This window comes from Solanum lycopersicum, chromosome 1 (genome assembly GCF_036512215.1).
Source record: "Solanum lycopersicum chromosome 1, SLM_r2.1".
Taxonomy (NCBI): Eukaryota; Viridiplantae; Streptophyta; class Magnoliopsida; order Solanales; family Solanaceae; genus Solanum; species Solanum lycopersicum.
The window spans coordinates 87,250,362-87,320,961 of record NC_090800.1 but is presented as its reverse complement, the minus strand read 5'-3'; the positions used below and the strand labels follow the sequence as shown (position 1 = coordinate 87,320,961).

At 34.8% G+C, this 70,600-nt stretch overlaps 7 protein-coding genes and 1 long non-coding RNA gene across 17 annotated transcripts in view; 4 read left to right on the top strand and 4 right to left on the bottom strand.

Moving 5' to 3' along the window:
* Positions 1–1,369, bottom strand: part of LOC101248719 (pentatricopeptide repeat-containing protein At3g49710) — a 3,924-nt gene extending 2,555 nt beyond the window's left edge. The window contains exon 1 of the mRNA XM_004230342.5: positions 1–1,369. This exon is cut by the window's left edge and continues 2,555 nt beyond it. Within this exon, the coding sequence (XP_004230390.1) occupies positions 1–1,129 (1,129 nt within the window). The 5' untranslated portion in view covers positions 1,130–1,369.
* A 297-nt stretch (positions 1,370–1,666) lies between these two features.
* On the bottom strand, positions 1,667–13,527 carry LOC101247468 (leucine-rich repeat receptor protein kinase HPCA1-like). Of its 3 annotated transcripts, none has more exons than XM_026033064.2 (20): positions 13,397–13,527; positions 11,060–11,278; positions 9,929–10,049; positions 9,769–9,840; positions 9,248–9,322; positions 9,090–9,161; positions 8,210–8,371; positions 8,065–8,139; positions 7,358–7,429; positions 7,194–7,265; positions 7,046–7,114; positions 6,776–6,850; positions 5,831–5,902; positions 5,571–5,702; positions 5,013–5,485; positions 4,739–4,891; positions 4,501–4,634; positions 3,208–3,427; positions 2,578–2,813; positions 1,667–2,255 (listed from the first exon to the last, which is right to left on the bottom strand). In XM_026033064.2, the coding sequence occupies exons 2-20, from the start codon at positions 11,148–11,150 to the stop codon at positions 1,779–1,781; spliced, it is 2,853 nt and encodes a 950-aa protein (XP_025888849.1). In that variant the 5' UTR covers positions 11,151–11,278; positions 13,397–13,527; the 3' UTR covers positions 1,667–1,778. The 3 variants fall into 3 exon arrangements, with proteins under 3 accessions (XP_025888849.1, XP_010314121.1, XP_069145128.1); XM_010315819.4 differs by lacking the exon at positions 13,397–13,527 and adding an exon at positions 11,367–11,831; XM_069289027.1 differs by lacking the exon at positions 13,397–13,527 and having other exon boundaries at positions 11,060–11,360.
* LOC101247758 (uncharacterized) lies at positions 13,386–15,790 on the top strand. 2 transcript variants are annotated; one of them, XM_004230338.5, is made up of 5 exons: positions 13,386–13,802; positions 13,903–14,066; positions 14,318–15,035; positions 15,188–15,279; positions 15,370–15,790. In XM_004230338.5, exons 1-5 carry the CDS (start codon positions 13,482–13,484, stop codon positions 15,524–15,526), a joined length of 1,452 nt encoding a protein of 483 aa, XP_004230386.1. In that variant the 5' UTR covers positions 13,386–13,481; the 3' UTR covers positions 15,527–15,790. The 2 variants fall into 2 exon arrangements, with proteins under 2 accessions (XP_004230386.1, XP_019067328.1); XM_019211783.3 differs by having other exon boundaries at positions 13,398–13,802; positions 13,966–14,066.
* Positions 15,791–15,855: 65 nt separating this feature from the next.
* Positions 15,856–21,317, bottom strand: LOC101248052 (glutathione S-transferase zeta class). Of its 2 annotated transcripts, XM_004230340.5 has the most exons (11): positions 20,796–21,317; positions 20,614–20,707; positions 20,474–20,530; positions 19,804–19,889; positions 19,650–19,721; positions 18,828–18,881; positions 18,653–18,728; positions 17,656–17,717; positions 17,024–17,083; positions 16,357–16,457; positions 15,856–16,229 (listed from the first exon to the last, which is right to left on the bottom strand). In XM_004230340.5, exons 1-10 carry the CDS (start codon positions 20,796–20,798, stop codon positions 16,359–16,361), a joined length of 663 nt encoding a protein of 220 aa, XP_004230388.1. In that variant the 5' UTR covers positions 20,799–21,317; the 3' UTR covers positions 15,856–16,229; positions 16,357–16,358. The 2 variants fall into 2 exon arrangements, with proteins under 2 accessions (XP_004230388.1, XP_004230389.1); XM_004230341.5 differs by lacking the exon at positions 18,828–18,881 and having other exon boundaries at positions 20,796–21,037.
* Positions 21,318–24,125: 2,808 nt separating this feature from the next.
* Positions 24,126–35,281, bottom strand: LOC101254141 (uncharacterized). Of its 6 annotated transcripts, none has more exons than XR_011211699.1 (14): positions 33,428–33,568; positions 32,698–32,757; positions 32,325–32,483; positions 31,493–31,934; positions 29,701–29,913; positions 28,989–29,599; positions 28,748–28,811; positions 26,830–27,082; positions 26,404–26,625; positions 25,947–26,073; positions 25,692–25,812; positions 25,092–25,159; positions 24,942–25,014; positions 24,126–24,717 (listed from the first exon to the last, which is right to left on the bottom strand). It is a non-coding gene; the product is annotated as an uncharacterized lncRNA (long non-coding RNA). The 6 variants fall into 6 exon arrangements; XR_011211697.1 differs by having other exon boundaries at positions 32,698–32,823; positions 33,428–33,565; XR_011211696.1 differs by lacking the exon at positions 33,428–33,568 and having other exon boundaries at positions 32,698–32,839.
* A 14,481-nt stretch (positions 35,282–49,762) lies between these two features.
* Positions 49,763–54,603, top strand: LOC101246763 (ferric reduction oxidase 6). Its single transcript, XM_004230336.5, has 9 exons — positions 49,763–50,606; positions 50,695–50,788; positions 50,882–51,082; positions 52,073–52,307; positions 52,459–52,786; positions 52,869–53,145; positions 53,249–53,504; positions 53,593–54,022; positions 54,109–54,603. The coding sequence occupies exons 1-9, from the start codon at positions 50,375–50,377 to the stop codon at positions 54,276–54,278; spliced, it is 2,223 nt and encodes a 740-aa protein (XP_004230384.1). The 5' UTR covers positions 49,763–50,374; the 3' UTR covers positions 54,279–54,603.
* A 1,901-nt stretch (positions 54,604–56,504) lies between these two features.
* LOC101253839 (eukaryotic translation initiation factor 3 subunit C-like) lies at positions 56,505–63,728 on the top strand. Its single transcript, XM_026033043.2, has 4 exons — positions 56,505–56,637; positions 56,737–56,799; positions 57,043–58,827; positions 62,587–63,728. The coding sequence occupies exons 2-4, from the start codon at positions 56,776–56,778 to the stop codon at positions 63,529–63,531; spliced, it is 2,754 nt and encodes a 917-aa protein (XP_025888828.1). The 5' UTR covers positions 56,505–56,637; positions 56,737–56,775; the 3' UTR covers positions 63,532–63,728.
* A 1,636-nt stretch (positions 63,729–65,364) lies between these two features.
* Positions 65,365–69,229, top strand: Cel3 (endo-1,4-beta-glucanase). The gene is made up of 6 exons (NM_001247014.2): positions 65,365–66,056; positions 66,659–66,969; positions 67,310–67,768; positions 67,914–68,049; positions 68,133–68,305; positions 68,572–69,229. Exons 1-6 carry the CDS (start codon positions 65,684–65,686, stop codon positions 68,971–68,973), a joined length of 1,854 nt encoding a protein of 617 aa, NP_001233943.1. The 5' UTR covers positions 65,365–65,683; the 3' UTR covers positions 68,974–69,229.
* The last annotated feature ends 1,371 nt before the right edge of the window (positions 69,230–70,600 follow it).

Below are 70,600 nucleotides of genomic sequence, written 5' to 3'. Positions count from 1 at the left end.
ATGGAATACTGGATTTGATTGCCAAAGAGTGAATCTGTTTCCCTTGCGATGGTGATGACAAGTTAGAAGATGCACTAATCACACAAACAAAGCTGCAATCATCAGGTTGATGGCCAGCAAGCTGCATTTGTCTAAAACAAGCAACAGCTTCTTCACACAATTCAGACTGCGAATATCCAGAAATCATTGTGTTCCAAAGCACCAAGTCAGGATAAGGTATTTCCTGAAATACTTTTTTGCACTCTGATATACTAGCACTACATTTTGAGTACAAATCAATCAGCCCACTGCCAACATGTGGATTTTCATGAAAACCCATTCTGATTAACCGACCATGAAATTGAAGCCCACCACGCAAGTCTTCCATGGACGTAAGTGCTGTCAATACACTTGCCAAAGTAAACATGTCTAAATATAAGTCCCTAAGTTCCATTTCTTTATACAAAGCCAACGCCTTTATCCCTTCCCTATGCTGCCCATAAGCAACAATCATTGAATTCCAAGAAACCTCATCTTTTATCTCACCCATTGACGCAAAAACCTCTCGTGCATAATCAAGATGCCCATTTTTGCCATAATACGTGATGAGAGTATTATTAACAGAAGCATAAGAGTCAAGCCCAGCAGATATAGACAATGAGTGAAGCTGAGTAATGAAATCAACATTGTCATTAGCAGCCGTGATAGCAGCTGAAAGAGTAAATCCATCCATAACAAGACCCGTGTCCTTCAAATCAAGAAAGAGCCGAAGAGCAGGCAGGGTGTAACCAAGATCAGCATAAGCAGATATAAGGGTGTTGTAAGAAACAATATCCGGTTGGGGAATTTTATCAAACAGCTGGTGGGCAAGATGAGGCTGAGCTTCTTTAGCATATGCATTGAGGATAGCATTGAAGGAAAAAACATTGGGTTCAGGGGTAGCTTCAAAAGCCCTGCGAGCAGCGGTAAGAAGGCCACACTTAGAATAGAGAAGGATGAAATGGTTGGAGAAGTAAGTAGACGGTGGAATGAGTGCTTTGATGTAAAGCGTATGCAGAGATTTGCCGGTAAAGAGGTCTCTCTGGGCTATGCATGTTTTCAAAATGTGGCGGAATTGTTGGAGGCTCTCCACCAATCTTTGTTGGTTCATCTATGGGACAGTCACTGCACTTTTTGCTCTCAAAATAACTTGCCACCAAATTGGGAGGAAAAGGCATTACATCAATTTATATCCTCCTCATTTTAAATTTTTCGATCCTATGATCCTTTTATGTATAAATGCCAAGAATTTATGAAGTTGTAATGGACCAATAAGTATCTAGTATTTAACTACGAAAAACAGTAGGTGGTTTCTTTAAATTATGTCAATTCTGTTCAAAATTTTGATGAACGCATTAAGAATACAATTTTTTGTGCATTACTTGCAACTAATCATGCAATTGTCTGAACTGATCTTCATAGTCCCAAAGCCAAAAAGGTCCTAAATTTGTTGTGCTTGTTAACATAGCTGCAAAGGGCAGTGTAACAAGAAAATTCTTTATTTGTTACAGTTTAGAGTTTTGAGCTATAAAACTCATCTGTAGTCCTGTACAGTATATGATCTTACTTTATATCGATCAAACATCAATATGAAGATCACTTAATCTGAAGAAGCCATTTGTAATTCTGACTTCTGAAATAGCTAGTATTAGAGCAGAAGCATCACTAGTAATAAACAATCAAACGAAATGTAATTCATAGTCATCATATGCTCAATAATAACAAACTTATGTAACTCAAATTTATAGTCGTTGGTAGTTTCAATAAGTGGTGTTCATGCCACCAGAAGGGAATTTACCACTGTAATCAAAAGCCTTGTCATTATAAAAATCGTCAAGACTGACTTGAGTTGTGTCCTCGTAGCTAGACGAAGTGAGGTCGCCTTCAGTATACTTGCTCAAGCTGGCCAGTCCAAGAATACTCTCAATTTCTTTCACAGCCTCTCCCATGGAAGGCCTCTCAGCCCCGGATTCATTTACACATCTCATTCCCAATGTGAATAATCTATCAACACCTTCGAGTTTTGAACCTGGACCTATTCTTGGATCAATTAATTGGTAGAGTTTGCTGTTATCTTTTGAATCATATATGGTCTCTGCAACCAATCTCACGATGTGTTTTCCTCGTTCTATTGGAGCTCTTGCAGTAATCAGCTCGAGCAGCACCACCCCAAAGCTATATACATCACTTTTCTCAGTCAACTGTTGGCTCATGTAATATTCAGGATCCAAATATCCCTATACATAGGAACATTCTTAGAAAATGGGATTTCGAAGCAGTATGGATGGTGCATTATGGAATTACAAATGTTCTTTGAAATCAAAATTTGCATTTATCAGTATATCACCATGTTAAACAATGAATAACATGAGGTGACTAATTCTTTAATTGGATTCCAAATGATCCTTCTTCATGTTGTTCAGTCATTTCACGATCAAGAATATTAGCCTTGGAGATATACCAATCGCCTTCAAGTTGTAGAGTTTGATATATGCATATCCATAAGAATTATAAGACAGCTCAAATTGATCCATCAAGGTTTGAGGTAGTAATACTCACCAATGTACCTTTGACTTGAGTGGTGACATGGCCCTTGTCTTCGTCTCTCAAAAGTTTTGATAGGCCAAAATCAGCAACTTTTGCAGTTAAATGGTCATCCAGCAAGATGTTATTTGACTTTACATCCCTGTGTATTATGGGAGGATCTGCAAGCTCATGCAAGTATGCTAAACCTCTAGCAGCATCAAGGGCTATCTTAAGTCTCCTTGTCCACTCCAACTGGAATTTTGGCTTGACTGCAAGAGCCATATGCAGATTAAGAATAACCAAATTAAATTTTTATATACGCCCAAACACTGTGATATTAATTCTCGTATCATACTAGAGAAAATCCATGATGGTGATGGAGAGAGTTTCAGTTAGGAATGTTATTCCTTGGAGGACAATGGCTGAATAAACATATAAATTAGCAGGTCTGATAAAGGAGTTGAAGCAATATAATGAATTCAATTTTACACAAAGGTAAATAAAACACTTTCCGCTGTATGAACAAGACAGTTCAGTGGACAGATCGATATTGTTTTAGTGAAGAACAATCAATCTTTCTTATTTGCCAGATTGGACTGGACTTAGCATCTGCTTCCTCAGAAGCAAACATATGAAATGATGAATGCAGAAAAATATTTTTACCTGAGAGACTTTCCCTTAGAGTACCCTTTGGAATGTACTCATAAACCAGCATTTGTTCGCCTTGCTCATAACAAAATCCAACCAGGCTTACAACATTCTTGTGATGTATCCTCGACAATAGCTCAATCTCTGTTTTGAACTCAAAAGCCCCCTGCATTGATCCATGTTGTGCTCTTTTAATTGCAACTACCTCCCCAGCAGTAAGAGTTCCTTTGAAGACCTGTTGATGCAACATGTATCAGTCTGGAAAATTTGACATGCTACAAATAAATTAGCAAAAAAGTGTGAAAGATGCAGTATTTAAGTACCATGCAAAGAGTTAGTGTAGATTGTGGCATTCACTTAAACACTTCTACCTATTTCACCATATAGGCAACGCGTACTTTTCTTTAGAATATGTGAATCTATAGAGGAAGTTTGTGATCCCATGTGCAAGATGCTAATGCCATATCGACATATAACTACTTCATTCAAAAAATTTCCTCGTCATCTGCTCATTTATGTGTACCAGATGTTTAAATGTACTTACTGTCTAAAAATTCTACAGGTTTATTTAGTATGATAGTTGGAGCTAGGGGTGGGGCATGGTACAATATCGGAAACTGCGGTTCAGTAACTTTGGTTATTAAAAATATAATCTATACCATTACCATACCAAACTAATTCGGTATGGTTTGGTATTTTTAAGTTGGATTTCGGTATTTTTGAGTATAGTAAATCCGTAACCATAGTTTGTTCGACTCAACTTACGTATACTCATAATTATGACTTCGGCTTTTCAAAACCATCTCAATTATACCATACTAACACCTTACACATGTAGAAATATTGAAAGAAAGTAAAAACATGCAATTCCCTTCGTTAATCAATTATACAAAAAGGACATTTCAATAAAGATAGTCGAAGTTCCAACGTCTGAATAATTAGTTTTGTACTAATACTATTTTATATATTTGCTAGTACTATATAAGATATATAAATTGTATATGTAACTATGTACTTCGATATGGTATCCGGTATTTCGATATTCTTCATATGAAAACCGATTACCAAACATTTTAAAAACACATACACTGCCCACCCCTAGTTGGAGCAAAGATCAAACAAGTCAAGAGCTTGTGACCATCGTTGCATTTTAAAATGGTAGTTAGAGCGAATTTATGCCACTGTGTCATAAGATGGGCAATATGTTGTTCATTCGTTGGTATGGGGAAAAGGTAAGACCTTAAGTACACTAAATATGTGCTGAACTTTATAGCAGGAACAGCTCAAAGAAAGAGAGAAATTGTAAACCTTCCCATAGCCCCCAGATCCAATGCAGTTAGATTCTGAAAAATTGTTTGTGCACTTCCTAATCTCATCAAATGAGAACCATCTTGCTCCTTTAAGTTGTGGCACAGCACCACTTGTATCACGGTCCCAAGATTCTGTATTCACATGATGACATCATTGGGAGGAAAAAATAACACCACTAAAATGCTAAAAAATAGTAATGTCGAAATGGTGCAGATCTAAGAAAAACTGATCTTACCAAAAGGGTTACTGCTATGACCAGCTCTTTTTGCCATTTTTCTCTGGCGAAAGGCATAAAGGCCAGCACAAAATGTTAAGAGCACAAGCACTGCACAACCAACCGATACTCCAATGATGATACCAGTATGTGATGATGACTTCTTATTTCCGTCTAAATCATAAAAATAAGTAAACATGTTAAGCTAGATAAGAATCGCATATCTATCCAGAAAAGAATTTGAGAAGAAAAAGAGAAAAGATTGTTTCTTTTTGCTAAAACCATGTTCAGTCACCTGCAAAGCAACAATAACTTTCAGAAGTAAAGAAAAAGGGTCCAAAATATTGGAGTTGGAAAGGATTCCGGTTGAGCAGGTAACCAATGGAAGGAATTGATGTATGATTGAAACTGTCCTGTGTTGAGGGAAAGATTTGTGCTTCAATTTGAAGATATGAATAAACATCAACTGTTGGATCACTTAGAGAAACTGAATCCACTGGAAGCCCATTGGATAGAAATGCAGACATCATAGAGCCAGCAAGGGTTGTAAAGTAGCTTGAGTTCTCTAAATTTGAGAAGGACAGGGAAAAGAAATGTAGTGTCCCAGTGTATGGATATAAACATTTGCATGTAGGACTTAATATTTTGTCAGAATTGCAAGACATTGCTGGACACTGCAGAGGTGATGAGAAGGAATCATTGGAAATCTGAATTGCACAGTATTTGGCTGTTGCTCCTGTTCCATCACAGAGCGGGTTGCCAGCGAGCCTGCATAATATAATATAACATTATTCTCCAAAACAGAAGAATGTGCATAATAAGAAGGTTAATTACAGAGAAGTAATTTGCTCACGATATATTCATGTTGTATCCTGTTTTCTGAGTGAAGTCCTTGATAGAATTATTTCTCAAATCAAGAGTTAAATTGTTCCCATATCTGGTCCCAATATCCAATGTCCCGTTGAGCTTGTTGTTGGCTAATCCTCTGCAAATATATAACCAGTTGGTGATCAAATAAAATGTCTCCTGTAAGAGTGATGCCTAAATCCGGTTTTAATGAGTAAACATCCCCTGCCTAAATCCGGTTTTATGAGAGAAAAAGTGTGAACTTACATAGTTTCCAAGTTAGGACGACTGAATAAGTCAACAGGGATTTGTCCTTGCAGTGTTGTGTTCTCCATATATCTGTTACAGTGCCCATCAAAGATTACTAAAGGAGCAAATAACCCCAGGATTAAGGCAATTCAAGTAGTCATCTTCCTTGAATTATTTTTAAATTTTGATATATGCCGCTTAAAAGCAAGCTCCTCCTCTACAGGATTTGCAGACCAGTTTTTTAGGCTCACATTTATTAAATAGATTTTCAATAGATGCAAAGTGTGCTACCAAAATAATCTAAAACAGTAGCATATATAATCGGAAAAAATCATTTTCTCCTTAAGATTTTATTCCCCGAGTCCAATAAATGGCTTGTAGAAGAAAAGTAGTATCTGGATAGCATATCTCATTGCTTAAATGTTGTTTTCTTTCACCAACAAATATAAGGAACAAAGAGATGGGTTCCATGGGCCCTATGACTTCCTGCTATGTGTTGTGTGGCTCCCATGAAGAGAATAAAAAGCTTACGCTTTCTCTAAACCTCTTTGACTGGTAGGCTGTAGTGCTAAGACCCCTACTTAAGATTCAATTCATCAGGCTAAATTTATGTTGTCTGCCTTGGTTAGGCCAACCATATAGGCTATCACTTCAACTTCTATACTGGCCCTTCCACTAAGACTTGACTTAAGAGCAGGAAATCTTCCTATAATTTAGCAACAAGTCAACTGTATTCAACTGAAGCACAGCGGAGTAAGACCTGAACACAATATTCCATTGATTTCCAAAGTACTCTATGCCAAACTAATGGAAGTCAAGCATGTTTGTGGTAGTCAAGAAGACAGGAGTGGGTTCTATGGAACGCGCATTGGAGAATTTGAATGTTATTTCATCTAAGGGTTTTATACTTGATACAACTAATTTTGTGTGTGTACACATGAGAGACAGGTGAGAGAGAAGTACAATGTTTTCAATAAAGGGAGCTTTGTAAACCAATCTGGAACATCTGATGCATTGAAACTGTTATTGCTCATGCCCCTGCAAACAATAGGAATGAAATAAGTAAGTAAATACATCAACCAGGTATATCACATTCTTCACATCCTTGCTGAAAGGAGTGTCTAATAAATAGATTGAAGCAATTCTTCAACGAGAATTTAGAAATCTATCATAAGAGAAGTCTACAAGCATTAGTACATATTTCATAGTTATAAAACCTAAACACCGACTTACACATAGGTTAGCAAGTTCATACTTGCAAGGTCCGGAATTGATCCATTGAGATTATTATTGGATAAGTACCTACAACAAAAAAGAAAGACTTATTTTCGAAATAAAATACCAATAGCATGATACTTTTACGTCTCTACTGACTGCATACAGCTCACTGAGACTTGTAACATTACTGAGCTCGGAAGGTACAGATCCATTGAGAGAGTTCCAGTCCAGTCGCCTGTAGACATGACAAGAAATGTAATGAAAATGAACACAAATTCAGGGTAGAAAGTACTTGAGCGAATATTTCTGACAACACTGGGAACTCACAAAATTTCCAAATTCTGCAGACTTCCCAGAGACTCTGGAATTTCTCCTGTCAGTTGGTTGTGATCTAAAATCCTGATCAATAAGAAGCCAAATATCATCAAAATCAAGAGAAAAATGACTTGCAGCATGGCACTGTTTCTTATGAATCAACGTCATTTGTTCAGCATCAGTCTCCATTCTTAAGGTCTTTTAGTTGAAAAATCACTTCTTGAATATTCCATCAACAATGAACATACATTAAAGATATTGTTCTCTCCTAAGGATATTATAGTATTACAAGCTGACAGCATACTTTGAAAGTGATGCATATAATTGTGCTTGCAAAAAGCCCAATGCAGAAGAGCACATATTCTACCAAAGCAAAAAGGTTAGTTAATCCATTTTGTGTTAAGGAAGTCAAACACATACGGGTGCCATGATAAATATAATATATATCAGAAATTATTGCAAATGACAATTGATAACTAAACAAGGTGAGACAAATAAAAGATGCTACACAAAGAAATGTAAAATCCTTGCATAGCTCCCTGCAACAAAGCACACAGTAAAAGAAGCAAAAACATACATTCTTAAAACTTTCTCTTCAGCTTGGGAAGTAATAGAAGGTCATTTATGTATTTATTCCCCAAAAGGTTAAAGTAAATTAAGTTAACCAGATATATGGGTTTTAAAATGAAAATATACACTTAACTTGCCTATATACTCACACATGTATCAGCTTCATACTTGCGTTGAAGAGTTGAGGTTGGATTAGGCCAGAGAGCTTATTTTTTGACAAGTGACTGCAAGAAACGGATAAAACTTTATACAACAACTGTGGAAGAGAAGAAGACTAGAATGAGAGCAACATACAGGTGTCTGGTATTGACTAGTGAATCCAAACCAAGTGCTGAACCTTGTGAGATTGGGATAGTCCCATTAATTTTATTGTCACTCAGATCAAGCCATGACAATTTAGATAAATTGCCAATTGATGGTGGAATTGGCCCCGTGAAGCTGTTTGAAGTTAGAGATCTGACGACATGTTGTCAAAAAGATAAGAAATTAAGTCAAGAATAAGCTGACTGCTAAAGAGAGCATATATTTTAGACCCTTAAACAAAGATGAAGAATGTAATGAAACATAATAAGAAATAGAGAAGACCTCTCTGTCGTCTGCTTCTGTTTATACGACCATAAGATGATCCTCAACAAAAAACAAAGATGCTTGCATTTTTTCATTAAAAACTACAAAATAAATCCATGCCACACCTCGTCCAATTTACTTCACATGTTAGGGATGAATTTCAGTAACTGGACCACTAAGTTCCAATACTCAATTTCAAATTACTGAATCCTACTCCAGCACAATTCCATAATCTAGGCAGGTCAAGTTGCAAGTTATTGGTTAGAGAATCCCTGTTTTATATACCCATCACTTGCGGCCAACTTATTGTTTTCAAATGAAATCAAATCTTAATAATGTAGAATACACCTTTCCCATGAACTGAACCTAATTTGGTTGGAGTGTTGATAAGAAAAGCAAAAAAAAAAAAAATGGTAACCAAACTTGTTTTTAACTGCAAGAATAATTACTCAGTTGCCAGAGTCCGACATTGAAGAAATGCATAATTTCACTCCAGGTAAACAAAAAGGAAGCAATTACTGATTGAACTTCAGATAAAAAAAATGGAAGCAATTAATGATTGAACTTCAGGTAAGCAAATGGATAAACTGGAAAAGCAAATCCTTACATAAAAACCAGCTGCTGCAGAGAACCAATTGATTCTGGAATTGGACCAAAGAAGCTGCAACCAACTAAGATTCTGCATAAAATGACCAGTTTCTGAAATCAGGATCTAGACTGTACAGTTATATAAAGCATACTGGAGTGGTCATTTGGATTTCTTACAAGGTTGTCAAATTCTTCAAATTTCCAATTGATGGTGGGAGAGTCCCTTTCAAACCAACATTATTTGAGAGGTCCCTACAACAACGAAATTCATTATGCGTGCCTCAAAAACCAAATTTGCTAAAATAAACGAAGCAAAGTGATAAATCATTTGAATAGGTTAATTTGGGGGTTGAAACAGGTTAGAATTAGTCATAGCAGTGGATATCCTCTTATCCGAATGGCAGAAATTATTCCTTTTAGTAAATCTTTTGACTGAACGTATACAACTTACAAATACTTGCAGGAATTAGTTTGGGATGAAGAAGAGATGAGGCCAGACTAATATATGTTGCAAAGAAGACATGGATATTGCATTAATTTACTTTGAGAACTAGCTGCAGCATTCTTGATGATTTTACATGAAACTACAGTTGTTCTTCAGATAAGAGTTGGAGAAATACATAAACTGAAAATGATTATGGAATCTTATCATCAATATCCTAACATTCAAAGACAGAAAAACAAACTAAAAAACATACAAAATTTGCAATGCAGCTAATGATGAAAGATCTCCAAACTGATTGCCTTCCAAGCCCATGCCTGATAACTTTCTGCAGAAGGAAACTTAAAGAAAACAATGAGGAAGCGAAGGTAGGCAAGCTACAGAGCAATCAGAAATTTGAAATACCGAGGATATACATTGAGGTTACACGTGAGTTGTCACAGATAAGTCCTGCCCAGCTGCTACCACAAGGATCTGACCCCTCCCAATTTGGTGGCAAGTTATTCCAACTAGACTTAAGAGCAAATAGAGCAGTGGCTGCATAAAAAAAGGAATTATAAATGGCCTCTGTACTGTACTATCAAAAAGGTAGATGTTTCACTAACTACTAATGCACTCTTAAAGCTCAAGTTTACAAAAAGCACAAAACTAAATAAGCATTCCAATCGACAAGTACTCCAATAACTTTTTTCAACAGAAAATCCATGACGATAAATTTAGATAGTATAGCAGCTTCCTCAAAGTTTGTTGCTAATCTATACTCTATATCTGCATTGCTAACTTTGGACGTCTTTTCGGTTGATCAGTAATTTGGTTAACTAACCACAAGAAGAGAATAGTTCAAAAAATCCTATGTTCTAAATTGGGAGATTAGGCAGAAAAAGACCCCAACAAGGAAAACACGACTCTGAGTACCTCTGGGATGTGTTGCCTAGCATTTTGCCCATCATTCAGTCTCCAGTAATGCTAAAGAACTGCTAGATCATAAAGTTCTCTCATTCATCGTTTGTATGACTTAGTTTTATCCCTTCCTGTTCTCTAACTTTGGTATTTTTTTTCCATATACTAGCTCCCACAAGCATGCATATAGCAACCGTGCCAGCAGTCCACTACCAATCAGCAAGAACTATAGGCTGAGACCGTAGGCACCTCAAACTTTTCAGATGAATTAGTCACTCCAACTCAAAGTTCAACGAAAAACTAGTCAAATCAAAATTCAGCCCACACAAATGTGACATCGAAGAAAGAAAAACAACATGCTTTATTTAAACTCCAAAAATAGAATAAACCAGGACGCCCAGGATGCAGGATGGAATACGATAGTTATTAGTTTCTATTTCACGAACGCCAAAAACAATTCAGCTGTTTGTACTTTTGAACAGTTAGGAATCTGGAATACACTCAAAGTCTAGCTATCAAAGTCCTAGGTTATAGACTCAGCCACAATCAAATCTGAAACAGTTTCATGTAGGAATTTAACCAAGAAAAACAAGAAAGTGCATCAAGTAATCTTAAATGGATAATCAGAAAAGAAAAAAAAACAGTACCATCATTGCTGTTTGTTTGTCCCAGTATAGCCAGAATTTGGGATACAAAAATCAGGAGGAAGACATGACTTCTTGAACCCATTTCCAGCATAGCAAAACCTTTTTCTTGAACATCCAAAACCCCAACCTTTTGTTTGAAAAGAAAAACTACTATATTCCAGTGCAAGTCTTGTAAATAACGCCTTCCTAATATCCAGCAAGTTATCCTTTACCTTCACGCTGCATGGACAAAAGAATGAGTACAAGAAAACCTGTTGAAAACAAAGTCAAGACAAATAAAATAATGTGCATATAGTATATTACATACCCTGATTCCTCAAGCCAACAATAAGAACAAGCCAACAAGAAGAAGGTTTCTTGATAAAAATCAAGAACTTTGACCAAATATCCAAACCCCATGTCACTTTCTGATTTCATCATCCTAATAAACTAATCGTAAAGGGGGAAGAATTTAAAGGGTGCAGGTAAGAAATATTGTTGTTTAACATAAATAAGAAAGCAAATCTTTTCTTTACAACATATGAAAAATCAAGAAGAGGACATATTCGTGTATGTACAAATCAAGAAGAGTTCTTCCTAGATAAAGATTGTTACTTTAAAACTCCATTTAAATATTCAAATACTCCATTTAAACTCTAAAGCGACCGCCTTACGCCTTAAAATAATGAAGTGCGAAGAACAAGAATGGGCGCCATGGCGAAAGTTGAACATTCCAAAAAGTCAAAAATTTATGTTTGTTCATGAATGACGTCTAATATATAGACCGGGAATTGTTTAACGGTCGCAAAAATAATTCGCGTAAAATTTAAGCACTAAATAATTTTTAATGCCTCAATTTTAAGTACTATATAGAGTAAGTCATTATGAAATCAACAATATTACACCTGAATTATTTGTAGAGATCTAGCATCCCTTCTACTTTTTTTTTCTTAAATATTTTTATTTTATTTTTATTTTTATGTGTGTATTCAACCTAGAATAAAATAGAAGTAATTATGTGGCTGACTTCGAGTTTGTATAATTAGCTACATTTCTATATGTATAATTCGACATAATATACAAATACATATGTATAATATACAATTATTTAATCAATCAATATACATATACAATTTACCTCTTTCCTACTCTCTAACCTTTCTCGCTCGCCTCTCTCTTCTCTTTCTCCCAATCTCGTTTGTTTTTTATACAAATGCATATGTATAATATACAACTATATAACTAATTACATATACAATTCGCCTCTCTCACACTCTCTGCGCTCTCTTGCTCGCTTCTCTCCTCCTTCTCCCAATCTCACTCGCCTCTCTCCTTTCTCTTTCAATCTCGCTTGGCATATATACAAATGCATATGCATAATATACAATTATATAACCAATATACATATACAAATCACCTCTCTCCCACTCTCTGCCCCTCTCTCACTCGCCTCTCTCCTCCCTCTCCCAATCTCGCTTTCCTCGCTCCTTTCTCCCAATCTCGCCTGCCATATATACAAATACATATGTATAATATACAATTATCTAATCAATATACATATACAATTCACCTCTCTCCCACTTTTTGCCCTCTCTCTCGCCTCTTTCCTCCCAATAACATATAGCTACGAATTGTAATAAAAACTATAGCTATAACGAGTAATCAGATATTTTTTAGTGGTTATATGTGAAAGTTTAGCAATAAAATAACACACAATTGATATTTTTTATTGTGTCTAAAGTAAAAATAACATATAAGTAATTAATTGCATCTGTATCTAAATTATATCTATAAAATTATAGTTTTAAAAAGCAGGAATGTGAGGTAAACTATTTTACTTACTACGCAGCAGAGATATGAAATTTAAGCTTTATTTGAATTTTGATTTTACTCGAGACATAAAATGTGAACTTCATAAATTTTTATTTTATTTAATACAAAATTTTACAAAAAAGCATAAAACGCAAAACAGAAATTAAACAAACTCATAAATTTATAATATCTAGCATTATTTTATATGAGATATAAATCAATAATATGTAGTAAATTTCAAGCATTAAAAATATTTCAAACTACACATATTACTTCTCTAAAAGTAAGTAATCAAAACATTATCAATACTATAATTTAAATAAATACAAGTTCGCTTAAAAAATGACTAGATTAATGATTCAAAGACAAAAAAAAAAAATACGATGTAAATGCCAATAGAAATTGAAGACATCAATTTTAGTTAATTAGTTGTTTGTATAAGTATGTTTAAATGATATTCGTTTTTCACGATATGCATCGATTAGTAAATAGTACTAAGGTTTGACCATACTTTTAAAGAAAAATAGGGCGAAAATGAACATTTACCAAAAGTAAGGGGCTATAATGCTGCTCTGCAGATTTATTATTTCTTCTTCTTTCTCCTCTCATTGCAACGGCTCTAACCAGTAAAATGCAGCACCGGCAAGAGATCGATCGCCACCGCAGCGTGGTGGTGGAGCTACCACTCGAAGACGGAAACGGATACTGCGCCTCATTCGATTTGGAAAAAGCAGTATGTAGCCACGGCTTATTCATGATGGCCCCAAACCGATGGGACACTCTCTCCAAAACCCTAGAACGCCCACTACGCCTCTCCGAAAACATTAACGATGATGATCACGAACAATCGGTTCTCGTCCAAATTACTCAACCGTCGGATTATCCTCATTCCCTCCTTCTACGTGTTCTCGATACTGATTCCCTTTCTACTATACACCAACGCTCTCTGCTGGTACTCCTTTTTCCGAAAGTATTGGTGTAAATTTTGTACCTTATGCAATTCCTTGTGTGGCTTTGTTTATTGGCTGGGTTTTACTTTTACTGTTATGTAGGGTCAAGTGAGGCGAATGGTGAGATTATCAGTGGAAGAGAATAAAAGAGTGAAATTGTTTCAGGAGATCTGTGGAGAAGCAAAGGAGAGAGGATTTGGGAGAGTGTTTAGATCGCCGACATTGTTTGAGGACATGGTGAAGTGTATGCTGCTCTGCAATTGCCAGTGAGTAGTTGAATTTAGTAGCTGTATTAACGGACAATATAGTATAAACCTATGCTAAGAATTTTTCTAGTCGACCCAGTGATGCTATGCAAGCTGAGTAGGGAAGTCAAGATTTTGAAGAAACCAAGAGAATGATCCAATTGTTTAATGAAAGGTGAAATTGTGGACATGTAGCCCGGGTAGCAGCTTGGTATGGTGTTTGGATAATATATATGTGCCTTTTTCTTATAATCTTTGCTTCCTCTGTGTAGGTGGTCAAGGACGTTGAGCATGGCTGAAGCATTATGTGAGCTTCAGTTGGAGCTGAACTGTCCCTCGTCAGCTGCATCTTTTCCTGATCCTGATAATCAAAATCAGTTGAAGGGCGTAACTTCCAAGTCAGAGCATTTCACTCCAAGAACACCAGCAGGAAAAGAATTACGGAAAAGAGCTGGAGCTTATGGATGTTCCAGAAACTTGTTGGAGAGGCTTAACGAAGTCGAAGAAATTGTAGATATAGATAAACCGGGTGTAACTGTGACACCTGCATTTTCAGTTGGTGAAGAGGTTCTCCAAAAAAGTAATCTTTGTCAGGATACTACTGAGGTTTGGGAAGTTAGTGTAAGTGCACCACTCAATCCTGATCCTTCAGAAGATAGAAAGCTGAGCTCTTTTAATCAGCTTGGGAATTTCCCTAGCCCTAAACAATTAGCAAGCCTTGATGAAAGTTTTCTAGCAAAGCGTTGCGGTCTTGGTTATAGAGCGGGCCGCATTATAAAGCTTGCTAAGGGCATAGTTGAAGGCAGTATTCAGTTGAATGAACTTGAAGAAGCTTGTAGCAACCCAAGCTTGTCCAATTATGATAAAATGGCTGAGCAGCTGAGAGAAATAGATGGATTTGGCCCATTTACATGTGCTAATGTACTGATGTGCTTGGGTTATTATCATGTGATTCCCACTGATTCCGAAACAATTAGGCATCTAAAACAGGTATTAACCTTCACTTCAAACTTGACTTAAAGGCAGGTCTATTACTTGTACCAATGTACACCTGTGCACTTGATATTCCCCTGAAATTATTATGGATTCATATGTTATTATGAATCTTAAGACAGATCATTCACTTCTCCAAAAAATTCCAGGTTCATGCGAGAACTTCCACCATACAGAATGTTCAGAGAGATGTTGAAAATATATATGGGAAGTATGCACCGTTTCAGTTCTTAGCTTATTGGTAGGCTGCTGCACGAATTTCCCTATTTGGACTTGTTCTCTATGTGAACTTCCTTGCTAAAGTTCTGTTGTTGGTTTTTCTCTTGAGCAGGTCGGAGGTGTGGCACTTTTATGAGGAACGGTTTGGTAAGCTTAGCGAGATGCCCCACTCGGAATATAAACTTATTACTGCCGCAAATATGAGACCGAAAAGAAATGGCAAATGCAAGAAGTTGAAGATAGCCTCAACAGAAAAGCTTGGCGTGTAACTTAGAAGGATAATGTTGAGGCCTAACTTAAAATTAGGCATGAACGATCGATTAACGGTCCAATGCCTTCGAATATACGTAAATTAGTGTATTGGTTTAGTATATTTCGGCCATACATACTGGTATGTTTCCTGATGATGATTTAAATTTGCATTTTCTTTTGTTTGTTGATGTAACTTCCTTTCTCTTTCATGACGCTGCATGCTACATATTTTCATGTAGAAATTTTTTTCCCACCGGAACAAGCTACCGAGTTGTTGATTAGTGATATGTCTACTAAGTACTCAGTTCATCAACCAAACAAGCAATAATAATAGAAACATCTGCTCTTTTCAACATGCAGGCAACTTTATAATATCTCAAATAGACGGAGGAATGTTCATCCTAGGTTCCTTAACATAGGTAGTACAACACCATTTTCACTATCTGTACTTCAGTAACTCGTGACTGTGCCATAACTGAAGTATTACACGGCTCTACATTATTCACTGTAAAGAAGTTTGCAAGTGTTACACAGCTCTACATGTATTCATCGTAAAGAAGTGTGCCACTGACAGCTCTACATTTATTCATCGTATAGAAGTTTACTAAAGGCAAATGCATTCAGAAATAGAATGTGCAGCAAACAGCTAACAATTCTGCCAAAATGCAACTCCAGTTATGCCAAGGGTTTGAGAAGGGAACTTCATAGATGATGGATGGCCTGTTCATTGAAATACTAACAAATTAGTGTATGATGTGGTTGTTGGTGCACAGATATGAATGACTATTCAAGGCAATATAATATATGAATATAGCCAATATTATTTATCTCCAAAGTAATTAACTACCTTCAGCATGTGGCATCAGGCTGTTTTTCTGGCATAGCATCCTGGAAAGCAGGCAGCTCTTGGTAAGCCTCAAATACCCTCAACAGAGTAGGGAATTGATTCTGCACATTGCATTGACAACTTTTAGAAAGAAGATCTTCGTTTAAGAGAAAGAAATGTATGCATATAATTTCACCTATGAAACATGAAAGTACCACCATTGATATGGTAAATCAAGTGAAGTGGGTATATACCATCCAGTTTATTTGAGAGGAAAAAGAGTAAGAAAGCAATGGATTGGCAAGACGTTAATTCACAGAAAGGTAAACTGTCAGGGCATGATCAAATGCTGCTACCAAGACAAATTAAATGAAGCAGCAATAAATACCCCCTTATTTGATCAAGAAAGGTAGCAGTGCACTGCCTTGTCTTTACTCCGAGATGAGAACACAGAAGTAACTTTCAGGAACTCATTATGTATGTCATTAAGAAAAAAATTCACAATATCAGATACTAATTACCTGAGGCTTGTAAGACACTGAACTACATAGATCCACAAATACCATAATTTCCCTTCTCTAGGTTTACAAAATCTTTATTGCACCATGTTCTTTTTATACCAGAAAGCAAGTAGAAATGAAAATGACTCTCATGTACGCGGTGGGATGTCTATTTATAAAGGCATTACCATGTCAACTTCAAAACGCTTGATTGCTGCATGGATCTGAGGTGCCAGAAACAAGTCGGCCTGCGAGTTGCAAAACAAGTTAAGCATCTGAATTGGATTCTATATGGCATAACAGAAGTGTCAATCGTTTTGGTCTGTTAGAGGTTATACTGAGTGAACTGAATCAGGTCATCACTATTTCATCATGCAGGTATAATTGTTTTTTTCACTATCAAGTTCTAGTGAGCTTACTTATTACGGGAGAATTGAATGGTCTTTACCTTCTTTGACCAAATTAAGAAAGCATATGAGACCTAACAAATGATAAGTGGTCAGGGTTCCTGATTATATAGCGTTGTACTTGACAAAAAATTGGTAGAATAGCTGATTATCAGGATGGAATGTCCGAGAGATAGAAAAGGTGGAGATTTTACTTAATATTGCTAAGAGCATATCCCCGACTGTTACTAATATAATTTCCCTTTACTTGTCAAAGAAAAAAGAAAGCATATGAGACCTATGGGTAAAAGACTTGGAAGTGCACACAGAGTTGCTTAGGTCAACACATGTATGAAACATATCAAGACACCTGATAGCATTGTGTGCTGTCAGTGCATATGAGGCAGCAATATATGAACTGAAAAGAAACAAACCATGTAAACTTCATCTCCTGTTGCATACTTCCCAGCATAATCTTTAAGTAGCTTTTCAAGTGCTGCAAAAGCAAATCTCTGTTAAGATAACCTCTACATCAACTGAGATACATCCTTCTTCTAACAACTCCTACTGTTACGATTAAAATCAGTTTATTCTGATGAACTGCAATTAACTGCAGTACATCAAACAATCAATCCTAGCAAGTCGTGGCCACAGGAACCTTCTTCTGAGAACTGTCTTCTGGAACTGTAATTACAAACGCCAAGGACCGAAGCATCTAAAACACATGCTACAGATCTACAAAGGAAACAACTTTTTGGAAATTTTGGTTTATTTCCTAAAGGCATCAGCTCGATCCAAAATTCAAGAAGAGCAAAAGCATATGGCTGTTACAAAGACGAGTTGATCTTAAAACAAGATCCAGAGGACGAAAAAAAAACAACCAGGCAGGATCAGTGAAAGAAAAGGAGACGCAATTTCAGCAACCAGAAGCAAAAGTTATCATTTTGCAAGAACAAGCCAACCAATCAATAGCTAATGCAAATTTGGCTGGGATATTGATAATGGCAAGTTGCCCCTGCTTGATAGGCTGGGTTACTACTAACAGAAAAGAAAATCTCTATTATAAGCATATGAATAGAAGTTCTATCAAATACCCAGTGCCTAACAGCGAAACAATAATTTAGCCTGAAGTTACTACAACAACCTTTACTGAGAGCGAGTGCTAAGCTATGTACTCGACAACTGCAAAAATACGTACAAGAAAATGACAATTCTAGTGTCTTCATCCAAGAATCTTGGGCTCTTCTTGGGGAACATTTGTAAAATTCCAAAAATTACATCCAATTTCTCCAACGTGTAGCACACAGAGAAACTGTCCAAATCTAGTCCTATGAGCGGTATATGGAACCAAAATACTTATCAAAAACAAATTTATGGGACAGTTAGCATTGGTTCATGCTATGTCTGCAAAGGCACTAAGAGCAATGTTACCTTCAAAGCCTTTTGTTATATGACCTTGAACCCAAGGGGTTGTCTCATCAGGGCCAATTTTTTCCTGGATGTACTTCTGTGAATTGGAAGGGCAAAAAGAAAGTAAATAGTATGAATCTTTAAACATAAAATGACCTTATATGACCACTGAACAGAAGAATAAATATAAACTCACGAGTACAGCAAGATTCTGTAGAGGCTGAATGTTTGCCGAAACAATGTTTGCAGCCTTCAGGAATGGAAAACACGGGAGATATGCTAAATCAATTCCAATAACAAGAACTTGGGTAAAATAATATTTCAGAAAGAAAAAAGAGGCAAACAGAAAGACATACGAGACCAGGGATAAAGGCTGAAAAGAGCTACGGAATGCACTAGAATTAAAATTTCTTTCTTTCTGGCAGCTTATTTCATGCGAGGTATGAGTACTTTAGTGAAGTGGAAGCAAAGAAGCCCATATTCCAGATAGATGACAGCAGAGTCCCAAAGTTTTCGACTTCATGGTATTTTCATCTGCTTAAGTGGATTGTCCTACTTTACTTATGGACTCAACAAAAGATGGACATGGAAATACTAGACATATGAGGCGAGGAAACCATGTAATTTTAGTCACACAAGGCACATCTGAGTGATGAAACAATATAATACGAAGTCATCAGAAGATAATACTGAAAATATGCACCGTTCTTTGAATTCCTCAACAGGAAATAGATTGAAAACAAGTGAATGATGTGCTAAATCATTCAACATAATACTATCTATTTTTTTTATAAGTATATATCAGGGTATCTTAAGTTCTTTTTATTTTCAAATAAGCAACACTCGGTTTAAAAGCAATTGATTCATTCTCAAAATGTAGCGAAGTGTTTCAGCAGAGATTCCAGGTAATAACCAAGTCAATTTCATTCCACTGCATAGTTCCTATTTTTTTTAATCAATACTAAAGAACTTTAGCTCTTGATGGTCATAAATACCATCATCCACCTTTCCTTTGTACCTGATAGTTGATTGCTCTTTTCTGACAATCCTGAGGCAACAATGCTCGCTGGGGATACTTCTCTTCCAGATACTGCCCAAAAAATCTTCTCATCAGCAACACGGTAATGATAAAAAGTTACACACTCAAATGGCACAGCACAAGAAAAACGCACCATTAAGATAGCAAAAGAGTCTGCTATTACTGCATCTCCATCCACCAATGTGGGCACATATCCAAGGGGATTCAGCTTCAAGTATTCTATTCCACACATTACAAATACGAATAAGAATGAAATAAGTTCTAAAGAATTCTACAGCAATTTGTTTAACACCCCCAAAACCCAATTACCATCTTTAATCCTATTTAATAACAACCAGCGCCTCCATGTAACATTCTAACTAACAAATACCACAAGCTCTCTATTGATCAACAAGGGTGTACTTGGTATGGTTTTTCCATTTCTCCTATGTTTGGTGGGTCAAACTATTTGGAGAACATTTTCAGTAGGAAAACAAACTGCTTAAAAATGAGGAGAATGATTTCCCTAGTGGAAGTAGGGAAAAGAAGCTCCACAAGTATTTGATTATCTCCTTCCACCCTCCAATACACCTCCACCATCATACAGCCCCATACACACTTGTAGATTTTACACACATAGTTGATATAATATTTTACAGTTACATACCAACCACAAGAAAATAAGTAAAAAATCACTTATTTTCCAAGAGAACACTTCCCATTCATACCAAACACACAGTATAAACATTCACTAACTATCCTAAAACTACCAATTTTTAATCAAACACCCAAAAAAAAAAAAAACTAATAAGTTACAGACTTACCAGGGTCCCTTTGTTCTCCTTTAAGCAAGTTAACAGCTTTATACTCATAATCCAATCCTAACAAGAAAAAAAACAAAAAAGGGTTAACAAATAGTACACTCTTTTTTTTTTCGGAAAGAGAAAGTAATCAGAAAAATAACCTTTCAAATTGAGAGCTATTCGAACACGAAATGCACATGAACTCCTCCAATATGAGTAGAGCTGCAACTTCTTTGATTCCTCCCCACTCCCTGCCTGAAAATTCATGAAATAAACAAATAAAAACTACCGATAAAAAACCCATTCAGTTGTTTATGCCATTCATAATAAGTATAGTACTCACCATATCAATATCAAATCTTCGTACTGCCAGAAATGATCAACAAAGACGGAATATCTGGTACTAACATATATACTGATACAGTTGGTACCAAAGTTGAATTTTCCCTCTTGTCGGCCGGCCCGACCCGAATACGTCTACGCCACTCTGACTACTTTGTAGTTCCCTAACTTTTTGTTTTTTTGTTACATTTTTCTTTATTGGTTTCTCATTGTCATCGATGCGGACAATAAGAATTATGGATGAGTGATAAGTATATTTTTTTTTAATTAGAAGATATTGGGTTCGAACTCTCTTGGTACATAATTTTATTTATTAGAAAGCTTTTATTGAACACTGAGTAAGAAATAAAAAAAGACATTGATACAAATATTTGATTAATTTGAATTCATATAAAGTCATTTCTGTTTAGAATTTTTCATATGAGAAATTGAAATCGAGACAGATTTTTTTTTTCTTTTAAGAAAAACTTCTCTCTTTGTATTTCAAATTAATTATTTGATTGATCAAAAAAAACAATCAATTGGAGCAATTAACAATATTTGATTAATATGATATTAATCAAGAAAAAAAGTTGAATGGGGTATGTATATAAAAAGTATTACATATTTGAGTTAATAGTTGATAAACTGATCTGGCTTCTTTTCGTTTCTTTTTTCTCTATTTTGTTTAAGTTGTTATTTCATTTGTCTGTGTTTATTTATTTATTGATGTGCTTATTAAGAAAATAATAATTGATATGGTAAATTTATTAATTTATTTCTGTTAATTGATAAAATTTCAAAATCAATTTACGCAAGAGTTTTATCATTTTCAAAAACATTAACTCTCGGAATAAATTTAGGGTATAAAATGATAAAATTATATATCCATAATTTATCAAAAATGATAAATAAAAAATAACACATAAAAAGGTAAAATTCGACAAGTAAGAAAGAAGCGAAAAAGTATATATATTAGTGACATATCACATAGGTTAAATTAAATAACTAAGATTTTTTAAAATTAATCTCAAACCATGATTTAAATGATAAATGTGTTATATATTTGATATTAAAAATTATTATATTTACCACTATTTTAACAATACATTATATTATTAGTTTATCTTATCCATATATATTTGGGGAAAGTTCTCTCTATCTTTTTTACGATAGTGTCTTTCTTCTCTGAAAATAATCTTTTATCCTAGGTTTTCTTCGAAGCTTTCTCTAGGATTAAATTTAAAATTAAAAACAAAGTAACATCCTTGGTAAAATAAAATCAGGATTAAATTTAAAATTAATAACAAAGTAACATCCTTGGTAAAATAAAATCAGGATTATGAACAAAATAATATAATATATTATTGAAATTATAGTAAATATAAATGTAGTCATTTAATTTAGTGTATGTTATGTGTCACTAATTTAAACAGAAACTTAGGTAAAATGAAAAGGAACTGAACTATATGTATTTTTCATTTTTTACGATTTATTACTCTATTTATCCACTTTAATTATCCATCTTTTTTTTTTAGAGGTTGTTTGTTTGTGTGGATCAAATTGTTTTTGAGTTGGTTAGACGAAGTTTTGAGCTGATGTGTATTGAAATATTACACCAAAAAGCTTTAAGAGTCAAATTTAAAATTTGACATGTTACTAACGTGATTCGTTTCAAGTAAATAATAGGGATAATACACAAATATCCTCAATCTATACCCGAAATCCTAGATACACACTTATACTATACTAAGGTCCTATTACCCCTGAACTTATTTTACTAATAATTTTCTATTCTTTTCTGCTTACGTGTCACAAACTTGTGAGCCCAAGGCTGGTTGGTTTTTTTTTACCTAATGTCACGTAAGCCGAAAAGGAATAGAAAATTATTTATGAAATAAATTTAAGAGGATAATAACACCTTAATATAATATAAATGTGTCTCTAGAATTTCGAGCATAGATTGAGAGGTACTTGTGCATTTTCCCTAAATAATATATCAAAATACTTTTAAAATATTGAGTACCATAAATCTCAAAATTGGGAATGCATAGAGGAAATTCGAGTTGGTCAGAATTGCAGAAAATACCTTGAGGAAGAGTAAACTGCTTCAATATATAATTTTTGTATCATATATTATTAAAACTAGGAAGCTCCTAACTTAAAAGTTCAATTACCATTTTGTCCTTATTTTTATCCCTAAATTAAATTAAATATTAATATATAATCAATTTAATATTAAATAATTATATTTAAATACATGCATCTAGACACAATAGTTTAAATTCTAATTATTTACGTACTAAGTAATAATTATATTATACTAAAACTAAGAAGGTCTAAAGTCAAACTTTGAAAGACAAAAATATTTTATAGAAAATTGTTAGAAATTATTTCATAGGAAACTGTTAGGAATTACTTTTTTTTTTTAAAAAAAAAGTTATTTATTCTTTCTCTATAATTAATGTGGTTAAATAATTAAATTTGTTATCCTCTCTCAATAGTTAGTATAATTAAATGTATTGAATTATTAGTAAAAACAATCACCTTTCCTTACCCATGTCTAAGATCATTCAACTTCTGAAAAATTAACTAAAACAACTCTTCATCTTATCCCATAAATCTTTAGCTATATATATGGATCATGAAAAAATAATTTTTCTTTACCATTTTCTCTGTGTTGATGTGAATCATTAGGCAATTTTCATTTTTTTTTTGTTTTGAAATATTAATATTTGTTGATCCTCATTAGAATGATATTTTGAATCATAAATTTTATCGTAACCATTTTAGATTGTTTTTTTTTGTTACAGGAGAAAAAAAGATTACTCCTTGTGTATTTCTTTTACTATATATATTGTTATAATAAAAGTCTTGAGAAGGATATGAATGTTGTATTTATTCTTATCTATTTAATTTTTTTATATTCTTTACCGATTATACTTCTTTAATATAATCTTCTATGAACTTATGAATGTTATAAGTCTATTTTTATTAGTGCTGAAATTACTAATTTATGACATTTAGATTCGTTTTTAAACATACTTTTTTAATATTTATTTACTTTTAAGTTTCCTTATTAATATAGTTTCTTTAAGTTAGCTACATATTTGTGTACTTACTAATTAGAGATTATTAAGAATAAGTCATATAGATATATTCATATTATTAGATGCTATAATAATATAATTATTTTTTCATGTTTCGTGTTTGATGGTCAATGTACTATTCGATTATTATGAATTTTATTTAATGAATAAAATATAAATTGGTAAAACTAATATTTCTAATTTCAACATTATATAATAATTCAACTTTATAATAATTGTATGAGGCAAACGTGCAACACACGTTTCGGGAACTAGTAACAATATATACGTATACACATTTTAAATACATAAGTATACATCATATATACATGGTTATACACTCTTTACATTGATATAAATACACTACATTATCCCATCCAACTTAATACTCCTTCAGTTCACTGTTACTTATCCAATATTCCAAAAATAAATTTCATTTTTTAATCTAAAGACAATGGCCAGCACCTAGACGCAATTACCTCGACGAAAGCATCAATAATTACAACAAAATAAATGAATCTTTCTTTCAAGGTACATGACATTTATAGCAATAGTAACAAGGCATCCCAAAACATCATGTAACTTGTAGAGAGTACGATATTTGGTTTGAACGAACACATCCAAGAGCAATATTAATTATGCTTAGTTATTCAGAAATGGGAACTTACTTACAGGTAGACAAGAAATTCCATACTGGATGGATGTTGCCAATTTCGGGTACTCGAAAGAAATTTTGATTGAAAATTGTGTTTCAGCAGGAGGCATAACTGGTGATGGATTCACTTCAATGATTCTGGAAAAGCAGGAGGCATAATTGGTGATGTATTTTCTTCCATGATTATCGGAAAGTAAGACCTGCAAATATGTTAAGGTACAGCTGGTGCATGAAAGAGTACAAATAAATGATCACAGAGGCAAGAAAAAGGAGAAAGTCGAAGAATAAAACGATCAGGTTAAAACAGGACTGTAGAGTAATAACTTAGTTAGGGAAAATAAAAAGAATGTCAGGGAAGTCTAGAAGTCAAAATTAATAACACAAGCAGTAAGTAAAATAATAGATGGTTAAGTTTGATACTCACTGTTGGTCACTGATACTTGGCTGACCTCATTGTCCGATTTCTGAGCAACTAGTTTCTTCTTAAAAAACAGGTGCTGGGAGAATTAGCTACATGGATTACAATCCCACATACTATCAACCTCAAAAGAGCAAGGCAAACTGCACTACGAACCTGTTGATGGGTGAGAAGCATTGGTTGTTGGAAGTCATTTCTGGCTGCAGAGGACCAAAGAACAAAGGCTGCAAGAGTAGCATAACGTAACAGAAGTGCCACGCCGATTTTATAGACCATAAGGTGCCCTTTATATTATTTATGACAGAAAGCAAATGGTAGAGGTATAAATGAGATCCAATTGCATATATGTTCAGAAACACTTCAAAAGTATTTTAACTGGCAGCAAGTGGAGTGCTTGAAACATTACAAAGTCCTGGTGAAGTAGATTGTTATTGCTTTAAGCAATTCATGCATAATGTGGATTGTGGAGTGCCTCAACAGGAATGAGAGAAAAAGAATTCTTTTGATCAAAACAGGAGTTTAACCAAGTATACGTGGAAGGTGACACTGAACGCGGAGACAGTTACTTGGATCACTCAAGGAGTAGAATCCTAGACTTGTTTTCTTCTCTATAGCAAACTTTTCTGAATTCTGCGGGACTACAAGAAAACAACATACACTAGTAGAATTGTGTGAAAGTGAAAAAGCTTAATCAAATATGGAAAGATAAAAGTAAATAAAAGAAAGGGAACAGCAGAAGGGAGCTATATATCTTACATCACTATGTGAATGGTTCACAACTTCTAGCAATGGTTTCCACACTTTGAGCACCAGTCTTAACATAGCATTTTGTACATACTAAATTAGCCATCGTTCTGATAGCAAATTTTGTTGAACTCTGTAGCACAGGTGTTTTAGGAAAGCAACATAGAAAAATAGATACATGCATGAGTGAACTCAATCAACCATGCAAAAAGTGAAAAAGAAGATGAAATAATAGGAAAATAAAGAGAGAAGGCTAAGATAACTTACTTTGATATAGCTATATCAAAACTTCGAAAGGTATTTTCTGAGACTTGTATTATCCAGTAAAGATCAACGTGCATAGCTACCTTCACAAGGAAGATTTAGCTTTTTGACCAATTCCAAAGCTGTTTCGCTGCTCTAGAAAAGTAAATATGATATCTCTCCTCTCATGAAATTGGCAGTATAAAATGTAGCATCTATATATGCCATTCCTCACCTAGATCACAGATGAGAAAAAAAGTTGTACTTAATCCGTTTGGCAGAGAAATCATGGGGATAACATATTCAGAAGAGTGTTTGTAGATCACTCTCATACAAAAGCTTAGGTGGTCTTTCTTCTGAGTGTATTTGCATACAGACCAAAGAAATTGTTTAACATTAACTCATATATGAACATATAAATATAGCATTAACATATTTGAAGAAGCTTAATCTGAATCAAAAGAGAACAAGTTAAGTATACCTTTATCACCTAACTGGTAGTCCTCAAACCTCAACTCCTCCTCGCTTTTATGTTTATAAGTCGGCATTCCACAAATGGATTGAACTTCTCCACCACCGGGTCCTGTGATATCGTTCCCTGGAGTTGCAGTATATGATGTTATCTACTTCCTTTTTTTTTTAATGCCAAACACTGACTTTTCAAAACCAGAGCTCTTGAAAAAAGGTGGTGTACTTTCTTTTCCTGCTTTGCAAATTTGATCAAGATTGAACACTTAAGATATCCAAAAATATGACGTAGAAATAAATAGTACTTGGTAGTATTTAATAAAAGTTCAACAGGGATTCCAAATCAATATATAGAGCATATAGATTACAAAACAAAGTTCTCCCTTAAAATGTTTATTAAGCTGCTCCAGTACATGAAAAAATGGACAATAAAGTTAACCTTTGTTCCCTGACATGGATACTGCTGGTTGCCAAAGGAGTATGAAGCAAGTCTTGGGTGCCAAAGTGTTAGGTGCTTGAAACACCAAATGCATGACCTCTTGGATATCCAAGTATGGAGGAGTCTGAGACTGACATCCCTGGACCACACCATAGATTCATTGGCCACACAATGTCGGTAAAGTGGACGAGCCCATAGATACGTTGTGTTTGACCAGATGAAGCATTCGTTGCTGCATTAAAGTCTAATGGTTCTGCAGTTAGGAAAGCAGATTGAATTTAAATTACTAATTAAAGACAACTACAAGTATCAATAGATGACACAAGATCGGTTCCAGAAATTGTAAGCAATAACACTACCCACCATAAGAAATCTCACTGAGATATTGAAGTTATTACTAACATTTTTTGGAAGAGTACAACTCAATAAGCATAGCTACTCCACATGGAACAGATTTAGTTTTTAGACCAATTCCAAATCCATCTTGCTTCTCTAGAAAAGTAAATATGATATCTCTCTTTTCATGAAACTAGTTGTATTAGTGTAGCATTTATATATGTCAATCCACTCACCAGGACCAAATGCGAGAAAGAAAGCTGTACTAAATCCATTTGGCAGAAAAATCATTGGGAAAAACATATTCAAGTGTTTAGGTCATTTCCAATTTCCCATTGAATAGCGTATGTGGTCTTTCTTCTGAGACATAGTAATGTAACAAAATCAAGCTAGAAACAAAATTAAGTTTTGAAGAATATGCAAAAAAGTTGAAAAATATGTTGTCAGAGTATATATGAAAACAAATTCTTGTTATCAAGAATCGTTATCTCTTTTCTTGGATCCGCATTACATGGATTGTTGAACCTGATTTCAACTACATTGATTCATATGCTTGTGTAGTAATGCATCAATCTGGTAGTCTATGTTGACTAATTAATACCAAAAATATACTTGTCAATATATAGAAACAGATATATTATGGATCTGGAGAAGGGGAAATAAAATGGCATAAATTAAATAACTAATAAGAAACAAATATGCAAACATCACAAAGAAAAACATAAACAGGGAACCAAGAAAAGGAAGAAGAAAGAGAAGCACAACATTCCCAGATTAAGTTATCAGGTTTCAAGAATGCAAGGAAGTGGAGAACTTAAAGACTTGTGTTGTCAATATAGTAGTTGAGAATCAGCATACAAACTATTTATCAACTAACACGGAAGGAAGAAGAAGAGAGTAACATTTCCAGATTCAAGAATGTAAGAAAGTGGAAAATCGATAAGTGTGTTGTCAAAATATATGAGAACAAATTCTTGTTCTAAAGAATAATGTATATGGAGATTGGATCGACCACATAAACTATCAAGTAACTGGAACAAACTTCAAAGAAAATTTACGAAAACTCATAAACACTGGACACAATGCATCAAAAGGCCTAAAGAATGAAATTTTACTCACTTGTAGCAGTGTTTTCCAAAGAAAATATCGACAGACAAAACAAAGAAGAAGAGCCCTTCTGAATTTTGATTGTCAATGTTTTGGAATGGTGGTATATATAGAGAGAGAAGAAGAATAAAGGTTTCATAATCTCTACGCAGATATTAAAGAGTGTTGACTGCTGTTTAAGCTAATATCCTTCTCATATACGATTAATTAAAAAACATACTGTTTTCTTCAATTATTAATAATACATTAAATACAAAAATCTTGTCAAGCCTGAACGTGACATATATTGTTTTTTATTTATTTTAATTAATGTGACACAAATATAATTAGGAGAGTCAACTAAATTTGTAAATATTCCTTTTCAGCTGCTTACTGCTTAAGCTAATATCCTTATCATATACGAATAATTAAAACACATCTTTTTCTCAAATCATTAATAAACTACAAAAAGAGCAAGACATGCTGCACTAAGTACCTGCTGATGGGTGAGAAGCGTTGGTTGGTGGAAATGTTGCTCCAACTTTAGGAGTCATTTGTAGCTGCAGAGGACCAAAAAACAGAGGCTGTAAGAGTGGCAACAACTTAGATGTACAACACCACAATAAAAGTGCTTCACCGATTTTATAGACCACGAGGTGCCTTTTATATTATTTATGATAGAAAGCAAATGCAAGAGAGATATAAATGAGATCTAATTGCATATAAATGACACTTACAGTATTTTAACTGGCAGCAAGTGGAGTGCTTGAAACATTACAGAGTCCTGGTGGAGTAGGCTGTATGCCGTGACTGCTTAATCAAACATAATGTGGATGGCGAAGCGCCTCCCGTAGTTAAAATAGGAATGGGAGAAAAAAGAGATTTTATGATCAAAATCATGTCCTGATGGCTTTGCTAACAAAGGTTATGTGGAAGGTAAGACTGACAATGGAGATGTAGTGGCAGATATTGATAAATCCCATGGATTCCTTAATAGAGAAAAGGTGGAGGTAGTGGAAGAACTGGATGCTGGTTTTAAAGGTGCAAACAACCTTGAATGGATCCACGGAAAAAAAAAGAAACATTTGGGGCAGTAGATTCCACTCTACTTCCAGTGCCACAAGAGTTCATCAATGATGTGTTAGGGGGAAATAAATGCAAAATGGACTGCTGTGACTTTGGAAATGAGGTAATTGCCGTTTTTGTAAATTTTTCATTTGACAGAGAGTCAACCCCTGCTCATTCCACTGCAAATCTACTTGAAAAATGGTGATATGGAAGGCCCCGTGTTGTCGATGACACCAAATCCATGTGGCGGAAATACCAAATGAAGAACCACATTTCTGACCTGCAAATTCACCCATGAAGTATTAAAAAGATAATGAAATACAAAGTAGATTTCCTTGTTATCTAAAGATAAGGGAAACAAGTTACAGATAACTTTATCACCTAACTGGTAGTCCTCAAATCTCAAAACTCCTCCTGGCTTTTGTCTTTACAAGTCTCCAATTCACAAATGGATAGAATGTTCTCGGCACCAGGTTGTATGTTATCTTCCTCTGGAGTTGCAACGTATGATGCTGTTCAACTTCCTTCTTGGGTAATACCAAATGCATATTTTTCGAAACCAAAGCTCTTGAGTAAATGTGCAGGACTTCCTTCCTGGTTAGCAAATTTGACCTAAGATTTAAAATTAGGATAGCCAAAAATATAAAGTAGGAACTAAGTAGTACTTAGTAAAAATATAACAAAAGCTCAACAAGGATTTCAGCTCAATATAGAGCATATAGTAATGCACAATGAATGGTATGTATAATCTTATATCAATCGGATTATCTTAGATAGAACAAAATGTTCCCTCAAAATGTTGAATAATCTGCTCCAATACATGAGAAAATGGCCAAAAAAGTAAACTTGTTTGCTCCATGACATGGCTACCGCTGGTTGTCCAAAGGAATAGGAAGCAAATCTTGGGGTGCCAAAGTGTGTTTCTTGAAACACCAAATGAAGGAGGAGTCTGAGACATTGTCATCCCTGGACCACAACAAAGGTTCATTGGCCAGGCTATTAACATCATATTTCTTTCCTAATGTTTCTAAGTGGATGAGCCTGGAGATATGTTTTGTGTTTGACCAGATGTAGCATTCATTGCTTCATTAAAGGCTTATGGTCCTGCAGTTATGAAAGCAGATTGAATTGATTTTCTAATCACTAATTAAAGAAAAATACAAGCATCAATAGCTGGCACAATATTAGTTCCAGAGATAGTAAGCAATAACATTACCCATAATAAGAAATCACACTGAAATATTATGAAATATTACAGATAGTTAACATTTTTGGACAAGAGTACAGCTCAATGTGCATAGCTACTTTCACAAGGAGAAGATTTTAGCATTTCGACCAATTCCATCTATATATTCTACTACTCACCAGGACCACAGGTAAGAAAGGAAAAGCTGTACTGGCAGAGAAATCATGGGAATAACATTATTCCAAATGCAATAGCTTATGTGGTCTTTCTTCCGAGTGTATAACTGGACAGAGACCAAAGAATGCACATAAAAAAAATACCTTGACAATAAGTTTTCAATGAAGTCACTAGGACTTCGAAAGATTGCACTAAAGAATATGGGATGTGAAGATAAGCACTAAATAAGTAAATCGATGTAAGGACATATACAAATGAAATGGTTGACTACAGTTTTAATTCCTCAATCGATGTATGCCACAAAATGCTAGACTATATATGCACTTATGCAGCATCAAGGCAAGTAAACAGTCCTGATAATTGAATGAGAATATTTAGTTGGGGCCTCAATGCATTCACTAACATGAGGATTCATTATAACTAATCACCCACCAACCAAGTGCAATAAGAAAATATTAATTGGAGATATAACTTACCACAACCAAGAGCTCAAACATTGCAAGAGATCCACAAATTAATGCATTAACTTTGAAACAAATCTAGTGATTAACAACTTGGATCAACAAGAACAAAAGAAAGTAATATAGTGGGACAAAAATCAAAGTGAGCTATTGTAAAAACTTGGATCAACGGGAACTGAAGTGCGTAAAAGAGTGGAAGTTCTAGTGGGACAAAATCAAAGAGACCAAATTGCAAAAATATCAGTTGGAGGACATCTTAACAATTCAAACATTTGGTTATGCCACAATCAACCAAGAAAATTTGAACTCACAATCAGAAGTGTGATACCAAAATTTCCACTGCCCTTACTCTGTACTTGTTGACCATTGGTCCATCTATGTACTCCTTCTCATTCGAATTGTTCATGCATCTGACATTAAGAAGAGTTATCTCAGCTGTCTTGTTGAGGCCTTGTCCAACTGGAGGTTTCTTGCTCTCATCCATATAGATAATCACCTCATGACAGCAGAATCAAGATCAAGCGCCCAGACATCTGTTTCCCCCAAGAACTTGATGCGTCCATACCCCCATGTCTTCCTATCACCAAATCCTTCACATGGCAAAAAAAAAAATCTAGCTTCTTCCTTCTCCATTAATGTCAATTTCTCCATAGGAATAACTGTGTATTAATCAGCCCATCAAAGCTTCGGCATTATGCCATCCACATCCTAATCATCACCACAATTATCATAGTGCATTTCTTCAGGCTCTAACTTGGGCTTATCACCAACCTTATTCCAATCATGCATCCCTACAATTTGAACAGAAAAGGAGTATTATGCAATTACACAGCAAGTCAACTTTTATATTCTTAGATATGCTTAAATAGATAACAAACGATAATCTTTCTAGTGTTCAAAGTCTTTTAAGGAATCACCAATTCGTGAAGTTAATTGGTTATAATTTGAAACTATTAGAGGTTCCAAGCTTTGAGCTAATGTAAATGGGACCTTAAATGCAGCAGCCATAAAATGGTAGATACTAAGTAATTCACTAATCATTGCAAGTGATGTTCCCATTCCCTAACTATGATAATTGATTTTTGCATCTATTAGAATTCAGCTGAACCAATAAGACAAGAGGAAGGCATGCATGCATAAGCTCATTAATTATAATTAGTTGTTCAGAAGTGTGAACTTACGGGTAAACAAGAAATATTCCGTACTGGATGGATGTCGCCAAATTGGGGTGTTTAACTGAGATTTAGACTGAAGGTTGTGTTTCAGCAGGAGGCATAATTGATGATGGCTTCACTTCCATGATTCTCAGGAAGTAAGACCTAAAATAAGTCGAGGTATAGCTGGTGCATGAGAAAGTACAAGTATAAGGATCGGGGGCAAGAAAAAAGAAAGACAGAACAAGAATAAGACGATTTTAGGTTAAATGGAACTGTGGACTAACAACTGAGGCAGCAGAGATTAAAAAAAATGACAGGAAAGTATAGAAGTCAAAATTAGGCATTGAATAATACACAAAGTACAGTAAAACAATAGATAGTAAAGTTCGATACTCACTCATGGCCATTGATACTTGGCTGCTGACCAAATATGGAGGAGTCTAAGACATTGGCATCCCTGGACCACAACAGAGGTTCATTGGACACGCTATGAACGTCATATTTCTTTCCAAAGGTATGAAAACTGGATGAGCCCGGAGATATATTTAGTGTTTGACAAGATGTTGCATTCTTGCTACATTAAAGGCTAATGTTCCTACGGTTAGGAAAGAAGATTGAATTGATTTGCTAATCACTAATTAAACACAACTACAAGCATCAATAGCTGGCACAGAATTGGGCTTATCATAATGCATCTCTTCAGGCTCTAACTTGGGCTTATTACCAACTCCGTCTTCATCGTGCATCCTTACATCTTAAACAGAACAAGGAATTATGCAATTAAATAACAAAATTGGTCTGTTTGGTTCTTATTTCTGGAACTTGTAAAATAGCAAGTCAACTTGTATATCCGTACACACACTCAAATAGATAACAAATCCGTGAAGTTACTTGGTTTAAATTTGAACTATTAGAGATTCCAGGTTTTGAGCTTAAGGAAATGGGATCTTAATAGAGCAGACATAAAATAGTACTGGACATTAAGCAATCCACTAAAACATTACATGTGCCATTCCCATTCCCCAAGTACGATAATTGACTTACGATAATTGACTTATGCATCTATTAGAATCCAGCTGAACCAAACAACGAAAGGAAGGCACGTTCATAAAAAAAAGAAAGCTTACTATCCATAGATGAAGCCCCCAGTGGAAATTCTCTAGCGGTAGGATGAAACCCAGTCCCTTGGAATGATGATGACTTCTATCCTTAGTACGCAAGAAGCGTTTTCTTCATCAATGAAAAAGGGGAACTACATAAACAATTATTACAGTCCTGTTAAATATTGAGTATTTTACTTGGATTAGAGGAAAATATGGACTTAAATCTGCATTATTCTACCAAAAGGATACCCGTACTTGCAATCTTTGCATATGATCTGCTTTTATCTTAAACTTTTGGTCCATCAACCAAAGCATGCCACGAACTACTAAACAGATCATATGCAAAGATTGCATATACGTTCAGAAACACTTACAGATATGGAGAAGGAGAAATTGTGTAGTCTGTGTAGCAGTTAATATAATCTAACCACCTGGTAATCTATGTGTAGAGATTAATACAAAAAACACTTTCCGATAATAATACATGGGAAATTGCTAAGAGTAGAAAGTGTTGCCAATATATAGAAACAAATATGGAGAAAGAGAAATTATCCACAAGATACTCAAAATCAAGAAACAAAGTAAATAAAGCCAGCAGAAGAGAATTTTAACAAAGATAAAATATGCATTGCAACATTGAAATGGAAAGTACTTTTTACTGTTGTTGTTCAGACTATCATTATTTCTAGAAGTAAAGGTCTTGGCTTGCAATTTCAGCACACAACAATGGTAAGAACTGATTTTAATTAATTCCACTCAACAAAAGGACAACACACAATAACTAAAATATGGAACACCAAAGATACCAGATGAAACTCTATTACAGGAGAATCCATTAACATAAATACCCATGCAGAATAAAAAATTACAGTCAGATTATTCAGCAAACACTTTTTTCCTAAAATCCAACAATAACAACTCCATGACAGATATGACATCTCATCGGAACCGTCAAGAAAATGATGCTGACCCTTTTTATGTCATGTTTGAGTTAAAGTTATGCCTTGCTATCTACGCTCATCAGTTCTGGTTCCTTGGGAGCAGATATCTTCATTAAACAAACTAATGAATCAATAACAGAACAACAGGTAAAGTTCGAAGTCAAGGGGCTTATGGCTGAGTTCGCTACATTCTGCTTATTCAACTTTGCGAACGTGTTTCCACAGAACATGATTCAAGAAGCAAGAATGTTAAGAATCATGATATGGAGAGAGCACTAGAACCAATATGCAAGACCCACAAAGAAACCATAAACACGGAACCCAAAAAAGAAGAAAACAACACCCCCAGATTAAGTTATCAAAATTCAAGAATGCAATAAAGTGGAGAAATTAAAACTTGTGTTGTCATCAGTATAGCTGTCAAGAATCATGATGTAGAGGTGGGCACATAAACTATTTATCAACTAACTAGAACGAACATGCAAAACCCACAAAAAAAAACATAAACACGGAACCAAAAAAAAAAGGAAGAAGAAGAAGAACAAGAAAGCAACATTCTCAGATTAAGATATCAATATTCAAGAATGTAAATAAAAAAATTAAAACTTGTTATTTATCAATATAACGGTCAAGAATCATGATAGGGAGGAGAACACATAAACTATTTATCAACTAACTGGAACCAACACGCAAAATTCACAAAGACACGGAACCAAGAAACAAGAAGAAGAAAGCAACATTGTCAGATTAAGTTATTAAAATTCAAGAATGCAACAAAGCGAAGAATCAAAATAATAAATATGGAGAGAGCAGAAAACTCTTATTCTCGAAAATCGGACAGACCACATAAACTTAATATCAAACAATCGAAACCCTTACAGCGAGCAAGGGAGAAGAAGAAGAGGAGAAAGAAAACAGGTGAATGGTGGTATCATAAATAGAGCCGGTTAAACGAATGTAGCTTACTGTTTAAGCTAATGGCTTTCATAATAGAGCCGCTTAAACTAATGTTGCTTACTGTTTAAGCTAAGCTAAAGACACGCGGATTCTTTTTCATAAAATACTTTTTGGAAACCCCCGTATAAAAATATATGTAGTCATATATTTTTTTATTATTATTATAAATTAAAAAAATTATTTAACATTAAAAAAATATGTAAGAGAATTTAGTAAAATATCAGTCATTTGTTTTTATTAAATTTAAATATAATTAAAGTTCATCTCTAATTTTTCTTTTATATCCAAATAAATATTTCCTTATCTGAATTGGTTTCAAATTTTATTTAACTATATCATCAATATTGTTTTTTCTGATTGTAACCACAATTACTTATAAATATAAAATTTGGACATGTATCATTTTCAATTGAATAATTCAATAAGTTATTATTATCTACTCCCTGTGTTTTGTGTTTTGTGTTTTTATTTATGTCTTCATTTTAGATTTTACATCTGTAAATAAATTATGTAAATTTACCATTATAAAATAATATAAAGTAACTTATACGCTAAGGCACTCCGATCGTGACCCCAGGTCAAATGAGATTATCCGTTGAATTTAAGCATATCAATAAGCGAAGGAAAAATGTTGTTCACCTTGGAGACCTAATGCGGTCGTGAGTACGATTGGGTGTGGAAGACATTCAATCTTTCAGATTTTTAGGGCCATCAGGAGAACATTGGACACCATACGACATGCGGTGCTCTTCCAGCCCATGGACCCTACCTCTTACTGAGCCGATTCCAGTGTGGCCAAACTATTAAAAGAAAAGATAATTCTTCTCAAGGCTTCGGACTTCCTAATGTTGTCGTTAACTGCCACGTTCGAGTTCATGTTTTTTAACTTGATTCCCTTTCACCCTTTCTCCCTCATTTCGCAACTATGATTTCACAATTTTCTTCGTCGCTGGATTTCAAAGTGGATATTCTTGTTTGTAGGTTCGTAAAAACTTTTTTCTTATTTTATTATGTTTACAACCACGAAATTTTACTTTGAAACTTATCTCCGAAGAAAGTTATGAAACCTTGGCCGTGAAATGACGGAAAGTTGTAAAATCTAGCTATCATGTTTTGAAATTGTAAACATAATAAAATAAGAAAAAATATTTACTAACCTATAAGCATGAATATCCATTTTAAAACTCAACCCCGAAGAAAGCTACTAAGCCTTAGCTATGAAATTAAGAGAAAGTTGTGAAATCTTAACTATTATGTTTTGAAATAGTAAACATAATTGAATAAGAAAAAATATTTACTAACTTACAAGCATGAATATCCACTTTAAAATCCAGTCACGAAGAAAGTATGAAACACTAGCCGTGAAATGAGGGAGAACTGGTGAATATATCGTTTCTGAAAATAATGAAATGGGGGGGGGGAGTAATTAGGATTTAGGAATTTAGTCATGTGGCAGTGGAACCTTATTGTTATGCAATGTGGCATCCACATGACATTTAACATCTTCTGTTAATATTTTTGACACAATAGTTTGACGGGAAAGATAGTTTTGAGCCGAAATATAGTTTAAGGGTATATATGAGTTATTTCCGATAGTTTAAGGGTATTTTGACCCTTTCTATTTAGTCTATGTGGCAGCGAAATCCTATTGACATGTAGACATCCATATGACATCCACGTGGCATTTAACAACTTCTGTTAATAAGAAGGATACTTTTGACCCAATAGAATGACGGGAAGGGTAGTTTTGAGCCTAAATAAAGTTTAACGGTATATATGAGCTATTTCGAATAGTTTAGGGGTATTTTTGAGCCTTTTCTGATAATTTTATAAAAAAGAATTACGATAGCAGAAAAAGAACGTACTAAAAAAATTAGTTGTTACACAATAATCGTTTGATAATTGCTAATTCATTATCAAATTAATCGATATTTGAACGATTAATTAGTGAATTATTACATTTAAAAATAAATAATCATCAGATCAAATCGTTAAACATAATTATTCACCCGTAGCTTAATTATACCGTAAATTCCTTGTAATTTACCATCTCAAACTTGTATAAATAGCGAAATGCATAACTACAAACCCATGTTCATAATGCAAGTAAAATAGAACTCAAACCCCCACATCCATAAGAAAAATAGTAATATTTTAGTTGAAAATAGAACACAATAGTGCACCAAAAAAAAAAAAGGGACTCAATAGTACATTAAAAACAATATAGGTGGTTCTAATGACTATATTGAAACGTTGAGGACCAAAGTGACATTAAACTGCACACGCGGGAATTTTCAAGTCTATATATATGGTCCTTCTCGTTCAACTGTAAAGAGTCATTTTCCCAATATTGTCTTTCTCCCCCTCTTTCTCTCTTCTTTTTTCTTCTTTTTTTATGATGGATTTTACTACTGCGATTACAAAATTTGACTATGATACCTTGCTTCTTAGATTCTTTAGGGATTTATGTTGGAGAATTTAATTTCTTGATGTTTCTTGATTGGAATTTAACAGTGTTATTGATATTGTTCTACAATGTCTGTATGATTCTTTCACCAGCATTCTACAATGTCTTTTCTGTAGTGAAGAATGTATGGTACCTATAGTTGTCTGAGGGATGTTTTGGTAAACTACTTTTAGGTTTTTTCTCTAGGGTTGTAATTGTTTGGGAAATCTGTGATGGTGAAGTACTTGATTAAGATCAAATATTTTTCTGGGTTCTTCAAGCAACCTTTCTCTTCTTCTTTTTTCGATGGATTTTCGTACTGCTATTTCAAGAATTTGACTTGTTGATATTTCTTGATTGGGATCCAACCGTGCAATTGATATTGTTTTGCTTTAGTGGTTGATTATTGTTTGAATTTACAATATCTGTGAATTTTTATTAAAATTCTACAAAGTCTTTTCTTTAGTGAAGAATGTACGGTACCTATAGTTGTCTGATGGATGTTTTGATAACTACTTTTAGACTTTTCTCTAGGGTTGTAATTGTTTGTAAAACCTGTAATGGTGAAGTACTCGGATCAAATAGATTTCTGGTTCTACCAACAGTTGAATGCCTGCTATAAGATTGGATGATACTATTTTTGTTTTAAATAATCAGTGTGTGTGTTGCGGTCGTCACAGTAAGCTTCCTTTCTTCTCTTTCTTCTTCTTTTTTTTATGGATTTTCATACTGCTATTTCAAGATTTCATATGATGCCTACTGTATTTTAATTGTCTTAGGTTCTTTAGGGCTTTATGTTAAAGAAGAATCTGACTTCTTGATGTTTCTTGATTGGCATTCAACAATGTAATGTTTTGCTTTAGTGGTTTATTATGTTCAAGTTATAGTGCCTATGTGAATTTTCCACTTTGATGGTTGTTTTCTTCTTTGGCAGTGCCTATGCCTAATTCTAGTGCTAATATGCAAGAGGAGTTTCAGTGGTACTATTTCCAGTGCTTTTACAACCAACCAGTTTGAAGAAAGCAAATGTGTTCCTGGTACTTCTTGTTTTCCTTAAACCCAAACAAGTAAAACATTTGATTTACATACTAAATTGCTTAAGCTTTACTTTGCCCTGATTGATCTTCTTGTTTGAATGTATCATCCGGAAAGTCCAAAGGGGGTCTTGCATTCTGTGGAAGAATCTGCTGAGAATCACCCTTGTGCATCCCACAGTGTCTCCTTCAAGATTGTTGTTATTGAAAGGTCCATCTTTGATAAACCAGTTAACTCAAGGATATTTTCTATCTGGTTTCTTAGATTTTTTTTGTTTGCATGCAGTGAGGATGACCTGCTTTGCGCACGTGATTCTCCTTCTCTGTTGCCACTATTGTTCAGTGGGTTAGGGATTCATCTGGGTTTCCTTAACAAATTGAATGCAAGTGATGGTTCATTCAAGCTCTTTGGATACATCTCAGGTCCTGATGTTTACACAGTGAAGGTATGCAGGTCCATATTGAGGGATAAGAGATGTGAAGAGAGTCTTAAGGATTATTTGATACCGTGAGCTATGCTCTTCTCTAGGGTAGATAGGGACTCACATAAATTTATTGATGCTGGAAATCGAGGTAAAACGCATGAGCTTATAAGGAAGAAGAAGAGTAGAAGAAATCATTCAGCTCCTCCATGTTACCAAGGCAAGAATAAGTTCTTTGCCATGAGTGGTCTACAAGAACGGCAGCAGGAAATCACAGTATTAAGATTATTCATGATGTGCCCACTCATGCCTTCGTTATTTGTCCTTGAGTGCTTGTTTGTGTTATTAATCATTGATGACAGAAAACGTGTGCAACTAATTAATGTTCTTTTCCATCATGCAGAAACTAGAGCAGTAAGTAGACTGCATCATTCTGCTGGGAGCTTCCACAGCAGTCATCCCATTAATGAAAGGTAATGTTATTTAATTTCTTGGGAGGTTTGTTAGGTTTTTTCTGATATTATCTCAATTAAATATGTCAGTAATGAACATGGCCTGATGTTCCTCTCTTCAGGCCAAGTGTGAAAAGGGAACTTGTTAACATTAGGAATAGCAATTTGCAAGCTCAAGGGGAGTGTACATGTACACACGATGGGGAGTTAAAAGAAGGAAACCATCCTGTTTCTTGTCCCTGTCCTGAATAAGAGCTGAATGTTCCTAGTGCTTGTTTCAGTTAATTAGCTTCATTTCTTTCACCTACTTTTCAACATTATCTTAGACTGCATTCTTATTAATCATAGAAGCATTAGAGATTACAATGTATCTTTCTAAGACTCCTAGGCCACATAGTCTCTTTCAAATTCCATCTTGCTTATGTTATGATCTTGTAATAATATTGTCCTGACCTTTTCTTTAATCGATTTTTCAGAATTTGTACCAACAAAATTAGAAGTTTTTAGATTCTGGGATAAAATGGAGGGACTTCCAGGGATTACAGTTGAGTACCTTAGCTATATGTTGGATGTTTTTGCTTCTTCTCTATTTTATTAAGATGATGAACTTTACCTTTTCCTATTGAGATGCAGAACAGTGCTGGAACAGAGAATCTTAATAATCAGTATACTGTACTCAGTGTCACTTTTGGCGTCTTGCATTTTGTTAGCGATTCATTGACTCCTGATACCATTGATAAAAACTGCCTGGCGGGTGCCAAAGTTCTCAAACAGGTTGATAAGAAGTTTATTCCGATTGGGGAGCATAACACCTGATATAACTGATCAGTTCTATTTTTTCCTTTGCATAATCGGCCAATTTTGGTTTCTTATGAAATTTCTTATAATGCATTTACTTTAAACGATTGTTTCTCTTAGGGATCATTTGGTTGGACTCATTAGCAAATATAAATCTCAGCATAAACTTCCGCATAAATAGTATAAAATGTGTTGGCGCATAAGAAAAGTAATATCCGCATAACTATTTAGCACTCAACTATCGACATAAGAAAAATTAAGCTCGACATAACTAATTTACTGGTCATTATTAATATCCTCATGACTTAAGATTTATGATTTTATTATGTATTTAATGGAGAGACGTGGAGTTGTTTCTGAAGGCCCCACTCGCATAACTTAAAAAAAATAGTTTAATTATAAGAAGTTGTGATTTGTAGTATTTTGAAGAAGAAACTCAAGTGGACAGGTTTTCGCCCTCAATGGCTATTTTCCTTTACAATGGTCTAGATTTTTTATTTTTGTTGTTTCTTAAAAGTTGAAATTGTGCCATGTAAGAGAATGGGAAATTATATGTTTTCTGATTTTGTTAATGTTTTGAGGATCAATAGAGGTGGGTTGCTGAGAATATGGAAAGTGAGCAGTGAGTCTCTTCGATGAATTCTTATGTTCCTTCATATGCTACTTCTGAGGGTGTATGTATACTTCACATGAAAATTAATTTACCTTTTTTCCTCTTAGTATGATGTTCCATTCTAGTATCATAATTATTTTTTTCCAAATGAATGTTCTTTCATCACTACTCTATTTCTTTTTTCCATGAGATCTACTTCCTTATAGGACTGGTTTTTTTACGTTTATCATTCTTATTAGTAGTGTACACCTAGTTTGAACTTAACCCAATTTCCACCAGGTATCTATTGCTATGGCATTGGAACCTGCTATGTTAAGGTGGATAACAATGGTTAGTATTGGTTCCTTTGACATTGCTCTAATGCATATTGATGTGCAGAAAGTTCTGCTCAATTTTTTTTTTTACTTCATCGTCTTAAGTGGTACTTTCTTTTGAAGGATCTGGTGTTTCACGAGATGGATTGGTGCTGATGGGATAAAGATATGGTAATCTTTCTGCAAAATGTTGGACCACCATCATCTTTTCTATTGTATTGATGTTGCTGTACGTAATTTCTTTTGCCTGACAACTATGATGTTCATAACTTGGAATGGTTGTTGTAGTCTATAGGATTACATGCATTACTCAACTGATAGGGTGTTTTGACTGTTGGTGTTCATTAATATCTTTTTACAGATGTTCTTTTATTTATTATGTTGTGGTTTTACACTTACACTTTTGTAGTTGGGAAATCTGGTATGGTTACACAACACAAAATATCAATGCTGAAATTTTTCATTTGTGCTTTTACAGTAAGATGTTGATGCACATCGCATTTCTTGTGCTTCATTTGCAATGAAATACTTCCAATTACCTGTACCACGTCCCAAACTTGTATGGCTGTACACAACACAAAATATTGATGCTTACATTTTGGTTTTGCTTTTATTTTAAGATGTTCATGTACATCTCTTTCCTGGTGCTTCATTTGCAATAAAATACTTACTTTACCTGTACAGGCTGTACTGCCTTCCCAGAAGAAAATGGGTGGCTTGGGGGAAGGGGGGGGAGATGAAATATATTTTTGTTGATCATTACTGTATGTAGAGCTGTTTTGATTATTTAATGTAGCTGAAGTTGAGCTGGAACATACATACATATTGGTGCTTAGGTACTTCTAGCCCAGCTTATGGAGACAGTATATGTGCCTGTTATGCTTCCTTTTTGTCTGGCCATTTTAACTATGGTTTCTTATGTTTTCTTTACACCAGCAACATCAAAATACAGCCATTCAGATGATATGCAAGCTTTGGTTTTAAAAGAGAGGCTTTGAGCTCCATTCTCTTCATCAAAATCCTTGTCTCTTCATCTTCTCTAAGTCTGCGTGCACAACTTCGAGAATTCTTTCCCATGGATGAAATTCCATTCAGGTAAGCTCAAGCATAAACCTCTTCTGCTACAACTCTGTCTAACCCTAATTCTCTGTGTTACAGCACAACAACCTCTCCATGAAATGCTAAATCAAGCAACGACCAAGCTTAGCCGAATTTCAGAACCATTAAACTGATGCATACCCTTTGTTGGATTCTCGAGGTTAGTAGATCAAAACTGAAATGACCTGCTGTGAAGACTTCTTATCTAGAAATAATCAATTCCTGCTTTTTACAGTCAGACATTATGATAAATCAAAATTGAGGCTCGATCAACCTAGCTAAGATTAGTAATTTTTTTTTGTGCGAGTGAGAATTGGTTTGAGTTGTTTTCTGTCAAAAACAATTTCAAAACACCTAATCATTTTTTGAAACTTTAATATGGGTGAAATTAATATGTCAGAAGTGGCTAAACATCATTATTTATTACTAATCATATAAGATTTCAAAATATTAAAAAGGACCCCTGACCAACAAGGTCCTTGCATTACAGTTGTTCCCGCAGAACAAAGAAATCTCCCTTTTGTTATGGGAAAACAATGCATAACCATGTTTCTAGCTTCTTTTGGTTGCAAAAACAAACAGGCCAATGTTAACAAGGACATGTCATACATATTTGTTTTACTGATTGGAGTACTGTATTTCGTATTACAATGTGTTTGCTGTTTTCCAAGTCTGACAATTCTTCTAGTTTGAACATTCAAACTATTATCAAGGTATATTTGCTGATGGGTCACCATTCATTTCTCTTACCTTTACTGCTGTTTTGTTCACTTATAGATCTAGCGACTTCTATGGGTGATTTATTAAGCGGATTTGCTGAAAAAGGTTTTTTATGAGACAATGCTTCCCACTTTCAAGTGTTGGGTAAAATAAATGTATGTGCAGATAGTCTTCAATAACTTGTTACAAATAATGCACTAATCTGTTTTTCTCCTGGTAAAGAGAGTGCTTACTTTAATCCTGAAAAAAATGTGTTTACTTTGGTGAGTATGCAATGAAGTACTATAGTTGGAGTTGATAAATCACATTCTTTTGGTCTTGTTTATTATGTGGCAGTTTATTGTGTTATAGTGGACGAGTCCACTTGAGCTTTGCATTGCTTCTCGTTGGCGGAGACTCCTTAGCAAGGAAGCTGGAGCTGCTTATGCTTTTTTGATCTCTTCCATTGTTAAAGGTGAAGGTAAGAGCTGAATTATCAGAGATAATACAGCCAATATGATGTGACTATGATTGACAGAATTAATACTGGAGAAATAATCTTTTCTCTTGCTATTTGGTGAAGTACAAAGGTATATGTCATTTTATATCTCAGACTTTTCTTACACTTGGAATCAGTTTTTGTTTACTGTTCACAGAATCACCTTTTAGCAGTAATTTATTTTATTGAAACTGGTCAACTCAATTTAATCGATACAATAATTGTGTGTCTAAAAGAAGTTACATAGGGAATTTATATGAATCAGCGAGCCTTTCCCCTTTTTACGAAACTAAGTTGTTTTGTTTCTATTACAGCCAGATTTTTACCTGTCAATTGTATGCTATGTATCTTTGAGAAAATTGTATCTTATTCACAATAATAAGTTTTCTGAAGCCAATGTGAAATCGAAACACACTGACGAGAAGCTAAGTTTCCATGGCAGTCTGGCTTGTCCTATCAATTGCATTTCCAATTTGATTTTATGCTCTCCTTTTTTCTGCCGGAGTTCAATATGTTTATGTATTTTTTTCATATCACCTCTTCCAATGGATTTATTAGCATTGTGAATTTCCAGGGTGACTGTCTTTTGCAACGTAAAGGTGTGGACATGATTTTCTTGTAAAATCATTTTAATATCAACGTTGTAAGTGGGCTAATATCTCCTGACATGCATTCGTATGTGAAATACTTGTGTATCTACAGGTATATGTCATGCTTGGAGTTTGTCTTTTAGATACTTTGATAGAACCACAGTACATGTGAACTTTCCTTTTGTTGATATCTGTATATTTGAATGAAAGATGCTTTAGTATATTTTCTCTACTTCTTTTACCCCAATTTAGATGACCTAGTCAATGGTGTTTTAGATTTGGTCACATTGTGATGGTAGATTGTGTCAGATCTCAGGTTGGTAGTGCTGACATTATCAATAGGTATCGATTGCTCATTGGTTGTATTAGGTGGTTCATTTGACCGGGGGGGGGGGTATCTGGTGGAGATTGGTGCTGACCTTGGAGGTTGTACAAAGGATCTACCATTAGCATAGTAGATCTTAGTGGGAAGGCAGGGAAAAATAGGTAGAAAGATATAGACGTTAAATTAAAATGTTGATTTCCTGATTCCTGGCCTAAAATCAATTCATGGGAACTTTTTAGCCCAATTCCTGCTTTGAAAATTTCTAGTGTTTGACATCTTTCAAAATTGCAGTTATGAAAGGGCTGAGATCCAAACTTTGTAATGTTGACACCGACCAAGGAGCACTTGGCAGAAGGAATAAACTGGAGAGTTGGGAAGAGACCACCGACTTGTCACTTCCAATCATGGTAATACCGTTATGAGGGAATAACTAAAGAAAGTAAATCACATTACACCTCTTCATGATTTTGCAGCCATGCTGAGAAGTAGCTAGTTTAATACTTTGTTCATTTCGAATTAGGTACCACTTGAAACTAATAACCTTATGAGTCTAGATTCAGTAAGTTTCACTGTCCTTTGTTTTATGGTGGTTTTATGTACAATCTGATAACATCCTTTGAATCTAATGTTATCATCATCTGCAGGTACAAAAATTATATTCGCATGTGTGCGGAGATCACATAGAGATAAATGTAGCTTTTGGTATTATAAAATGTTTTACATCCTTATTCTGTCCTCGTATGGTAACATCATGGCCTTTTGGTCGTCTTGCAGTTGAACATTCTCATCTATAACTAATATTGGAGCTTCCTCCTTATTGTTTGACAATAGCATCTTTGTGTATGACTTCACTGCTTGATATAAGATGTTCTGCCAACTTCCGTTGCAAGCCATCAACACTTATCTCAAATCTACATTTTGCTTCCTCACAATACTTGCAAGTACATACTAGATCCACCCAATCTGTTGGTATTCTGTCATGGCCTCACCAATTTTATTGTGCTACTTTTTCCCTACAACAACTTGAGAGTAGAAGACAGTTTAACAGATCATTATCGTAATAGTAGAAGTGATGGTTTGTTCTGTCTGGATAATTACAAGTCAGAGCTGTAGCACATGGCTTATGATATCACCGCCTGCTTATGGGAAGTTCTGTCTCTTCAATTGTGAGCCATTAATACTTACCATGTATATTCTTACTCCTTGCCGTTATTTTACTCGTCTCTTCACTCACACATGTTTCTGCTTTTCTGTATTGTTCTCCTAGAACACCTATGCTATAGAGTTGTGCAAAATTTGTTTTCAAGATAGGTGCTCCAGGGATGACAACTGTTGCTGAAAGTTATGAACAAGTTATTGGCATAACTATGAAGATATATACCCCTTTCAAATATTTGCTTCATGACGAAAAGTTATGCTAGCCCTTTCCTTAGCATTCCCTTCTTAATTTATTTACTTTTTTTCTCTTTCCATGTTTGATTAAGCTTTTTCACTCACTTTTGATTGTATTGGTATGTGTTGTTTTCTTAGGAATAAAGGTGCCAGAATTCAGCAAAAAATTGCTGTCAAGGAAAGAAAAGAAAACTTCAGCGTACAAACTGCGATTTTAAGAAACAGGTCGCTGCAAGTAGTACAATCATGGCGAAGTTAGATAGATTGCCATTTCAGGTGTTGACTTTCCCGGAGAAAGTTACCCATCCTTCTCCCTTCAATATCCGTGCTTTTATTTACCTTTTGTCTCATTGTTTCCTTTTTGTCTTTCCGTGGTCAATTAAGCTTCACTAACAGTCGATTTTACTGGCGTCTGTTATTCCCCTGGAATTCCTGTGCTAGTTCGTATGTTCTAGTAGTAGTACGGACATTGAGAAAAGCTTAAGAAAGGCATTTGGAGGAAGCTCTTCAAACTGTGAAGAACGAGGAGGCTGGCGACAAGCCCATGGATGTGGCTTGAACCCGATGTGAAATGTGAAAACATGTACAATAAAGTAGGTTTTCCATGTCAGTCAGGTATGTCATATTACAGTTTTTCAGGTGGAGTTCAATTTCTTTCTATCTTTTGTCACATTTCCTCTTCAGCTGGATTCAATTGCAGCATAAATTTTCCAGATTTCTAAATCATTCCTTGCCTTAGACAAGAAGCTGAATTTCCTTGGTAGTCAGGTGTGTCCTATCATGCTTTTTCTGGTGGAATTCAATATCTTCCTTTTTTTCTGATTTCCTCATCTGCTGGATGATTGTTACTCGTTGTACTAGAATGTTAGTTTAAGTGCGACTTTTTGTTTTGATTTCCACTTAAATATTTATTTTATCATAATTTTTAAAATTTTCTACCATTTAAAGAAAAATAAAAAATCTCCTTCAGATTCACTTATGCCTGAGGTATAAGCAAGTCAGTGATGTATTTGAATTTTCCTATTCCCTCTATGATATATCTCTCCCCTCTCGGACACATCCTTTGCCGGTGTATCTGGAAGTCTAGTGATGCATCCGAAATCCATAGGAAATAATGTAATTAGCTCTTAACACTATGAGATTTATGTAAATCATACTAAATTTTATTGTATCGTTTAAATTCATTATTAAGTAACAACAAAAAGATTAATTTTGTGTAATGACCGATTTCATGTGATTGCATTGTTATTTTAATATTTTCTTCTCATTTTGTCTTTATTTTACATTTACCCTATCTTTTCATAGTAACGCTACTCTATACCTTAATGCTTTTTTTTTTTTTGTAGATTTATCATTTAAATTATGGATGAATGATATTATGTAACGACAGACAACAATACAATATATCCAAACATTGTATTCATCAAAACAATACGTTACGATACAACATATTATGAGATAATTTATATCTTGAGTTTGTAAAGTGACAAATAATATTAATTTGAGAGATTTATAATAACGTAAACAAGTAATATGAGACGAAGACGATATGAAACGGACAATGAAATCGAAAATACACCATAAGATTCCTCAAATAGATGTTTGATGTCCCCACAAATGGACAGATTCTGTTGCTGATGTTGAATTTGGGTGAGGAATGAGTGACTCTAGTTTATTCTTTTAGAAAGTGTCATAATCAATTTGCTCACATCACATTAATTTGAGTAGTTTTACGTTCATAAATACTCCATCGTTTTCTGTATGGTTATTTGCACACTTCCAAGAAATTACGGATCATAAAAAATATTGTGTCTTTTAGCAACTAATTGTAGGATATCTTTAGGTCATGGAAGAGCCACGCCATTGTTTGGTTTTATTTGGTTATTATTGAATTTGTTCGTGCTTCGCGCGGTTATGAAATACGGTAAGATGTCATTAAATATATGAATAAAAGGATTAAAAATACTCTTGTACTATTTGTCTATTCGAAAAGGTCTAAAAATACCTCTGATTCACCTATGTGGTCAAAAATACTCTCATACAACCTTTTTTTGTCTTATATTGCTCTATAAACTAATAGTCTTATAGTTTTTAATTATTATTATTAATAATTATTACATGACATCTTTCTATTGGATAAAGTTGAGCAATTTTCACATATAGCAAATATAAAAACCATATTTGTATGCTATAACCACAGTTTGCATAATTGCTCTTCATAGCAAATATAAATATGTATACTTCGTTATACATATACAAAAGATAGCAGTTGTATAATCTGTTTTGATATACATATAGAAAAAAACAATTGTATAATATATATTTGTATAAAACAAAAAAGAGAGAAAGACATACATATAGAAAAAAACAATTGTATAATATATATTTGTATAAAACAAAAAAGAGAGAAAGACAAGAAAATTGAACGGGAAAAATCGTATTTGTATAATCATAGGGTTACAACTATTTTTCTTCTTCCACTTTTCTTATTAAGCTATTTATAAAGCACATAAGCACTATGTTCCCTCCATAATCATAAGTTGTTTTCTTTGAAGGGCTAATTACATCGCATTTTCTTTGACTAATCTTTTATATGTTTCTATGATGCAGGTAGGGGTGTACAGATCGAACCGATGAACCAAATCAAACCGAAAAAAAAATTGACTTGTGGTTTGGTTTGATTGATGTGGTGATTGGAAAAAAAAACGACTACTCTTGGTTTGGTTTGGTATTAGAAAAAAAAGAATTAAATCGAACTCAAACCAAACCGACACATACATATTACATACTTTATTTTATTTATAGATAAAAAATATTATTTACATATAATCTACTTTGGTATTATATTTTTAGTTAGTCTATGATTTTCAATTTTATATATTCTATTTCAAATTTGGATTTGTAAAATTTTGTATATATGCATATATATAATTTATTTTATTTATAGCTAAAAAATATTATTTATAATGTACTTTGCTAATATAATTTTCGTTAGTTTATACTTCTCAATGTGTGTATATATATATGTATAATTTATTTTATTTATAGATAAAATTATTTATTTATAATCTACTTTGTTGATATATTTTTTGTTAGTTTATAATTTTCAATTTTGTACGGCTTATTTCAAATTTGGGCTTGTAAATATATATATATATATATATATATATATATATATATAATTTTATTTTATTTATAACTATTAATATATTTTAAGTTAATTTATAGTTTTCAATGTTTATCTATTTGATTTCAAATTTGGACTTGTAAAAATTGTAAATGTTATATTTTGTGTTAAGATCCGAAGTTATAATTATATTGTTATAGTTTTTCAAATTCGAAGTTAACAATCTACTTTGTAAATATCTTTTGTATTCAGTTTGCATCTAATTTTTAATCTTATTAGTTTAGCATAATGAGCGTTGATATTTCAAAAAAAACTATTTTGTACTCGTGTGAATTTGACAGTCTTTTCAAAAATTTCTATTTAGTTAACATTTTTTAAGTTAAGTTTATCACAGACGCAGTGAAAAAATATTTATCACTTTTTAAATAAAATCGAAACCGAGAAAATGACTTTATATCGTTTAATTTGACTTTTAGATTTAATAAACCGATATAATTGATTTAAATTTTTTACAATAAAAAATCAAACCGAACCGACCTATGTACACCCCTAGATACAGGTATAAGCGTTCATATTGAATACTTAAAGATTTGACGAATACTTTAAAAAATAAAAAAATACTCTTATATCTTATCTCTATATTTCTATTGTTGTCATCATTTATATTTCATGTCTTATTTTGCTCGTCTTCTCTTAACTTTAGATTATATGTCGAAATTATTAACTTTACCCTTTCATCTTTTATTTTGGAAGCAAGGATAGGAAAGCTTAAAGCCTTGAACGTTTTCTTTTGCGCCGTTAGATCGATAACACAATCTTTCAATGAGTTTCACGTGTCATTTTAATATATTTGATGAATAATTTAATACAAGAACACAATTCAAATAAAAGTTGTTGAATTTTACACAGCAACTCAAATTTCAACCATATATTTCTACTAGTGAAAAACACAGAATTTCAAACAAATGAATGAATAATTCAAGCTCATCATCACCATTCACTGTTGTTGAAGTATGGTCTATGTCTTGATGTTTTAATGTTAATAGTACCTCGTATTTCTCTAGGAATACTAAGTATTTATCTTTTCCCAAACGCTAATTTTTGAGTGGTCCAATTTTCTGTGGCCTAATTTGTGCCAGATTTCAGCTTAAATTCTGTACTAAGTGTTGATGGCTTTTGGTTTCTTCTAAAGCTTTTTTTTTTTTTTGTATATATTGGTAACTGCTTTAGGTGTGTTTTGGCATAGGCTTAAAAAGATTCTAAAATGGGTGAACTCTCAAGCCAAGAACCTCTTCTTTTGAAAAAAGAAAATGAATTTGATTCTCTCAGAAAGACACCATTTTTAATCTCATCAACAAAGTTGATTCTCAAAGTATTAATGTGGGTGATTTTTATTTCATGGGCTGCTTTTATTTTCTTGTTGCCAACAAAGTTCACTAATGAAATTTTTGGGACAATTGTTGGAGCCACCAAAGGATCTATTTTTCGGACAGCAGGTTTTTTAACAATTTCAAAGTTTATTGCTTTTGTTGTTTACGATTTGTTAGTAGTTAGTGAGTAATTTTAGTTTCTGTTGGATTGCAGGTAGCACATCCTTGTTATTCAGTTTCCCAATTATCATGATTGCATTTCTTGCAATTATTCTTCTCGTTGTCTCGGGTGAAGATCAACCTCAAATGTATGTGTGTGTTTGTGTGTTTGCTAGCTTAATTATAAGAACATGATGTTATATTTGAACTGTGAACTCATATGGAATTTTTGATTGTTGTAGCAAGAAGGCTGGTAAAGGACCAACTTTTAGATTATGGACATTCCCTGTGCTGGTGGATGGACCATTTGGGGTTGTTACAGCTGCGGAAATGATTGGCGTTATAATCTTCTCGGTCTACATCGTCTGGGCTGTAGTTATGTATAGTATACAGAATGTTGACATCTTATCTTTGTATCATTTACCAGACATGAAAGAGAGAAGGTAATTCTGTCATTATGATCATATATGTTACCTGCTTGTGTGTTTTTTCTGTGTAATCGAAGAGAAAACTTGATTAAGGCCTATAGCTGTCTATAACTTAGACCATGGTATTCTTTCTGGCTTGGAAAAATGATCATCTTTTCAGAGAACTAGTTACCTTAATCCTATCAAATATACTTGTATGTCTGAGTTATATAAGTCGTTATTCGTATTCCAAAGGAACCATAGTTATTTCACATAATTTTGCATCTTTTTGGACTTCAACTGCTCTACATTCAGAAATGTTTCAATCAAATACACCCTTAGTTCTAATTTTGGTCTTTCTTTCAACTTCTGCTCTTATATTATCTTCTTATACAGTAGCTCTTAGTTCTCCAGAATTCTGGAAGTACTGAAACTCTCTTCTCAAATTATTGACAATCCCAATTTACTGAAGCAGGAACTAGACATGGCGTCGCTTAAAGATTTGTTCTATTCTTCAACCAGAATTTAGACTCACCTACTGAAATAATGAAATATATCATAGCTTTTGATGTTTATATATGTCCCCCCCAATGAAAACAAACTGATTTAGATCAGTTGAGCACCATCAAATTTCTGCATCACTAGCTAATTTCAGGCTATTTTGTGTATTCGTTGATTTTAGTCACTTCACTGATTTAAATGATCTTATAAATTCATTTGCTCCACGTTATCTAGTCCGACTGGTGTTAAATCGGGAATAACAGATGGATTTTCTCTTTGTTTTCTATGTCCTCTCTTCTTTATCATCCCAGTTTGTAAATTGTGCATCTGTTGAATCTAAAAATAATTCCATGTGAAAATGTTTCGAAGTGACTGGATATTAACAGTTACAGCCACATAGTGCTTATCTCAGACTTAGAACCAGTCCATAGTTGTTGGATTGAAGGTTTCCTTTAGTAGCAAGGTTTTCTTTTTCCACAACTTCTGCTTCATTGACTAATATATATGTTGTGATAATATTTTCAGTGCTAAGTTGCTGGAGCTGACAGGTCTCCGTTTTGGATTCATTGGATTAATCTGCTTAGCGTTTTTGTTTCTGCCTGTTGCACGTGGTTCAGTTCTTCTTCGAGCCATAGATATCCCTTTTGAACATGCCACTAGATATCATGTTTGGCTGGGACATCTTACTATGGCTATTTTTAGCCTTCATGGTCTATTCTATATTATTGGCTGGGCAATTCAAGGGAGACTTTTGGAAGAAGTGAGTTCTAAAACTGAAAGTTTCATTTATCTTGCCCCTAGAGATTCCTTTTATTTGTGTACCGTATACTAGAACCTTCACCAATTTTATTAATGTTAATGGAGAGTAATCAATGAAGGGACTTAGACTTAGTCAATTTTGTTTACTGCAGCTAGTCGGCTGGAAAAACATAGGAATAGCCAATCTTCCAGGAGTTATCAGCCTTTTAGCTGGTTTATTGATGTGGTTGACTTCACTTCCTGGAGTAAGGAGAAAAAACTTTGAGCTGTTCTTCTATACACACCAATTGTATGTGGTGTTTGTGGTGTTCCTGGCTTTGCATGTTGGTGATTTCGTCTTCATGATGGCTGGAGCTGGGATCTTCCTGTTCATGCTTGATCGGTTCCTTAGATTCTTCCAGTCACGAAAGACAGTTGACATACTTTCGGCCACATGCTTTCCTTGTGGAACCGTTGAACTCGTTATTTCAAAACCTGCAAGTAAGAATAAATCTTTGACTCAACTGATTTACTCACTGCTGCATTTTTCAGTGATTCTAACACTTCTTCCCTCACGATGTAGATTTACATTACAACGCTCTTGGCTGGATATTCTTACAAATACGCGAGTTGTCCTGGCTGCAGTGGCACCCTTTCAGTGTCTCTTCTAGTCCCCTTGATGGCAAACATCATCTTGCGATTCTCATAAAGGTTCTTGGAGATTGGACTGAAAAACTGAAGGGAAACATCTTGAATCTTTCTGTAGAAGAATCTGAGACGGAGCCTCTTTTGCTGCATAACAGGAAAATTACAGCTTCTGTTGAAGGTCCTTATGGACATGAATCACCATACCACTTAACGTATGTAAATCCGCAGCAATATCTGCTGAATATTCAAGTTATTTATTTTTCAGTTATGAAGTCATTGACTAATTAATTGCCTTGAACATGTTTCTCCTCTCAGGTATGAAAATCTCATTTTGGTAGCAGGTGGAATTGGAATTTCTCCCTTCCTAGCTATCCTGAGTGATATCCTCCACCGTATCAACGATAGCTCGCCTTGCCTGCCAAGAAATATACTAATAGTATGGGCTATCAAAAACTCAGATGAGCTTCCACTTCTTGAAACAGTTGACATGGAGGCAATCTGTCCACTTTTCTCTGATAAACTGAATCTTGAGATTCAAACATATGTGACACGGGAATCACAGCCTTCATTGGTAATAAGTTTCTGCCTATTTTCATTTTGTTTATGTATCATCACCCTATTTATATGTGTTACTAATTATTGCTTCGTTTATCTCTCAGGAGGAGGGTAAAACACCCAAAGCAATGCACCACTCAATCTCCCCTGGCTTCAAAGGATGTCGAATGTCTGGTTTGGTTGGTACTGGACATGTCGTATGGTCTGGATTATATGTCATAGTATCCACCATAGGGTTTGTGATCACTGTAGCATTGCTGGACATTTTCTACATAAATCCATTCAATATAACTTACTGGTGGTACAAGGGGCTTTTGTTGATTGGATGCATGACTGCAAGTATTCTTATATTTGGGGGTTTCGTTATCGCTTTATGGCATCTTTGGGAGAGGAAAACCTCATCGAAGGAGGAACCACAGGACGCCACAAAGAAAGCTGACATCTTGCAGCAGAATGAAGCCTCTTTAGACAGTAACTTTGGAGAGGCTCGATATGTTAATAATATTCGATATGGTCAAAGACCTGATTTCCAAGGTATGAACAGCATTTGAACTTTACAAGGTCCTTATGCTTCTCCTTTGTTTTCTTGAAAATGTGTTTTTAACTTTTTGTTTCTGCAGAGATATTTGGATCACATGCAAAGAGCTGGGGAAGTGTAGATATTGGTGTAATTGTGTGTGGTCCTCCTACTCTTCAGTCCAGTATTGCTAAAGAATGCAGAAGCCAGAACTTGAAGAGAAGAGGTCGTCAGGCTATTTTCCATTTCAACAGCCACAGTTTTGACCTCTAGATGACACTAGTAAACATGGGCGGAGCTAGCTAGGGTACAGGAAGGGGTTCATCTGAAGCCCTTTCGTCAATGTTCATATGTTTATTCCTTCATATTCTGGCTCCGTTATTGCCAGTAAGCATCCGATAACTCATATAAGGAGTACTTTTTACTGCTCTAATGAGAAAAAAAAGGATCATATCAGCTATAATATTATATCTCTGATCCTTGTAGCATGTATCTGGTATCTGCAGTAAACATCTTGTAAATTTTCAATTGTTGTAAATGCAGCTTTAAAAATATACATATATAACAATATCAATGAAATTTTATGAATTTCATACCATTTGTCAGTGCCTTGTCTCTAAATAACTGTCTATCCAACTGTTTAAACTAAAAATAGTCCATATAGTAGCATAATTCACGTATGATATCGTAGAACCTCTACTTCATTGGACCAATGAGAATGTTTCGGTGTCGGGGATGACACTCTCAACAGGATTTTCTCTATATTGAATCTGGTTAAGGTCGAAGCACTTTCACCGGTCCACCATAATCGATGTTTGTGGACAATTCAATGTTGATAATGAAATGGCAGAGGATTGGGTGACTCTGGTAAGTCTTTGGGTTAGACATTGACATCAAATATTTAATACCACACAAATTTCTGTTGTTTGTAGTCTCAATTTATTTATCAACCATTTCTCATTTTGTCTTCGCTTTTCACACAGTTATCTTTGATAACAACATTTGTAAACACAGACCAAAATAAATAGGTCCATGTTGGACCGAAAAAATTAAAAGAATAGAAAGAAGAGTGCTATAGATTAAAAAAATAAAAAAAGGCGTCAAAGACACATCTATATTATTTTTATTTTTTAAAATTTATATTTAAACTATTAAAAGTAATTTTTAAAGCGAAAAAGTAAAAAATCCTTCAATTTTGAATAATTGTTTCTGCAGATTATTTGTACCTTTTTTAGTTATAAATTCAATAGGTAAATAAAAATGAATCTCGACAATCGAGATATATAAACCATTAATTTGTATAAATTGATGTGGAACTCTATAATAATCTAATATACACTTCTTTAGATTGAATTTACATGTCATTGATACTATGCATACACGATAGCCAATATGCGCAATATACTAGTGTATACTAATAATTGCAATTATCGTATACATCAACTAAATTTACACATAATTTATTATAGATAAAATTTATGTATACATGTAACATTTTGTATATATATATATATATATATATATTATGTAATTGCAACTATAATTGTTATTACTAATAATCTTACAGATATAAGAAAAATATAATATATGTTTCATACTAGAATTACTATACATATCAACTAAATTTACACGTTAATTTATAAGTGAAATGTAAATATGTAGTATGTTATTTTGGTTATGTTTACATTATGTACTTACAATTGCTATTGTTGTTAATATTTATTTGGCTAATTACTGCCATACTATTAGACCTAGAATTTCCTAATAAATTTAAGGAGTGGGAAAATTATGCGGTTAAACATATTTATACTATTTAATTACTCATCATAGTTATAATTTGCTATAATTATCACTCACGACAAACATGATACATTAATTCCATAGACAGACTTTGAGTTTGTATAATTAATCACATTTCTATATGTATAATTCGCCAGAATATACAAATATATATGTATAATATACAATTATCTAATTTCTATATATATACAATTCACCTCTCTTCCACTCTCTTCCCTCTCTCGCACGCCTCTCTCCTTCCTCTCCCAACCTCTCTCCTCTCTCTCTCTCTCTCAATCTCACTTGCCATTTATATAAATGCATATATATAATATACAATTCTAACCAAAATACAAATACAAATCACCTCTCTCCCAGTCTGCCCGTTCTCGCTCACCTCTCTCCCAATGTCGCTCTCCTGTTTCCTCCTTCTCCGAATCTCGCTCGCTTATCTCCTCCCTTTACCAATTTTGCTTGCCGTATATACAAATATATATGTATAATATACAATTATCTAACAATATACATATACAATTCATATCTCTCTCACTTTTTGCCCCGTCTCTCGCCTCTCTCTCTTAGTATCGCTTGCCTCTCTACTCCCAATAACAAATAGCTACGAATTATAATTATCAAACTATACATATGAAAAATAATTAAGCTATTTTTTAGTTGCTATATGTGAAAGTTACCTATAATATAAAGTTACCAAATTAAGACTTGCAGTAGTCCTCTATTAATTGACCCAAAGACGAATCGGCCCAAACCCTTTATCATCTTCTAGGGTTCTTACTGGAAAATTTCATTCGTCCTACTCCACAACCTTACTGTAAACCACAGTTGCAACTTACAGGTTCGATCTCTTCTCCTTCAACATTTTGTCGTTTGTATAAAACAAATTTACTTGATAATTTATACTCAGTTTTTTAATTTTTTTTTTGTGTAATTGCAGCTTATTTTATATCTGTTTCTTTAAGAACTTGTTGAAGATATGGCGTCCCGTTTTTGGACCCAGGTAACTTATTTTTCAATTAGTTCTCTGTTTTTATTTTTTGTATTTTCACTGGATAAGGATTTAGTTTTTTTTTTGTTATTTGGATGAGTAACAAAATCTATAGACGAAACGGAGGTGCTGTGAATGAGTGAACTGTTTTTGTAATGTGGTAGGCTGCTTAGGATAATCCTTATTGCCTAGAACCCTAAATATGGTTCGGTTAGGGAATGTGTAGTCTGATTTGTCCATACATGATATTTGCAGGGTGATAGTGATACGGAAGAGGAGGAGGAGAGTGATTACGAGGTGGAGGATGATGCGCCAGCTGAAAATCCAGATGCACCGTCTGGGCCTGGGGCAAGATATCTTGCAGCTGATGATAGCGATAGTGATGAATCGGATGGTCAGAAGCGAGTTGTCCGGTCAGCCAAGGACAAGCGTTTTGAGGAGTTGTCAGCTACAGTTGATCAGATGAAGAATGCTATGAAGATTAATGACTGGGTTAGCTTGCAGGAGAGCTTTGACAAGATTAATAAGCAGCTGGAGAAGGTCATGCGCATTACAGAATCTATTAAACCACCAAATCTCTACATCAAAGCTCTAGTGATGCTGGAGGATTTTTTGAATCAGGCCTTGGCCAACAAGGAGACTAGGAAGAAGATGAGTAGTAGTAATGCTAAAGCCTTAAATTCAATGAAACAGAAACTGAAAAAGAATAATAAGCAGTACGAGGAGTTGATTAATAAGTATAGGGAAAATCCTCCAGTGAGCGAGGAGGAGGGTGGTGATGATGAAGAGTCGGAAGAGGAAGAAGAAGAGGACGACTTTGAGGAGGACCCAACAAAGATTGCAGCTGCATCTGCATCTGATGATGATGATGATCCGGACACGATAGGTGATGGGTGGGAGAAGAAGGTGAACAAGAAAGACAAACTTCTGGATAAACAGTTTAAAGATCCGAGTCAAATCACGTGGGAGATAGTCAACAAGAAGTTCAAGGAAATCGTTGCTGCTAGGGGTAGAAAGGGGACTGGAAAGATGGAATTGGTCGAACAGCTCACCTTCTTGACCAAGGTGGCCAAGACTCCAGCACAGAAGCTTGAAATTCTGTTTGGTGTTGTGTCTGCGCAGTTTGATATCAATCCAGGTCTCAGTGGACACATGCCTATAAATGTGTGGAAAAGGTGTGTGCAAAATATGCTTACAATCCTTGATGTTTTGACCCAATACCCAAACATTGTGGTTGATGACATGGTGGAGCCTGATGAGAATGAGACTCAGAAAGGAGCAGACCACTCAGGAACTATAAGGATCTGGGGAAACTTGGTTGCCTTTGTTGAAAGGATTGATGTAGAGTTTTTCAAGAGCTTGCAGGTAATTGATCCACATACCAGCCAGTATGTTGAGAGGCTGAGGGATGAGCCGTTGTTTTTGGTTCTTGCTCAAAATGTCCAGCGTTATTTAGAACAGGTGGGTGACTATAAGGGTGCTGCCAAAGTGGCTCTTAAACAGGTTGAATTTATCTATTATAAACCGCAAGGAGTGTATGATGCTATGAGGAAATTGGCTGAGCTCACAGAAGGTGGAGAAGCAGAGTCTGTAGAAGAAAACAAAGTGGTTGAGGAGAGTAGAGGTCCATCTGCATTTATTGCAACTCCTGAACTTGTGCCCAGGAAACCTGCTTTTGAAGAGAACAGCAGGACATTGATGGACAGTCTCGTTTCTCTCATATATAAATATGGAGATGAACGAACCAAGGCCCGTGCAATGCTCTGTGATATATATCACCATGCTATCTTGGATGAGTTTTCAACATCCCGTGACTTGTTATTGATGAGTCACTTGCAGGAAAATATCCAGCACATGGACATTTCAACTCAGATACTTTTTAACAGAGCGATGGCTCAACTTGGGCTCTGTGCGTTCAGGATGGCACTTGTTGCAGAAGCGCATGGTTGCCTTGCTGAACTCTATTCTGCTGGCAGGGTGAAGGAGTTACTTGCGCAAGGTGTCTCCCAAAGCCGATATCATGAGAAGACTCCAGAACAGGTATCTTCCTGAAAATGTTCTTTGTTTGGTCTTTTATGTAAGACATTTATTCTTATTTCATGCCATTTTGTGTCACTAAAATATTACGTTTTTAAATTAGTTTCTTCATTAATCTTCATAATAATTGTATTTGGCTAGTAGCTTGTATCTACTTTAGAGTGTTCGTTTGGCCAGTGTATTGCCACAATTTGTATAGTCACATAGTAGGGTGGAAGGACAGTTAAAGATCTTGACAGTGCTTCAGTCACATAGTAGGGGAGGAGGGGAGAAAAAATAGTCTAGAGAAAGATGTAGGGAGAGTCAAAAGATCTTTTTTGTTTAATCTGTACTGTTGTAATGAAGAGATACCCTTTTTTGACAGCTAGACAGATCGGATAGAGGAAAAGACATTGCATAAAATCTATCATCTAGTAATATTGTTTTTTAAAATCTGGTAACATTTGTATTAAATTTACTTAGTTTGTTCTGGAAAATCCATAATTACGAATAGAGAAAAGAAAATAAATTCAAAATGGAGGCTGCAATCCTAAACAGTCTCATCTGAATAAACCTTTGTACACCAAAAGCAGATTAACAATATATTTTAATGGCATAATACATGTATTGGACCCTAAACTTGACTTCTAATTTTAACTTTGACCTCTAACTTTCATAATGCACAAACATGCACTTTTAACTATCCAACTTTTAAATAAATAAACACATGAGTCCTACATGGCAAAATACACATAAGACACCACGCAGGACGAAAAATGACATGTAGGACATGTGTGTCTATTTGTTCAACTTTATACAAGTTCCAGTGTCTACTTGTGCACACCCAAAATTGAAGGACATAAATGTGATTCGAAGCCAAGTTAAAGGACATATTTATGTATTATGCCTATTTTAATCTTCTGCACATCATTACGCCCATCTTCAAAATATCTGGCATTTCTTTCTATCCATAGTCCATCAATACATGCTGGGATAATCCTCCTTCTATCTCTGTTTCTGGCCCCAACTGAACATATTGTCAACTATCTTACACGGCAGTGCCCATGAGATGCCTGTGAGATTGATAAAAATCTTCCACAATTGATCAGTGATGTTACAATGTAAAAAAGATGTCTTAACTGTATCAGCATGCCTTCCTCATAAAAAATACGGAAAAGGGTCAAAACTGCATTCAACTATTTGAAAAACTATATTTTGGCTCAAAATTGCCCTTCCTGTCTAACTTTTGGTTCACTTCTACCCTTTTATTTAACGGAATAAGATGTGGCATTCCATGTGTAAATTGTAATGCCACATAAACATCCACCTAAGCATACCCGCCCCATCCCACTAATTGATCCAACCTCCCCCTTCATTCCCTGCCAATCTGCCAAGATTTGCTCATCCTTACCAGGCCCTCCTCTCTCTTCCTTTAGAACACTCTCAAAACCCTTCTTACTAGGGTCAACCTTTTATCCAATCTCAATAGCACAAAGATTCCCCATATTTGTTTGATAACTATTGCTCTTCTTCTTCAAAAGCTCCACTGGACAACTATGGGTTTCTTCGACAAATAATTCAATTTGATTTGTTAAAATCAGCAATCTGACCTTAGTGAACAATCTTTTCACCTTTCATGGAATCGACGGTGTATTGGACCATCAATCTCTTCTTGATTACATAATTAGAACATTAAGGAGAAGACGATTCACTGTTGTTGCTAATGCGTTCACCATCAAACGGCCGTAGTTGTTAAGTTTGACTTCCGTTTTAGTTTCCGTTTCTGTGGCTTCTAACAATATAACTTTGTTCTCACAACTTGACGGATCCTGTTACATTTACCATCACCATGTTGTTCTGCGATGGTACAGTTTTGAGATCTTGCAAGAAATGCAAAGGCTACTATGATTTTTCAAACTATTTGCGTGATTCTGGCAGCTTTGTGCCTTCTCTATCGCCGGCAACAATGGACAACCATTATCCGGAAGGATGAAATAACGATTTTACCACCATTATTCTGTCAACATTAGAGAGATCCATTATTCGGATGAGATAATTAATGGTTATAACTTATAACTCCAGTGTTCAGTCTCGTTCGCCGGAGAGAATGGAGTTTCGCTATGATAATGAACATTTGGAGACGGGTGTTCAATCTCCTTACCTTTTAATCGGTGGGGATGGATTAGGTTAGGTGGACGTTTATGTGGCAGTATTATATACACATTGAATGCCACATCTTATTCTGTTAAAAGGAAGGGTAGAAGTGATCCAATAGTAAGACGGAAGGGGTAGTTTTGAGCCAAAACATAGTTGAAGGGTATATTTGCTCTATTTCAAATAGTTGAAGGGTAGTTTTGATCCTTTTCCGTTAAAAAAACCATTTGAACATTGGGAAATTCTCCTCTTTGATAGATTATCATGAGTTAGAACAGCCTCATTAGGTATAAGCCATGTGAAACAGGCCACTTTGTGAGGCACTTTGATTTTCCAGATGTGTTCCCAAGGCCAATTAGTGATCTGTGGTTTAGCTTGATTTCAATTCTTGTATCCCACCTTCACCTTCATTATATACTTTTGCCATCTCCATTCCACCATAAACAATCCACTCCAATTTGTATTCCATGAAAAGTTTCCAAATGCTTTTATATACGTCAGTCTATCTTGGAATTTCCCAGCCATTCAAGAGTCCTGTGTTGATGTTGGGCGAAAGCATAGATGTCAGGGAATAGAACTTCTAACCTGACAAGACCCATCTACTTGTCTGCCCAAAAAAAGTGTCTGGTTGCCATTGTCGACCTTGATATTAGACTGACTTCTGAGGAACGGCCAATAGGACCTAATGCATCTCCAGAGGCTAACACCATAAAATGTAGTAACTTCTTTAGAAACCCAGTTGTCCAGCTCCTCATATTTTGTTTTGATTACTCAACATTTAAGAGTTTGAGATTCCTGGGAATATCTCCATTGCAATTTCACTTTAGCAGCTTTGCTCTGGTTCTTAAGGTTCTCGATGCCTATTTCACCTCGACTTTTCTTCTGATAATGTTCTTCCATTTACTTGATTCACAAGTCCTCTGCATCCTCTCTACGTGCTTCTAAAGCACTACGATAAGGTAGGCAGAAGTTGTTACCTCTTTATGCTGACTATGTTCTTTATTGAAACTTTGAGATAGATCTCAAAAAAGGGGAAGAGATCAAAATAAACTCTAAAGCCTTCAGTCTGTCCGGTGATTCCGTCTTGCTGTATCAGTGCACTTTAACCACAGTAGAGAAGTCAAATATTACACTTATGGAGTTGTGAAGTTTTGCTGACTGTTTTTTTGTTATCGAATGTGTGACTTGAACATATTTGAATTGGAACATTTGTTATTGTTTTGTGTTTCCCATTTGATTGAAGGAACTCATGAAAAATGGGTTTATTAATGAGAACTATCCATTAAGGGTTATGATCAATTATTTTCTGTGTCAATGATAGAGCAATCAATATTACTGTTATGGAGTTATAAACAGATTTGGATGTGTGTTTTAGCAATCAAAATGTGTCACCTATACTCGAATAGCTTCGGATTAAATCATTTGTTATTTATTTTGCTTTCTCCACATGTGGTCAGAGGACCCTGCCGGATGTAATTCTCGACATATGTGGGAGTTTAGAGGTTATTCAAATAATCATGTAGTATTTTATATCAAATTGTACTTTCAACTCTCTCATTGATATTGGCTGGAATTCTTCATTATGTTTCTTGCCAAAGCTTCTAAACTGTACATATTGAACACTGTTAGGAGCGGATGGAGAGGAGGCGTCAGATGCCCTACCATATGCATATAAATCTTGAACTTCTTGAGGCTGTCCATCTGACATGTGCAATGCTTCTTGAAGTGCCAAACATGGCAGCTAATAGCCATGACATGAAGCGCAGGGTCATAAGCAAAACATTCCGGAGATTGCTTGAAATCAGTGAGAGGCAAACTTTTACTGGTCCACCTGAAAATGTGAGGGACCACGTCATGGCCGCGACAAGGTCCCTGAGGCAAGGAGACTTTCAGAAGGCTTTTGATGTCATCAACTCCCTTGATGTGTGGAGGCTGCTTCGCAACAAGGACAGTGTTCTTGAGATGCTTAGAGGCAAAATAAAGGAAGAGGCACTGAGGACCTACCTTTTCACATATTCTGCTTCTTATAATTCTCTGAGTTTGGATCAGGTTGCAGGGATGTTTGACCTTTCAGTTTCTCAGATCCATAGCATTGTGAGCAAAATGATGATTTCTGAGGAGCTTCATGCAAGCTGGGATCAACCATCCCAATGCATGGTCTTTCATGATGTTGAGCATACAAGATTGCAAGCTTTGGCATTCCAGTTGACAGAAAAGCTGTCAGTTTTAGCAGAAAGTAATGAAAGAGCAACAGAATCGAGGATTGGTGGTGGTGCATTGGAGGGCCTTCCACCAAGGCGCAGGGATGGCCAGGATTATGCTGCTGCAGCTGGTGGTGGTGGTAGATGGCAGGACTTCTCCTTCTCACAAGGCAGGCAAGGTAGTAGTGGTGGCCGAACAGGGTATGCCGGTAGTAGATCAACTTCTGGTCAAACATCGAGGGACCGTACTAATCAGGCACGAGGGACTCTTGGGGGTCAAGGCTCAAGATATCAGAGTGGTACAACTTCCAAGGGAAGCCAGATGGATGGATCAGGTCGCATGGTTAATCTTAACAGAGGGGGTCGTTATTAGAGAGAGACGTGCACAATTTTTTGCATAGGAAGAATCACATATCTTGAGGGTTCCTTGTTGTAGTAGAGTTTACAGCTTTCTTTGTTTCATAAGACCAAGTTCCATTGTGCTACATTGTTTTGTGACTTTGTAGAGCATCTTTTGGATGTTGCACTGCTTTTCTCATCTAATGACACACCAATTCATTTTAAACTTAATATGCATCAAATATTAGCTCGTAATAGATACACACTAGAGTGTTGTCTTTGCTAGATGCTGCTGCACACATCTGGTTAAGTGGACTGCTTCTCCCAATATGCTCACTCATTAGCATTCTGATGGGAAGGAAGAAGTAATAATAATAGTTAGAAGTTGCTAAATTTTCTTTTGAATCATCAAATGCACATTTCACATAAGTGGGTGGGCTCTGTTGATGACCAGGTTGAGCACTGGGCTGTTATATTGGCATAAGGCCCACCATGTTCAGTGACCAAAAGAGGAACCCACATAACGTTTATGGGGACAATAATACAACAAAAAGGGAAGAATATATTTTAATGAATAATGAAGATTGGGGATTAATTTTGAAATATTCAACATGGAGAAGAAACCAATAATTTGTAACTGAACCATAATTCCATCCAGCTAAAGGAAAAAAGATAATCTTTACCGACACAGCACATGATGATGACTTTGTATCTCTCTTTCACATGCAGCCGCGTCATTATCCTTTAATTAACAAAAAAAACATGATATTTATTCTTGAATGAGAAATAAATCGTGGAGTTGTCAACATTTGCAAACTAAACATGATCTCTATGATATGCATTGGCCTAACAGATTTATAGACAAGGATCTCTTCTTTTGGTTTACTATTTTTATAAAAATAAAATGTTAATATTACTTGTCATAAACCTTACAAGCAAAAACATGCCCTTTCCATCTACAAAGTGCAATTTTTTTTTAAAAAAAAGAAGATAATTTTAACACTTCTATTACTGAGGAATCATAAAATTATATTTTTTTTGTTGTTGAGTGAAGTAAGGGGATTTGAGTTGCCTTGAAAACAACAACCTCTACTGTGGAGATTCTATTTTAGAGACAGAAAAACCAGACTCCATAAATCATTAAAATTAGTGGGGAATGGGAATGTAAATGTAGGAGTAGGATTTTTGTGTTACTGTCTTTTCTCAGACCAAAACTTAATTATTAAGAGAATCATTTTTTTATATTTGGACAATTTTATTTATCATCTTTCATATTCTGTCTCTTTGAATATGGTGTGGCTAAAAATACTACAATCCAATATGTCAGCTGGTTCCCTCTTTGAAATTACAATTTTGCCCCTGCCATTTTTTTAGTTGTTAGGTATGAAAATAATAGCAAATAGCCTTGAAGTGAAAGTCAACTAAATTAAGCAATCCCACTGAATAAAATCAGTTTATCCACCTAACTTTTAATACTATGTTATTGAGCCATAGTTTTCTCTTGTACCATGCATCTTTTTATTATTATTATTTTTTATAACAACTATTTTTAAATTTATAATAGCTAATAAATCACACAAATAAGCGAGCAATAACATATATATATTTATCAACAAGTATTGACTTAGATGTGTAATTTTAAACATTGTAAGTTTCGAATTTTTTTATATTTATGGAGATTTTGTCCTAACAGCTAAAATACGAAATTAGAAAGTAAAACACCCCATTAAAGGAGGAGGATTGGCATTGGACAGGTTGTCATTGTCCATTAGCTGTTTTGTCAGTGTCATCAACTACTACTACTTTCCTTTTTTTTTTGTATATTTTTCTTCTGCATTACTTCACTCTTTTGTTTTCTTTTTCTCAAGTTTGGTAATATTACTAGTATTAAATATATTGTGTTATAATCAAAAAAGCCAAAAAAACAGCACCATCACAGCTTTCATATATCCATTATTTTCCACTAGATTTTCTAGTCCCATTTTCCTCCTTCCTCCATAATACCCCATCCTTTCTGCCATCTCCTTTCATTCCACAACTTTCTTGAAAAAAGGAAAAAAAAAAACAGTAGATCAAGACTTACCCAGTTCAGCATTTCTTGAATCTTGGAAAAAAGATTCAACCTTTGCATGTTTTGAGCTTGTGGGGGTGTTTTTTCAGCTCTAATTTGAGTACCCAGAATCAATATGTACGGTAGGGATCCATGGGGTGGACCTTTAGAGATCCACACAGCTGATTCAGCTACAGACGATGACAGGAGCAGGAACTTGCAGGATTTTGATAGGGCAGCGATGTCTAGGTCACTGGATGAGACTCAACAGAGCTGGCTGTTGGGTCCGACTGAGCAGAAGAAGAAGAAGTATGTGGATCTTGGTTGTATTATTGTGAGTAGGAAGATTTTTAAGTGGACTGTGGGGTGTATTATTGCGGCTGCGCTTCTAGCTGGATTCATTACTATGATTGTTAAGCTTGTACCTAGACACAAACATCACAATCCTCCACCGGATAATTATACTCTGGCTCTCCGTAAAGCTCTTATGTTCTTCAATGCCCAGAAATGTAAGTTATCTGTTTATTATTTGCTTGAATTCTTCAGTCTGTGGGCTTAAAAATCTGATTTTTACTATCTCATTGCACATTAGATCTGTTATTGATTATGTTTTTTGTCTGGATTTTAGTTTGTGATAGATTGATAGTTGGAAACTGTATGATCTTGGTGAAGCATGATTCAGTCCTCTGTATTGATCTTCTTGTTTTGTTTGCTTTGATTTGGAAATATTTATTATTTTCCCCAAATTTTTGGTTAGTTTGGTTGATTAAGGTAATGAACAACAACATGCCCACCGTAATCCTAAGAGTATAAGTGGGGTTCGAGGAGGGTAGAGTGTCGCAGCCTTACCCCCTTATCTTATGTGAAGTTAGTATTTAAGTTGATCAAGGTCACTTGATATAGAATATGATATTTTTTTCATTTATCTTTATATATGATATGTGGAATGGCTCTACGTGCCTTTGACTTGAGATTGGAAGATTACTGCATCAGCAGCTACATGATTTGAGCTGCAAAAATATTATTTTTTAAATTTAGTGCTTGAATGTGATGTTTTGGTCTTCTTTGGTTATAGCTTAGTTTTTTGCTAATTCTCTATTGGAATTTACAGCTGGAAAATTGCCCAAGCATAATAACGTGTCATGGAGGGGGAATTCATGTTTGCAAGATGGCAAGTCAGATGATTCAACTATGTTCAAAAATTTGGTTGGGGGTTATTATGATGCAGGAGATGCAATCAAGTTTAATTTCCCTCAGTCATTTGCTCTCACCATGTTGAGTTGGAGTGTGATCGAGTACAGTGCTAAATATGAAGCTGCTGGGGAGCTCGCTCATGTTAAAGATACTATTAAGTGGGGTACTGATTATCTCCTGAAGACTTTCAATTCCTCTGCTGATACCATAGACCGGATTGCTGCACAGGTAATTATCATTTAAATTTTCCTTATAAATGTGTAGATCACAAATTTTCTCAACTAGAATGTCATAGTTTGTTCTATCGTCAGTAATTAGTATTCAGCTCTAACCAGTTATCATCGCCTTACCCGTCTGAGTCATGAAATCATGATTCCCATTATACTTCTTAAACATTTAAAATAACTATAATCTCTTGGCTGGCTTTTTGACTTTCACTAAGATAAGTCTCCTTGTTAATCAGATCAGCATCAATGACTGCATGAAATTGTATTTTGACAGTGTTTGAGTCAAAATTGAACTTATTCTGAATTAATTAATCTCATCGGACAAATTATGTTTTGTGTAGGTTGGAAAAGGGGATACTACCGGAGGGGCTACTGACCCCAATGATCACTATTGCTGGGTGCGTCCTGAAGACATTGATTACGCTCGGCCTGTGACTGAATGTCACGGCTGCTCGGACCTTGCTGCAGAGATGGCTGCTGCGCTGGCTTCTGCCTCCATTGTTTTTAAGGACAACAAAGCTTACTCGCAAAAGCTTGTACATGGTGCTAGAACTCTCTTCAAATTTTCTAGAGACCAGCGTGGAAGATACAGCGTCGGCAATGAAGCTGAAACTTTCTATAATTCCACCGGTTATTGGGATGAGTTTATATGGGGTGCGGCTTGGCTGTATTATGCTACTGGAAATTCTTCATATCTTCAGCTTGCTACAACACCTGGTATTGCCAAACATGCTGGTGCTTTCTGGGGAGGTCCTGATTACGGTGTGCTCAGCTGGGATAACAAGCTCACTGGAGCTCAGGTCAGTCAATATCACCTCTTCTTTCCTTTTACCCTCCTCTAGTATTTCTGTGCAGCTTTTGTGCTTGAGACTTATAAGCTAGGATATCTCATTTCTTCGAGGGACTTATTTTTTGCTATAACACTGCTTTTTGTTATCTCTTCAGGTGCTACTGAGCCGTATGAGGCTGTTTCTGAGCCCTGGATATCCTTATGAAGAAATTTTAAGGACATTTCATAACCAGACTAGCATAATCATGTGCTCCTACCTGCCAATCTTCACTTCTTTTAATCGCACAAAAGGTAACCTTCATTACCCAATTCGCGTCAAAGTAATTTGAAATCTTTAGTTTGAAATCTAAACCAATTCTTTTTGACCTTTCCAGGAGGGCTAATCCAATTAAACCATGGAAGGCCTCAGCCTCTCCAGTATGTAGTCAATGCAGCCTTCCTGGCTACCTTGTTTAGTGACTATCTCGCAGCTGCCGACACTCCTGGATGGTACTGTGGACCAAATTTCTACTCTACTGATGTCCTGCGTAAATTTGCAGAAACCCAGGTAAATGAATCTCCCCTAGTAAGAGTCTCTTTTCTTATTCTTGGGTTCTATCTTGTCAATGGTTGTTGTTTATGCTATTCCACAACCAACTTCCCTTCTCCCTGCTTCATGTTTTGGGGACAATAGGGACAAATATGAATGATAATTTGCCGCTAGGGTGTGTAGAATATTAGAGATACGATATACACAAGTTTTCTTTTGCCTATTCTGTTGTAAGGTGAAAATCATTTCTTGGTTTTAACTTGGACGTTTCTTTGACCTTGTAGATTGACTACATCCTTGGGAAGAACCCCAGGAAAATGAGTTATGTTGTTGGCTTTGGCAATCACTATCCTAAGCATGTCCACCACAGAGGGGCATCAATTCCTAAAAACAAGGTCAAATATAACTGTAAAGGTGGATGGAAATATAGGGATTCATCTAAGGCTAATCCAAATACTATTGTTGGAGCCATGGTTGCTGGACCAGACAAGCATGATGGTTTCCGTGATGTCCGTTCTAATTACAATTATACGGAGCCTACTCTTGCTGGAAATGCTGGTTTAGTTGCAGCTCTCGTGGCTCTATCTGGAGATAGAGATGTCGGAATTGATAAGAACACTTTATTCTCTGCAGTACCACCGATGTTTCCCACTCCACCACCTCCGCCAGCTCCTTGGAAACCATGATCTTTAATACGTCGTTTGTGCCTCCCTCATCTGAGTGTAGGTTCTTTATTTTTGATATTAGATTCTGAGACAAAGAAGCTAGATGAAACTTGGATGTGCACACCCTTGAACATAGATAGTAGTTTGGGCATTATTAGGACACTAGCAAGTGAAATTCTTCAAGAAATGCCCAATGCATGTCTGTTTTACTTTGATGTATCATCTACACACACTATGAATGTAACGTAACCAATCATGTATTCTTTGAACAGTGTAATCTCAATTTCCTCGGAACAAGTTCTCACATAATGTTCGTGTTTTGTGTTGTCAAAAATTATTCAAGTCAGGATAGTGCTGGACAAAAACTTCTATTCCTTGTGAAATCTAAGCATATTATTAATTATTTTGAAAAAGATAGAACTTTTTTGAAAATACTAAGTTTTTAATTCGTTTAGTTCAATTAATAGGGATAAATGATAAACTTACTATGTCAATTATTAATATCTTAATAGGTGTGTCTAGACAGATATGTGAAAAAGCAAGATTGAAAACATTTGAATAAGGAGAATATTGATGTGTAATCCCTTCTTTTCATATTAATTTAATTTTAAGATTTTTTTAAATTAACTTAATTGTTCAGTTTTCAAAATTACTATTAGAGTTATCTTTCAATTTTACTTTTCATTAGTCAGTATGGAAATTAGTAATTAATCAATATTTAGTATTATAAATTTGACAATATAATTAATAAGGGTAAAAATAAAAAATTAGGTTCAATTTATGTCTTAATTTATTTTTCTTAAAGGGGTGAAATGGATAAAACTTACCCGCACTAAATATAAAATACCTTAAAAATTAAATTAACATGAAATGAAGAAAGTAGTATATTAGTTACGTATCCAAAATTTAAAATCACATCATAGGTGTATTCATGTAGTTAACCCTAAAATTTTATTTATTTATAAAAGACCGAAAATACTATCTTCATTTCCTAAAATAGTCATGTATAATAATAATGTATTGTCACGACCGGAATCTAGACCCCAGACGAGACCGGCGTCGTTGACCTCTCAGAGGTCGCAGACAAGCCTGCTTACGTCATTCTTACTTTACATAGATTAATTTTAGCGAAAAATTTGAAATTTTTGATTCTTTAATCATACTTGCTGAACATTCTTAACATTTCGTAATCGTTCATCATCAACCATCTAACATTTAAGAGATAAGCAACTGAAAGAAATAATTCATTAAGTATTACTTGTATATCGGCCAAAATAGCACCAATACAAAGTTTGAACCAAAACAGGAAAGAAACGCTAGTGGAACATGCTCCGCTAGCTCAACTCTAAAACTACGCTAGAATGTAAAACGGTAGCATCCTCGAAAGCATGAGGACCTACCAAACTCCGGATGAATACTGATGTCCGGATAGCTGCAACAACGAACCTGTAGCTCTAGCGTCCACCTGTGCTTGCACCTAAAAGTAGATGTTCGTATGGAATTAGTACACACTTGTACTAAGTATGAGTATATGCAAGTACACACCAGGGACATGCATGAGGAGGAATAGCTCTTTCCTAACAACATGATTTTTGGAAGTCAAGTCAGTGGACTTGCCAAATTGAGATTGGGAAAGTTATGCCATGAG

Coding starts and splice junctions, on each gene's coding strand:
- LOC101246763 (XM_004230336.5), top strand. CDS start 50,375: ATGGGTGAACTCTCAAGCCAAGAACCTCTTCTTTTGAAAAAAGAAAAT. Junction 50,789..50,881: donor GGTGAAGATCAACCTCAAAT/GTATGTGTGTGT, acceptor TGATTGTTGTAG/CAAGAAGGCTGGTAAAGGAC. Junction 52,308..52,458: donor AAGGGAGACTTTTGGAAGAA/GTGAGTTCTAAA, acceptor TGTTTACTGCAG/CTAGTCGGCTGGAAAAACAT.
- LOC101253839 (XM_026033043.2), top strand. CDS start 56,776: ATGGCGTCCCGTTTTTGGACCCAG. Junction 56,800..57,042: donor CGTCCCGTTTTTGGACCCAG/GTAACTTATTTT, acceptor TGATATTTGCAG/GGTGATAGTGATACGGAAGA. Junction 58,828..62,586: donor ATGAGAAGACTCCAGAACAG/GTATCTTCCTGA, acceptor GAACACTGTTAG/GAGCGGATGGAGAGGAGGCG.
- LOC101247468 (XM_026033064.2), bottom strand. CDS start 11,150: ATGCTGGAAATGGGTTCAAGAAGTCATGTCTTCCTCCTGATTTTTGTA. Junction 9,162..9,247: donor TTGAAGAATTTGACAACCTT/GTAAGAAATCCA, acceptor CATTTTATGCAG/AATCTTAGTTGGTTGCAGCT. Junction 5,903..6,775: donor CTCCCTTTATTGAAAACATT/GTACTTCTCTCT, acceptor GCACTGTAACAG/ATATATGGAGAACACAACAC.
- LOC101247758 (XM_004230338.5), top strand. CDS start 13,482: ATGCAGCACCGGCAAGAGATCGATCGCCACCGCAGCGTGGTGGTGGAG. Junction 13,803..13,902: donor TACACCAACGCTCTCTGCTG/GTACTCCTTTTT, acceptor ACTGTTATGTAG/GGTCAAGTGAGGCGAATGGT. Junction 15,280..15,369: donor TTTCAGTTCTTAGCTTATTG/GTAGGCTGCTGC, acceptor TCTCTTGAGCAG/GTCGGAGGTGTGGCACTTTT.
- LOC101248052 (XM_004230340.5), bottom strand. Junction 20,531..20,613: donor AATAGCTCTCAATTTGAAAG/GTTATTTTTCTG, acceptor TTTTCTTGTTAG/GATTGGATTATGAGTATAAA. Junction 17,084..17,655: donor CAGGAGATGAAGTTTACATG/GTTTGTTTCTTT, acceptor TGCAACTCGCAG/GCCGACTTGTTTCTGGCACC.
- Cel3 (NM_001247014.2), top strand. CDS start 65,684: ATGTACGGTAGGGATCCATGGGGTGGACCTTTAGAGATCCACACAGCT. Junction 66,970..67,309: donor TAGACCGGATTGCTGCACAG/GTAATTATCATT, acceptor TGTTTTGTGTAG/GTTGGAAAAGGGGATACTAC. Junction 68,306..68,571: donor GTAAATTTGCAGAAACCCAG/GTAAATGAATCT, acceptor TTGACCTTGTAG/ATTGACTACATCCTTGGGAA.